Genomic DNA, 54,074 nt, shown 5'->3' with positions numbered 1-54,074 from the left:
GCCCAGAATATGGGACTTTTTCTCAAAACCTCGCTCCACAAGCTGAATATTGTTCCTTGAGCTATTTTAGGACTCTAGGCCAAATATGAGCCAAATCGGTCATCATTTACCCATTGATACTCGCAGGTGAAGTTTGTATGGAAAAAATTGAAAAAATGTAAGGAAAACCCAATTTTCTCACGGTTTGGTCTGCACGGCGGGCTACTTCTTTTCAAATATTCCCAAAAGTGAGATTCTCATTGGAAATTTAATGCTCTACAACTTTGTAGAACATACCAACGCTGTAAAACTCGATCCTGAAAAGTTATCAGCGAGTTAAAAGTCATTTTTGTATGAAAATCATTTTTTTTCTCCAACTTTAGGCTCGGGTATCAATGGGTTAATCTCAACCAATTTCGCTCAAAATTTACACAGATGCTTAAAATAACCCAAAAAACCGTTTTCATGTTTTCTTTTCACTGACATTAAACATAAATATGACTAATTTCTTTCTTTTATTATTTGAATTAAATTCTAGGTCGTCATTTTCAACCAAAATTTTAAGCAAGAACATTCTAACAAAATTCTAGCAGGATTGTAGCAGAAATTTTTGCCATTTCATTCTAGCAAGATTCTCACAGAATTCTAGCAGGATGGCCTGTCAGAATAGTTCTAGCAAATTCTAGCAAGATTCTAACAGAACTGGTTGATTTCGCCGGCTCCTGCTAGAACCGGTTATTGCATTTGAGCTAGAATTCTCAAAGAATTCTTGAGAAAATCTAGCAGGATGATGGCAGCGTTCTAGTAAGAACATTTTCGCTCTGTAAGATTTCTGTAAGAATCCTGTGAGAATGCCGTGACTGGGTTGCTATATTTTTTGGTGGCATCATTTAAAAAGGATTGTAAGAATCTGCATGTCACCAGGACCTTGGGAGATTAATTTCGGATGATTTATTATAAACCTTGTTATTGTTTTAATAACTGTTTCCAGTATTTTACTTTTATTAATTTCATTAAATACGATACTGTTTTCACTTCTTTTCCCCTCTCTTCTTCTCTACACAAAACCAGACAGAGTCTGATCGAAGCAGGCAAATTTTTCACGACTTTGACTGTATTTGTTCCGCTAATCTCGACGAACTTCTTCAACTTTTTGCTTTTAGCACTGAATGCTGAGTTTTTTTTTTCTTGTTTGTTGTGTATTTATAGTAGGAGTTGTTAGTAGGGTACTTGGACTACTTGGATTTGCCTGCTTGCTCGCTCTCGCTCGGTCGCTCTCTCTTTTTCTCACTCTCTTTCTCTCTCTTGCTAGCTTTAAATACTAAAATACGTTCGCTTTGACTCCTTGTTTGCTTGCTCGCTCGCTCCCTAAGAATATCTTCTCGCACAGCAACTGTGTAACTTTTCGATAAATACCTCTAATCCTTAAATATGTACAACAGCGTTTTTTTTGCAATATACCTTTTCTTTTTATTTTTATTTGTTTTTCTGCGTTGATTCTCTCTCTTTTCTACAGTATTTTTGTTTTGTTTTCTCTTGTTTTGTTTTTTGTGTGTTTCACTGCACTTTTAACATGGTTTACTTTCTTCTCTGAATTCTAATTGTTCGACTCGTTTTACTTGTTTTAACACTAGGATTGGTTAGTTTCCACAGAAAAAAAACTTGGGGGGCTTTAAAACACGTCGCACGTGTTCACTTTTCGAGCAAATGCGCTTTTGTTTAGAGTTTCTTGTTTTGCCTTTTTTATTGTTTTGTGTTTTGCGTTTGACCTCTTTTGTTTTTCTTTATTTTCTTGAAGCACTGGTGTGTAAGTATTGTTTGTTTTGTTTTGTTTTTCAGCCATCTTGCTTTTTTCTCCGCGCGGGCTCCTTTGTTTTCCATATTTTGAATATGGAATAATATTTTATACTTTTGTTTGTTTTGTTTTGCTATTACTTCGCTTAAATACAAATGTTTAGCGCGTTATTTGGATACAAACCGCACCTCTCTCTCGCTATCGCTCTAATCATTCTTTTTAGCGTTTTAAATATCGAATTCTTTCTCTTCTAACCGTGAATAATAATGCAATAGTATTAAAATTGTGACTTCACAAAAAGGAAACAAATAAAAACAGTACAGAAAAGCTATTTACAGTTGGAGTTTACCTTTTATACATTTTAAATTGCATTGAAAATTAATGATTTTAGTTGCTCTCTCTCTCGTTTTTTTAGTAAGTAACAGCTGTACGATTTTTCGTGTGTTTTTTGTTCTGGAAGAAGTAGGTTTGGGGTAGCCCTCGTAACATGATTCTTGTTTTTGTCTCAGTGTAGCAGCACATTCTCGCATAAAAAGTAAATAATATTAATAATTAATAATACAAGCAAGGGAACAATGATCACAGATACTGGTCGAATGCAAAAAGAGTATAGTTTTAAAACAAAAAATACTTAGGTTTTTTTCCTTCTTCTTCTCCTTCTTTTTTTCCGTGCTGCCTTGAGTGTATTTGTGTGTGAGTGAGTTTAACGCCACCTTAAATGTTAAGAGTGAGTTTTTCGCACACTGAAAAAATGCAACCGACATTGACACGAGCACACACACAAACATAAAAACAATTTAAAATTGTTAAACAACGCGTGAGGAGAGACCGGATGGGGCCATGGGGGGAGAGGAACCGTTTTTTCTGTGCTAGTGAGTGTGTGTGTGTGTGTGTGATTTTCTGTGTAACGTACACTTATCGTGAGTGTGCCTAATCTACTTTTCTGTGAAGCTCTGGTTTTTTTTTACTTTTTTTTATTTGGATTTGCGCGCGCAAGTGTTAGTGAGTAAACGTGTTTTGTTCTTCTTGTTTGTTTGTTTACATTTTGTTGGTTAGTTTTTGCCCCAATTAACCATTGAATGCACTTTTCCGTTGCTCTCTAATTTTCATCTGCGTTTGGGGACCGAGACTAAAAGTATTTTTTTATTCTTTTCATTTGGAGATCAAGTACTTTTATGTTTTTTTCCTGGATTGTGACATTTTTATTTGTGAATTTTGGCAACCAAGTTGTGTTCAAGGACGTTGTTTTTCGCTGTTTTTTTTGCATTTGAAGATACGTTGTTTTTATTGGTGGGAGTTTTGCTGAAATTGACAAATTTTAGACCTTCCCAAAAACCGTGCAAATTTTCCCTTATCCCTTTAAAAAAGTGGAGCATCAACACTCCCCGTCTTCCAAATCCCTTTTCCTGACCCTGGTGCGCTATGGAGATGGGAGCGATCGGCAGTGAATGGCTGCCATGGTTTTATTCCCAATTATCAATTCCTAGGCAACCTGTTTTGGAAAATCATCATATATACATGACGAAATTCTAAGTGTAGGTATTCGGTGCCCTCTCCCCGTGCCCATACCTTCACACTTAGGAGACCCGGGAGGCGGAGTCTTGTCGCAAAAAGAACGATACACGCCTGTGGATCCGTTGACGAAACCGCAAGGTTTAAGAGGGCAACATTATAAGGTGTTACGTCGATTCCGTTTTTTTTTTTTTTTACATGACGAAATCCATTCTGCAAACCGCTAAAATCACCGTATCTAAGCAAAGCCATTTTTAGATGAGATAAGTTAAAAAGAATCCACATTTTTATAAGATTACTCAATTACAGAGATTGAACTACTAGTGAAATTCTCCACGCTTAGTTCGAAGCTGGGACCAGATTTACTTTTAAAATCTAGAATTTGTTATTATTAGGTTCTTTAAACATATGAAACACAATATTTTTTTCCATATTTTTTTTCAAACAGACAAAATCAATACTAGCATAATCTCTTCGAAAATGACTATCGAGAAATTAAAAGTGAGAGTGTGTGCGTGCAACATGGAGTTAAACTTTTCAAAGTGCCGTGGTAATCTCCACAGCAACTTCACAGAAAGTTTAACTCCATGTTGCACACACTCTCACTTTTAATTTCTCGATAGGAATAAGGGACCATCCATAAACCACGTGGACACCACATTTTTAGACCAGCTAGCCACCACCTAGTTTTATTAAGATTTTATGGTAGCATCTTGATTGCTGAATAGTTTTATTTTGGGCATTCATTAATGTTGGTTTTGGCTGATAGGTTTTATAGCGGTTGTGACGGCTTCGATAAAGCCTAAAATTTTACTTGGGTATGACCCCAGAAGCTAGACTGAAAATGTGAGCTCATTTGATTGAGGTTCAGTTTGCTTCAGTTTTGATCTGAAGTTACCCAAGTAACCAAACAGCACTAAAACAAGTCAGTGTTCAGCACTACAAGCGCTTTACCAGCTGCGGATTATTGCTAACAAGTTTAGACATCTGCACTAAAAGCGCTTTTACAGCTGATTTGCGATCGGTTTTGGACTTTTTATTTCTGATTTCCAGCTAGCCTCTACTGTTGTTGATCCGACCCTGCACAAAACGCAAAAAAAATTGAGAGAAGCAACAATGTGGCTCTCTCGGCTCTCCCCCTCTTCTGATCTATTTTTGGTTTGTTTACTACCACGTTACCGACTCAGCCGATTTTTTTGCGTGAAAGGTAGATGTTGGAGATGTGATGCCTTGATGCTTGAGTTTGCCGCCGATGTGTTGAATTTTCTGCGCCTTTATCCATTCGCTCAATTTGGAGTTGGTTTACCGCAGCTGTTTTTAAACCTACCAATGCTTGTACTTCGCATGATACCTAAAATAACTCTGTGGTATATGCTCCATCAGACTCTGCTGGGGCAGGTTGCTCCTTTATGACCAGTACCCCAGTACCCACGGCGAATTCTGAAGATTCTTTAGGCACCGAAGAGGCCCGAAAAATGTCAACCTTTAGGCCAACCTACATTTTTCAAAAGAAGCGATTCTCTTTCATAATAATCGCAACATTAGTCCTCATTTTGTTTATTCAGCTCTTACGAAAAATTCCCTTATTCCAACTGACAGCGGAAATTTTCTCCGCAGGTTTGTGATGGTTGTTCTAGTTGAAGGGATGAGCGAGTAAGAAATGTGTTTATTTTCGTTTGCTTCATTCTCTCTCTTTCACACCTCTATTGTGTTGCCAGATAATGGGAAAAAATGCACCAGTGTTGCTAGGAGCAACATTAATTCAGCTGCATTTCAGCAAAGCCTAAAGCAATTGTTTTAGGGCTGATTTGTTCTGATCTTAGCTGTTTTATGACTAACTAGCTGGTGAATGCTGATGAACAGCTGATTTATGATTTATATTAATGCTGGATGGTTACTTGGGTAGTATGGAACTTTAATCAATTTACTATGGAGAATTGTAACTTTTTACATTTTATTATAGAAAATTTTCCATAATCCTGTAGAACTTTCTTATTTCTACGTTTCTTATAGGCTTTGATCCGGGAAACAACTTTTTACAACAAGTCGTCGCCATCGTGCTAACTTGTCGTATTTTGGGCCAAATTGAGTTAAGAACGTCATATTGTGCAGCTCACAATCCCTCACCTTTTGACCGTCACAGATCCCCAAAATTCGATATCAATCCTGAGATATTCAACAAAAACCGAAAAAACTCCGTGCATTTTTGTCACTTTATATATGAAAGTAGTTTCAATCTTGTCGTGCTGATGTAAGTGCGACAAAAGGCCAAAGGGATTTCAGGCCAGGAAAGTCAGGATGCGTTTGTCGCACGTACAAGCTAGACTACCGTAAACATTTGTAATTATAACTCGGGACTCCAGCAACCAACTTCAACCAAACTTTGGGACAATGCACAGAATGGTCAGCCAAACAAAACGTGTTTGTTATTGTTTACATTGCGTGCTCTCGTTTTTGTATATTCAAGGTCAAACATTAAAACGCGTTTTTCTCGGAACGTCGAAATGGCGGGTGCGACAAGATAGCACGACGACGTCGAAGTGCTAGGAATTGATCCCAAAAAAATAAAGGATATTTTTGAAGTTTACTTTTTTCGGCAAAGTTTTTAAACAATGTTCTGAAAACTAACCTGTATCTTATCGGGATTGAATCCTAGCACGTTGCGATGTTCTACATAATTGTTCCCCGGATTAATTCCTATAAGAAAATTTTATCGAGTTTAGGAAAACTTTGTAGAAAAGATTAAAAAAATGAAAAATAATTCAATTAAATTAATTGAAATTCCATTCTTACATCAGATCGAAACTGGAGCAACTGATCCTTAATCGAATGACCTAAAATTTTCAAGCTAACTTTAAAAATCCGGTTCATGCAAACGAAATTGAACACTTTGGTCTCTCTAAAACTTTGAAAATTGGTTAATAAGTTTCTCAGTGACAGCCTCACAAATAATTCGAGTCGATCAAAATGATTTTTTTCTAAGTGTCACCTTATTAGTCTGTAATTTTCAACAGGCGATATCTCGGAAACTATTGGTTCGATTTTAAATGATAGCAAGTTAAACTTTTGTGAAATTTTCTTATATTTTCAATAAAAATAAATTCAAAATAATAAAATCAAGCATAACATTTGAAACAGTCAAAAAATAGATAGTTTACCTGATTTCATATATAAAAAAAATATCTGAGGTTATTTTCAGAATTGTCCACGCTTCATACAAAAATATTGTATTTTTATGGACAATAATTGTCTTCGTCCATGGCGGTGTTCACGTGGTTTATGGATGGTCCTCTGTCACAATTATAAACCTTAGTTGGAAAAATCTGTAGAAGAATTTGTTGAACTAAAAATCTCAGAATCCGCCGACTTCGCCGGTTCATACCACTTATCAAGACTCGACTTGGTGTTTTAGGTCACGTAGGCCCTCGGCTGTACTTGCGCCCACCGGACTTAGTTCGTGCGTTCTACCCTAATTTAAATTATGACTAAGACTCACAGAACTGGATCCTATGGATGTTTTTTTTCGGTCGTCAGTATAGAAATTACTTTATTGTAGCTAACCTTTTCTGTTTTTATTCAAAATTTATATTTGACCATAGATAGCCGCACAGGAACTTGCCGAGGAAGTCAATAGAAGCCAAGAAAACGGCTTTGGATGCATCAAGACAAAACAAACAGAGCAAAGACTAGAAGACAGAATAAGCCAAATTAACAGTAGTCAAAGCTGATTGGCGGTTCAATTCTGAGAAATTAACTCCTCCCCAATAATGGAACTTCCATAACTTATGCCGCGGATTCTCCACCGGGAGGCAAATATCTAGGAGTAAGACAAAACTGCAAATTGAAGTGAAAAACACTGTAGCAGTTCAGGAGCATGGCACCATGCGGATTGCAACACCCGCTGACGAGGAGGAAATCGGAAAACGTAACCCGGATTTACATCAACAAGCCTTTTTTAAATGTCCACAAAAACCTATTCGAAATTATTTGGCTCAAAATGATTATTGTTTGCAAATGTAATAGCTTATTACAATTCAAATATCTGTAATTCAGAGTTACACATATGTAACATCAAATTACAATCGATGAAATAATTCAGAATTAGGTAATCCTAAATTACAATAAATTACAAATCCTTGTAATACTGAATTACAAAAGTGCACAAACTAGAATTTTAACAAAAAAAAAGCCTCAAAAAGCATTTTTTTGCAGAAGATCAAGGTGAGTCCGCTTTCTGGTACAACATAAATTGCACAGACGAGAAATAGACTGTGAAATAATTTTCAGTTATTCGAAGAAGAAAGATTAACATCAAATTTAAAATAGGAGGAAGTGAATGATAGGAGGAACTTTTTGTATGATTGAGACGAAACGACAAATTGTACAATTGTACAAATCCCACTCAACCTTTAGTCCGCCGACGTTACGCAGCTACAGAAGGCTAAGGTTATAGTATAAAGGTAAAACCAAAAACACGGGGGTTATGAGCCGTAAACCGCGTAATAAAAGTAAGACCAAGTTTGAAGTTTGCAAAATATTGTTTCAAAATTTAAATGAAGATAAAAAGGCAAATTTACGTACGATAAAACTAAGACTTCCAAAAAGTTCATCAGTCGAATATACGTACAAAGATCATTGGACATGCCAAGCGTTCAACAGTCGTGGGTGTTAGGTGGCAACCGCGAGCAGCTTGGTGGCAACCGCTAACAACTGCATGACAACGATCATAGGACTTTCATTCCGTTCTCAAACCTCTTTCAATAAAGATTGTTTTATTAAAAGCACCGCCTTTTAGGTTATGGGCCCAGTTCACGTTTTGGCCTGAAGAAGTTTTCTCAAGAAATTTGTCCGAAGATGGCTGAGGAGAAAATCTGGCTGCTGAACGGACTAAACTACGGAAATTGGAAATTCCGGATGGAGGTCCTGCTTGAGGACAAGGGCCTGCTGCACTGTGTTCAGGCGCCCTTGGACCTGGCGGGTCTGGCGGAGTTGGAATCGGACTCGGCGAATGATAAGCAGAGGAAGCGAGCGCTGCGGGCGGAACGGGTGGCCAAGGATCGAAGCTGCCGGAATCTGCTGGTCAACCGGATTGCCGAGGACCAGCTCGACCACGTGAAGGACGCGCGGTCGGCCAAGGAGACCTGGGACGCGCTGCGCGACGTGTTCGAACGCGTCGGAATCGCTGGAAAGCTCTTCTTGAAGAAGCAGTTCCAGGAGTTACGGCTGGTAGAGGGCGGCGATGTTCAAGCTTTCCTGCTCCAGTTTGAGAAGCTGCTACGCGAGTTGAAGGCGGCCGGGGTCAAGCTCGAGAAGGAGGATATCGTCTGCCAGCTGCTGTTGGCTCTGCCGAGATCGTTCGACGCGCTGATCACGGCGGTCGAGACGATCGAGCCAAAGGGCTTGACGCTCGAGTACGTCAAGAAAAGGGTTCTGGACGAGCAGGTCAAGCGGAACGCGCAAGCTGCCCCGCAGGATCCAGAAGATGGAGGATTGGGTGAGTCTGTGCTCGTGGGAAAAAGACGGGAAATCAGGTGTTTCGGCTGCGGCCGGCCCGGTCACAAGCGAGCAGACTGCCCCGATGGACGATCGGACGAAAGGGAGCCAGAATTCAAGTCCGGCAGGTTTGCGCGAAACCCGAGAAGCGGAGCCAATGTGACGGCCGAAAACGAGATCGCGTTTGGTGTTGCTACGGACAACGCTGGTGTTTTTTCGGCGTCGCCTGCTGCGATGAACGGACGAATCGAGTGGTACCTGGATTCCGGAGCAACGGCTCACATGGTGCGAGAAAAGTCGCTCTTTGCGGAGCTGCGACCATTGGATCGGAACGTGCGGATTGCTGTGGCCAAATCTGGCCAATCGCTGGTTGCAGAGTCGGCCGGTACCGTGCGGGTGAAGATACTGCGGAACGGGAAGTGGCTAAATGCAGTAGTCAACGACGTGCTGTACGTGCCGGAGTTGCAGTGCAATCTGTTCTCGGTGCGGCGGCTCGGCGACACAACATGCTGTTTTAATAATATGGTCTTTTAATGATGATGATGACGACTGGAACCCTTCGGGTTGTCCACGAATCTATGTACCGACAGATGACTTTCGGGTACTTACGATTCGGATTTGCCTTCTCCTTCAGACCCACGATGACCATTTCACACTTATGAAACCTTTTACACATTTTTAGATGAACAAAAGATTGGTTGAACAAAACCAATGGTTCCAACATTTTAGAGAAAACGAAACGAAGTTGACTTTATAGCTGTCGGCCACCATTGCTAGTACCAACCACTAGTGTCTTCCTTTTTATCTACAAGGACTTCGCCGCCCTGGGCTCCTAAGTGTATGAAAGTATGGCACGGAGCGACGGCGCCGAATACCCATATTTACACAAAGAATTTTAGAGCGCCCGCCGCGGGATTCGAACCGGCGACCTCTGAATTGTGAGTCCAGTGCGCGGTCCGATTGATCCACACGGGCGGGAGAAGAGTTGGGCATTTGAGCTGAGTTCGGTAAAGCAATTTGTGCTTTAAAGACGAGAAGAGAAATTAAGTATAAGTGTAACTCAATGTAAAATTATGTGTTAAAAACTTAGGAAAATTACGTGAATAAATGATTTAAGTCTTAGTGAAGTGTAGTGTCTTGGAGAACCGATAGAAAATATCACAATTCCCGCTCAACCTTCGTCCGCCGACGTTACGCAGCTACAATCTGGTGACAGCGGTGGGATGGAGCATCCACTTCTCAGCAACGGTCCGGAGATCGAGCGGCCCCACTGCAGCGGTACAGGAGCCGGATCGAACCTCCTACGGTTCGGCCACGATTCGGAGATCGAGCCCTTCCACTGCAGCAGCCCCGGACCCGATACTCAACGTGGACGCGGAACGGAAACCGTTTGATGACATGGACCGGCAGCCAGGTAGCAACACGCCCAAGGATCCTAGATGCCGATCAGGACCACGAGACTGCCGAACACCGCGAACGTCGGCTGCTACGCCAAGAATCTCGGCGTACACGAGAGCAGCTGATGAACCATTGGATCGATTATAATGTTCAGGTAGTACCCAAATCTAATTACATATCGGCGAATCATTTTCCGTTATCAGCGGAGGTTTTCGAATCCACCCTCACGAAGGTGCTCGAAAACCTTCGCTCTGTAAAGCATTATACCAAGAAAAATCCTCGCTGGATGGTGGTGCCAAATAATATGGCCCGCCTGCCAACTGATGGATTTTCTCATTTCGGGCGCGATCGGAAGTGGTATGTCCTAGACGTACCATATCCAACGCAGTATTGGTATGAACATGCTAGAACTTCGGATCGCTTGCGGGCGATTCAAGCTCAAGGACTTTGTCAGAGACCGGTCATATCCGGTGATGGCATACCCTTAGCTTGGACAGCCAGTTTGAAATTTTTATATTTCATTTTCTTTTCCGGATTATTCTCCATGCCTGAAGCATGGAGAGAAATCCAGCATATGTTTTATCGCCGATATTTAATGGCTACCTTACCCGGCCCAGCGACTCCTGATCTCTACGCTGAGGCTCAAGGCGTGGTGGACCTCTGGTGCCCCACGTATCTTGATTGGGAGCTCAAAATTTCTTTTTGGGCCAAATTAAAAAGATTTATCCATAGAGGTACGTCGTGGATCTATGATCTGCACAGCGTCTCGACAGGAACACTTGAGTCGACTCGTGAAGCCTTATTAGCCCATTTCCGCGAGTAACTGAACAATGAAAAATCATTCATATATTTTTTTTTTCATATATTGTATCAAAAGAAACAGGGTAAATAAAAATTTATATAAAAATAAAATAAAACAAAATTGTGTTGAATTTTAATTAAAAGCAATATCACAACTTTGTCTTCATTCTACTCCTCCGCTTGGTCTTCATATTTCCACCTTGTATTGTCGTTAATCAAAGAAGTGTTCCAGCAAAACAAAAATTCTTGCAGTGTCGGCTATAGAAATTTGGTTCATTCACCAAAATGCTAGGTAAGATGTCTTCGCTTTGCCTTAGTTTTTTTTTTAATTGTCAGCAACCAATACACGGGCCACTCCACCATGAAATAAATTGTTGTTGACCAGAAAAAGTTTAGGAAACTGAAGGGATATGAAAGAACATGTAGGTTATTTGAATTGGTAAAAATAAACCATTTAAATGACATTTTACATAATGAAGTGGAGGATATCATTGAGCAGTATAAAGACATATTTTACTTGGAAGGCGATGATTTGACGTGTACAAAAATGGCCATTCATGACATTGAAACTACGACGAATATTCCAATAAATAAGCGGCAGTATCGATTTCCGGAAGCGACGAAAGTTCATATTGATGAACAAATTGATGAGATGTTAGATTTGGGGATTATCAAACCTAGTAAAAGTCCTTGGAATGCACCAGTTTTGTGTGTACCTAAAAAAACTGATGCTGAGGGTAACAAACGTTACAGAATTGTGGTCGATTTTCGATCATTGAACCTGATTACGAAACCATTTGTTTACCCAATTCCATTAATCAATGAAATTCTTGATAATATTGGAGATAGTCGATATTTTTCATCTATTGACTTAAAGTCTGGATTTTATCAAATTCCAATAAACCCAGCGGACGCTGCTAAGACAGCATTTTCAACATCCAAAGGGCACTTCGAATTTACTAGAATGCCGATGGGGTTAAAAAACAGCCCCTCGACGTTCCAAAAGTTGATGACTACCATAATTTATGGCATACAACCTGTTAAAGCATTTGTTTATTTAGATGACATTGTAGTTTTTGGAAAAACTGTCGAAGAACATAATTTCAATTTGCGGAAAGTGTTGAAAGCTTTGAGGCAAAATAATTTGAAAATTGAACCGTCGAAATGTAATATTTTACACACGGAAATCAAATATTTGGGACATATTATCTGTCAGGATGGAATCAAACCAACAGGAGATAATATAAAAGCAATTAAAGACATGAAAACTCCGAAGACTATTCGTGATGTTCGATCATTTTTGGGAACAGTGAACTTTTATGGCAAATTTATACCAAATATTGCTGAAAAGCGAAAACCCTTAAATGAGTTGTTAAAAAAGAATGTTAAATTTATTTGGTCAGCGGAATGCGAAAAAGCTTTTGAAGAATTAAAAAAAAAATGATTTCAGAACCATTATTAGTTCGTCCGAACTATAATGATACTTTCGTGTTAACCACTGACGCTAGCGATTATGCTATTGGGGCAGTGTTAACGAACGAAAAAACTAATGATCACCCAATTGCTTATGCAAGTCGAGCACTTATTGGGGCTGAACGTAAATACTTCACAATTGAAAAGGAACTATTAGCTATTGTTTGGGCTGTAGATCACTTTAAACATTATATATTTAATCAAAATTTTATTGTTTATACTGACCATAGACCATTAGTTGCTTTATGGCACTTAAAAGAAACTTCACCAACCTTAACGAAGCTTCGTTTAAAAATTCAAGGTATCGGTTGTGACATACGATACAAACAAGGCAAGGAAAATGTTGTAGCAGATTTTCTTTCGCGTTTGAAAAATGAAGAGGAAAAACCAATTCATGATTTGGTTGCAATTACCACACGAAATCAAGCAAAGAAAATAGCTCATAACGATTCACCGAAAATTGTATCTAAAAATTCAACATGGGATCCAAAAATGGATGATTTGCAGAATTTAGATGTTATTACAGATAATGGAAACAATAATCAAATACTGTCTTTTAAGGATTTTGAAGAAGCAGAAATTGATTTCAACACGTTGAAAATTTCAAAAAAATTATTTCCTCTTGAAAAAGCTCAAGCAACGTTTATGATTATAAACAGCGTGACAGCACATAAAGAACTCAGCAAATATGTTGATCTTCCGCATGGGCTGAAAGATCATACGAATGGGAAAATATTTGTCATCCCTGAACAGAATTTATGGGGTTGCATTTTGAATGGAACATATCGATCCATCATTAAAGCTGAAGAATTATTTGATTGTTTGTCTGAGGGGTTTCATAATTGCCCTAATTTTGCGAAAGATGTTTCAGAAATTCAAATTATTTCCCACAGAATAATAAAACTCAATTTAGAGTTGAATATTTTACGATATTTTGCGAAAACCTTTTCAAAAACGTTTTCATTATATCTTACAGAGAGTGAACGGGTTTTTGTTCAGCCGGAGGATAGAGACAGGGTGTTGAAAGATTTTCATGACGCACCACTAGGTGGTCATGTTGGAGGAAAACGAATGTTGAAACGAATGAGTCCTCTTTTTACATGGGACAATATGAAAAGAGATGTGTTGAACTACGTCAAACAATGTGATGCTTGTCAGAAAAATAAAATTTGGCCAACAAATAAGATGCCAATGAAGATTACTTCAACATCATATGAACCTTTCGATAAAATTTACATGGATGTAGTAATGCTGCCAGTCTCGACCAACGGATTTAATTGTGGTCTAGTAATTCAGGACGATTTGTCAAGATTTTTGACCGTTGCTCCCATGGTTAATCAAGAAAGCAGTACGGTCGCAAAAACTTTTGTCGAACATTTTATTTGTAAATTTGGCGCTCCGAAAGAAGTCGTTTCGGATCGTGGTACGAATTTTGTGAGTAAATTGATGCAGCATGTGTGCAAAATTTTACACATTAAAAAGATTGTTACGAGTGCATATCACCCGCAAGCAAATCTTGTAGAAAGGTCTAATAGAGAGTTTAAAATTTATTTAAGAAATTTTATCGGCGGAAATCCCGAAAGTTGGGATGAATTGATCCCATATTTTATGTTTGAATATAATACTACCATTAATTCATCGACCGGTTATTCGCCGTTCGAATTATTGTTTGGTAGGAAAGCTTTAATTCCTAGTACGATCTACAAAATCAGCGATAGTGATCTAAACTATAATGATTATGTTGTGGCAATGAAAACAATGTTTAAAGATGCGCATGATAATGCGAGACAAAATCTCAACGAAGAAGATAAAGATAACGATAACCGAAGTGATTGATCAAATGATGGGTTCGGAAATGAGGTATTGTTTGGACAACACGGAGACTTATGGAATTCGAAACGAGATTGTGTCTTTCGTCGACATTATTAAATTTAATATTTTCTTTAAAAAAAATTAAGAATTGATTAATTTCAAATCGTTAACATGGCTTTGGCCCAAGATACCATGAAGTCAATAAGTCGTAGAAAGTGCCATAAAAATTTCTCCATTTGAAATAATTCATTAGGGTTTCCAAAGCTTTGAGCAAAGCTTTTTGGAAATGGATTAATTAAAGTCCGGATAAAGCTCATCGGTCTTAATCGAGCTTAAGTCTAAATGTATTGGTGAGTTTGATTCCAATACGCAGAAGCTACCTTTGGAGTGTCGAAAACTGCTTGTAAACAAAATCGAGGAAAAAGTGTGTAAGTGTGTCAACATTTCCTGATGACGCCTTGATACTGGACACTTTAAGGTCGGCAAAAATTAAACCAAATAAGTAGCGGGCGATGGCCATAAACTGAGGTCCGTTACATCGGTATGGAAGTGAAGATCGCCGGAGGCGTCGTTTCCATCGAAAAAGGCGGACGCGTGGTGTGCCGCGGTCGGCGATCTGGCCATTTGTACGCGCTGGATGTTTATCGGAACGACGGACCTGGTGGCACACGTGCTACTGCGATGGCATCCAAAAACGACGATTACGAGTTGTGGCATCGTCGGTTTGGCCACCTTGAGGAGGCGAACATGAGAAACCTCTGGAGGGACGAGATGGTGGAGAGCTTTCCCAAGATCAAGAACTGGCCAAAGCGATGCGCGTGCGGGGTGAGTCTGGCAGCGAAGCAGACGAGAACCGCGTTTAGGAAGTCGTACGGGAAACGCGACATGGTGTTTGACGAGCGCCGACAAGATCAACCGAAAACAGCGGGGGCACCTAACCGGCCTGTGGTGCGGATGATCCGAGACGAGAAACCTGCTGTGGTTGAACTGGTAGAGGAGGAGCCTGTTGCTGCTGTTCCAGATGGCGAGAGTGTCATGGAGCTCATCGCTGGTCCATCAGAGCCACAACACGTCGTTGCAGAGCTGACGGAAGACCAGGACGAGGCCGTGGAGGATTCGTCTGGACGACAGCCGGTCGTTGCTGAGCTGACGGATGACGAGGGCGAGGAGGAACATTCCGGCGCGCTCCCTTCGCAACCAGAACGTGACCACTGCCCAGCAGAAGGGTTCACGAGGCGCAGCGAACGGGAGCGCAGAACCCCGGATTCCAACGAGGACGTCTTGATTGTCTACGCACGGAACACTGAGGCAGTCGTGAAGAACCTGGCGTCGACGATTGAAGTTTTGAAGCGAAGAACGGCATCAACAGTGAGTTGGAGTCGAGCGGGGCGAGGTCTACAACGTGGACCGGTAGCCAATCAAGAAGGCGATCCATGTGCCGACGAGCACGCGGACAGTTCGAAGCACTCTGGACCAAGCTCGGACTCCGCGATTGAGCGGGGGTGTTATGTGGCAACCGCGAGCAGCTTGGTGGCAACCGCTAACAACTGCATGACAACGATCATAGGACACCGGCAAGGTGTCACCTGAAATAATTTTCATTCCGTTCTCAAACCTCTTTCAATAAAGATTGTTTTATTAAAAGCACCGCCTTTTAGTGGGAACGTTTGAAATAATACTGAACATGCCGAACCAACAGTATTCAAATTCCCAAAGTCATGGTCCAATCGATGTGACCGTGGAAAAACAATAATGGAAATTTTCACTAGCTTGATCGTGAGAAAAGACAGGAGTTCACTTCGCAGTGGAAATTTCCGATACCTTTGGAATGTCCACGCGCTCGCGGTTTTTGACCGGAACCAAGGTCACTTCCCCTCCCATAATTGAGAGAACCGATATTTTAGTACAAAGGAGTGGGATGGAGTCCTAATCTCGACACTTAGTATAAATAGTGATCAAAAGGACTCCATCATTAGTTATTCAGTGAGCGGGTAAATCAAGTAGGCTAGTTCTGATCGTTGAATTGTAAAACAAAAGTTTTGCATCAAGAAAGTATAAAAAAAGTAAAGTGTGTAAAGTGAAGTATGCTAAATCACCGAAAGTATAATCTCACACCCAAGCAACCCCTCGAGACGAAGGTCCTGGCCGGTGCCAGTATCTACACTCTGGAGAAGCCCCAGCCCAGCCAAATTTAGCAAAATTAGCACCGATGGACGTTAGTTTAAGTTGGACAGTTCCAGTGTCCCATAAACTAATGATTAACATTCAGCCACTTTTTTCCCAAAAGACCCAGAGCTTGAGATACTATCAATAATTAAATCATCAATTTAGTAATAATTATTACCAAAACCAAAACTCATTCTTCCAAGAAAAAAAAAACCGTTAATGTTAAGAGTATGTCACGTAACATGTTTGAACAGACGAAGATTTTGTTTTGTTTTTATTTTTCAGCCAGATGTACGCAAATCATATACATTTAAACAACAGTACCTCAAAAATAAACGTACCAAAGCTTAACAATGTAGTTTGTCTTTTTTCTCCTTTCAATCAACCCGACAATCCCGAGCAAACCCCCACACAACAACAACAACAACGTTTCTTCCGAATCTTCAACGTCTCCATTACTACATTTCTCTCCCGCTCTTTAACACGCAATCTCCCGCGACAAATAAAACGCCCTGGTGATAACCAAAGAGACAACAACGATGATGACAATTCGATACCTGACCACGCGACGACTAGCGACCTCAACCAGCTGCTGCTGGTCTTGCCTCAACCCTGCTCCCGCTGCCAGTCGGAACAAAACAAGCGGCCACCTACCGTACCATTAGTCTGCGGCGGCCATATCCACGTCCGCGGCCGTTGCAGCCGCCACCGTCGTCCCTTTCGTCGCCGACGACGGCTCGTCCTTCTTGCCTGCCGCGGCGGCACTCGGCACCAGGTCGTACCGCGCGTAGAACAACAAGTACGGCGTAATGACGTGCCGCCGGTTCGGCGACAGCAGCTCCTCAAACTCCTGCTGCGACATGATCTTGATCTTGTCGTCGTCGCACATGTGCCACAGCTGCTGGGACAAGCTCTGCTCGAAGGCGGCCGGCGTCGCCGCAGCACTTCCGTTGCGTTCCGCGTAGTCGGCGATCCCGTTGCTGTCCGGACTGTCCGTACTGTGGTGGTGGTGGTGATGGTGATGATTGTGGTGGTGGTGGGGACCACCGGGGCCGTACAAACTAAGGTGACTATTTTTCAGATGAATGCCGCAGCAGTTTAGGCCGGCGCACGGAATTGCGCGGCTGGCCAGCAGGGACGCGGCGTTGCCACCGCTGGTTGGCGTTCCGTTGCTGCTCGGGCTGTTGCCGCCCGACTGCGAACCGAACGAGGCCTGAGAGAAGAAATAAATTTTGAATATTGCCATCGCAGCTCGCCTGACAAGGCAACTCACCGTATTGCTATTGCCCAGGGCGCTACCCGCGCCATTGATCAGATTCAAGCCCTCCATCCCGTTGATCAGGTTCAGCTTGTTGTTGTTCTTGATCTTCTTGCTCATGTCGCCCGCGCTGGACGCCTTCTTGCCGCCAAACAGCTTCTTCAGCTGGCCGGAGGTGCTCTTCTCGCTGCTCTTTCCACTCTGACTACCCGTACTTCCGGTACCACCCGCACCCGCACCCGCCCCGAAGCTTCCCCCGTCGATCGAACCCCCCGCCAGCAGTGCCTGCTTCCGGCGGTCCTTCCCACAGCCAAAGTACTCGCCGTGCACGTCCAGCGAGCTCGTGTACGCGATGTAATGACCGACCGACATCCGGGCGCCCACGTGCGTTATCACACTGTACAGCCGGTAGATGTGCGGCTTATCACAGTCCGGCTTTAGCAGGCACGTGTTGCAGAAGCACCGCAGCACGAACGGCGTCGGAATGTAGCTGTTGATCTTCTCCATGTCGCCGTTGAAGCGCTTCAGCTGCAGGATCAGCTGCCGCGGGAGCACCTCGAACGAGATCGACCGCATCGCTTCCCTGTAGCCGCAGCACACCTCGCACCGGTACTTGTTGTCGCCGCGGAAGTACTCCCGGGTGATGCACGAATTCTGCGGATGAGGAGGGCAAGAAATGGTTCAGCAAAAAAAGTATAGACTTGTGTCACAATTGATAACAGTTGTCAACCGTTTTTTGACATTTTTTTAGAAATTAATTCTAACGATTAGTATAAAAGTCAGTACGCCGCCAACAGTCGTCCGTCCTACACGAACCTTGAGGGTTCGATGCCTTATATCGGCAGATACTTAGCACGGGATTGAAACTCGTCTGAAAAATCTGTATCATTTTCTCATTCGGAACAGTGGCGCCGCGTGGTGTTAGCTGCCCTGTTTATTACACTGTAAAATTATCCATGCCCAATCCAAGGAACCAGAAGGTGACAACAGAAATGTCCGTCCAAAATGGGTGCTGCATAAAAATTATTTTTTTTAGCAAATTTTCGAACAAATCAGCAACGAATTACAAGTTTGACAGCCGAACTACACTTTAAAGTTTGTTTTGTTATTTGTTTTTGCAAAACCGCATATTTTTAACGAAAGTGTCAAAAATATTCGTAATCACCTTTTGTCTCTTGGTGGCGCTTTGTGTTAGTATGTGTGTGGTCGATGTTTGCGGACGTGCACGCAGAACACAGAACAGTGAGAACTAGCGAAAATGCTTCGCTTTCTTCTGATACAAGTCGCCATATTGAAATTGCTTGAAGATTCATACCCGTGTACTTAGTCTTCACCACTTATTTTACTTGTATTGCTCAACAACCCTCAGGTCATGAGCTGTTTCCATTTGCGCTGTCACTGCACTCGGTCCTGGACTCGGCTACTCTCCAATTCTGCTGAGGCACACCCATCTTCCTCCTTCCTGGGCTGCCGTTCTACGCATAATTGTCCCATGTTCAAAAAAGTGCAACTGAGCAAAACGCGATTGAAATTTTTCGACCGATTTCTGTGTTTCTACGCATAATTGTCCCGTGGGTTCCTATTCGCCCTATGTGCCCCTAATCGCCCCAGTTAGCAGTTTATCACCCTTATTTGTGATCCTCTTGCTATACAACAGGTAAACAAGGCATAATGCTTAGTCAAACTAATGATTCCGTGTAAGAAAATACTTGGTGGGACAATTATGCGTAGAAGTTCAACGATGGGACAAACAGACTTGGTGTTGTTTTTGATGAGTTTCCGAACAAAGTACCAGATTTTATTTGTTTTTCTTAAAGTACACATCAGATTAAACTTAAAAATGGCATAAAGTCAAAATCGTCAAAAACTGACATGGGACAATTATGCGTAGAACGGCAGGGGTGTTAAGAAAAACTTACGTTAAAGGTGTTAAGGGGTCTATATGACCCCGGAATTGAAAACGCTGGCAAAAATCCATTTTTGCAACCGATTTTCGTTCTTTTGGACGCAAATGAAAGGTATGGATGTCTAGAAAGGCACCTGTGCTATGCGGACCCGATTTGGCAACTTTGGTTCCTGGGAATCGATTCCAAAGGAACAAATTTTCCAGCAAACCGGCTCTCCGGAGTTTTATCATATTTAGCTATGGATTAATGCATAATAAACTATATATAACATCTGAAAATACGAGTCATACGTCCCGGAACAGGTTGCATGCCATTTGGATCATATCTGGCCACTCCGGAACTGGTTCCGGATACCCTGGAAGTGGCCAAATGGCTATTTTGGTAAAAGCTTATAGTGCGACATATCAAACTTCATGGAATTACAAGCCATCCACACTAGAACCAGCAAAAAGCTAATTGGAGCATATCTGGCCACTCCGAAACCGGTTCCGGATGTCCTGGAAGTGGCCAAATGGATAATTTGGTAAAAGCCTATCGTGCGACATATCAAACTTCATGGAATTACAAGCCATGCACACTGGAACCAGCAAAAAGCCAAATGGACCATATTTGGCCTCTCTGGAACCGGTTCCAGATATCCTGAAAGTATCCAGATTGCTATTTTGATAAAAGTCCAACGTGCGAAATATCAAACTTCATGGAATTACATGCCATGCACACTGGAACAAGTAAAAAGCCAACTGGACCATATCTGGCCACTCCGGAACCGGTTCCGGATACCCTGAAAGTGACCAGATTGCTATTTTGGTAAAAGCCCAACGTGCGGAATATCAAACTTCATGGAATTACATGCCATGCACACTGGAACAAGAAAAAAGCCAACTGGACCATATCTGGCCACTCCGGAACCGGTTCCAGATACCCTGAAAGTATCCAGATTGCTATTTTGATAAAAGTCCAACGTGCGAAATATCAAACTTCATGGAATTACAAGCCATGCACACTGGAACAAGTAAAAAGCCAACTGGACCATATCTGGCCACTCCGGAACCGGTTCCGGATACCCTGGAAGTGGCAAGATTGCTATTTTGGTAAAAACCTATCGTGCGACATATCAAACTTCATGGAATTACAAGCCATGTACACTGAAACCAACAAAAAGCCAACTGGATCATATCTGGCCACTCCGGAACCGGTTCCAGATACCCTGAAAGTATCCAGATTGCTATTTTGATAAAAGTCCAACGTGCGAAATATCAAACTTCATGGAATTACATGCCATGCACACTGGAACAAGTAAAAAGCCAACTGGACCATATCTGGCCACTCCGGAACCGGTTCCGGATACCCTGGAAGTGGCAAGATTGCTATTTTGGTAAAAACCTATCGTGCGACATATCAAACTTCATGGAATTACAAGCCATGTACACTGAAACCAACAAAAAGCCAACTGGATTGCAGATTGTGTCGCACGATAGGCTTTTACAAACATATCAATCTCTCCACTTCCAGGGTATCCGAAACTGGTTTTGGAGTGGCCAGATATGGTCTAGTTGGCTTTTTGCTGGTTGCAGTGTGCATGGCATGTAATTTCATGAAGTTTGATATGTCGCACGATAGGTTTTTACCAAAATAGCAATCTGGCCTCTTCCAGGGTATCCGGAACCGGTTCCGGAGTGGCCAGATATGGTCCAGTTGGCTTTTTGCTGGTTCCAGTGTGCATGGCTTGTAATTCCATGAAGTTTGATATGACACACGATAGGCTTTTACCAAAATAGCCATTTGACCACTTCCAGGGTATCCGGAACCGGTTCCGGAGTGGCCAGATATGATCCAAATGGCATGCAACCTGTTCCAAGACGTATGACTCGTATTTTTAGATGTTATATATAGTTTATTATGCATTAATCCATAGCTAAATATAATAAAACTCCGGAGAGCCGGTTTGCTGGAAAATTTGTTCCTTTGGAATCGATTCCCAGGAACCAAAGTGGCCAAATCAAATTCGCATAGCACAGGTGCCTTTCTAGACATCCATACCTTTCATTTGCGTCCAAAAGAACGAAAATCGGTTGCAAAATGGATTTTTGCCAGCATTTTCAATTCCGGGGTCATATAGACCCCTTAACACCTTTAACGTAAGTTTTTTTGTAGCGACCTTTCTAGGTGGCGCTGGAGGTTGCTTCCGGTTGCAAAATGTTTGGTTTACAAAGTTAGGAAAAGTCAGAAAGTTTCAATTCTGTAAGTTATAATGAATAAAAGTTACAGCACATTTTCTAAGCCGTCTAGGACATATAGACCCTAACACCTTAGGAAGGTTAAGGTCCTGTGGAGTCTGTAGTAGACACGATTACCAATGATTATGCGCCTCTGAATTTTTCTCTGCTGCAGTTATTGTCCGACATCACCAACGATACGATGTACACAAATTCCTCCACGACCTCGAACTCGTCTCCGTCAATCATCGCGTCGGTCCTATGCGAGTCCTAAAGGACTCGGTTCCTACTGCCAACAGATAATTTGCCTTCGTCACATTCATTTTCAATCCAACTTTCTCTGTTTCCCGCTTCAAATCAGTGTACCTTTTAGTCACCTCCTCGAACGTTCTGCCAACTATGTTCGTACCGTCAGCGAAGCACTGGCTGGATTGGTTGATAATCGTGCCCCTCATGTTCAAGCCCACCTGTCCCAAAACACATTCCAGCCCAATGTTAGAGACCAGAGATACCATCGCCTTGCCGCAGTCCCTTGCGTGTTTCTTCACGCTGCATCCATCAAAATCCATTGCTCGCTCCGACAGACGAGGGAAGCTGATCTGAGACAGCACTTTGTAAGCCGCGTTGAGAAAAGTGACCTTTACTATCAGCCGGTGTAGACAGGCCGCCAGCTTGTGCGGGCCCATCTTGATGAGTTCAGCACCGATACCATCCTTACCAGCTGCTTTGTTGTTCTTCAGCTTCTTGATGGCATCCTTAACTTCCCTTACCATGAGTACTGGCTCGTCCCCGTTGTCCACCATACCGCTGATGTCGTTTCTTCCGTCACCCTGGTACTCCGCTTCTAGGCTGAAAATGCTTCCACCTTTCGTTCACCTCGCGCTCGTCCGTCAAGATTCCCCCGTCTTTATCCCGGCAAATTTCGATTCGCGACATGATGTCGTTTCGGGATTTGCAGATCTTCTTGAGAACTTGCGCGTTCCATTGCTAGCGATACAGCTGTTCCATGGCACTTGGTGACGCTTCTCATCCCGGAAGAGATTGGTTTGCTGTCTTCGCAACTGTTTGTACGACTCTTTGTTCACACGGGTGTTACGCAGCAGCCACTGAAACCTAAATCACCTGACATTCCTCGTCAAAACAACCGTTCTGTCGGACTCTATTTACTTAACTAATGGCGCTCTATGCCGACTCTATGCAGGCCTCCAGAGGGGCTTCAGCGAGCTCATTATCTTCTGACAACGCAGCGGCGAATTCGCGCTCGTACTGGGTAGCGACCTCGTGGTTCTCGAGTCGCTTCAGATTATACCGTTGCGGTTGACGGTACCGAATCTTGTTCACCTCGGACAAACGTTGGCGTAGCGCTGCCATCGCCAGATACTGGTGACGAAATCGATGAGTCGTAGAGCGTTTTCGTTCGATCGCTGGTGAGCGCTGAACCTCCCAATAACCGGTATGAACTCTTCTTCTGACCAACTTGAACGTTCAGTCGCCGTTGACGATCTTGACGTTGTGTTTTGGACACTTCTTGTACTCGCGGTCAAGAAGCTCGAAAAATGCGTCCGAGTTATCGGCGTCACTTCTAATGTGCGGACTGTGCACGTTGAAGATGCTCAAGTTGAAGAATGGGTCCTTGATTCTCAACCAACACATTCTGTTGTTGACTGACCGTCACCCAATCACGCGCCACCGTACTGTCGGTAATCCTTCCCCTTCCAGCAAACTTCCTGCAGCGCCACGAGACTGCGGACCCGCAATTCGTCGGAAAGATGAGAAACTTGCAGTTCCAAGTCCCGAATTTCCAATCCCTGGATCCCCGAAAATCGGGTGTTCACCACCTTAATTCAACTTCTCCCGACCACACTGAATCCGGCTCCGGCTCCGACTCAACAGCCCTGGCACTTGGTCAGATGTCCGTATTCCGAAGTAGGCGTGTTTTGCAGCATGGATACGAGTCTGTATCTCAACACTGGTGTCGTTGTCGGCGTACACGAACTCGTTCACCTTGTCTAGCACCGTCTCTAGGTCTCTCACAATTATGTCAATGTCGTCGCCATAAGCAAGTAGTTGAACTGATCTGTTGCAAATCGTCCTTGTTTGTTCTTGATTGTTCGTAACTCCTGTGTCGGCAAACAACCCCCTCAATTCTTACCTGATAAAACAGCTGCGGATTCTTGGCCGCGTCGCTCACTTCGCTCGCCGTAATCGGAATCGCAATGTCGATCATGGTTTCCTTCTGCTCGGTGCACGTCTCGCACTCCAAGCACTTGGTCTTCGCCACCGTCACGCCCTCAAAGTCGTCCCGGAAAAAGTCCAACCCGAGCGCCTGCACCCGGTCCCGAACGATCGCATCGTCGACGGCGGAGGCCGCTTTGGTGCCGCCGCCTGCCAGCAGGGCACTCTTGAGCGAGGCCAACTGGTCTGCGGCATCCCCGCCACCGCCACCGCCGGAGCCTGCCTTTGGAAGCGTGGTCGCGCCACCGTTCACGGGCGATTGCTGCTTGGAGGCCGCCGTCTTGGCGGGGTCCTTCCGCCGCCGGAAGAAGACACGCGCGCCGCTGCTTTTCGCCTCCGGCACGAACGTTTCGATGCACTCCGGCACGGGCGGGCAGCTGCAGGAGGAGATTGTAGGATTATTTGGAAAAAAAGAATAAGTGACATTAGAGACTTACGTATTGATCAGCACGTCCGGATGGTCGGTGATGGTCTTGATCAGCGACTGGCACGACTCCCGTATGCTGTCCAGCACGCACATCAGGAACTCGTGCGCGTCCTGCTGCTGGTTGCCCTCGAACGTCGCGCTCACGTCCTGCACCGCCCGCAGGATGTTCCCCGCGTGGTACGGCTCGGCCGTATCGATCGCCTCGTTCCGGTGCAGGTTCTGGAACAGTTCGTGCAGCTGTTCGGTCACGACCTGGCGGTTGGTTTTGGGCGGCAGGTTCTCCTCCCGAATGTGATGCGTCGAAGGGGGCAGGTTTGAAGTTCCGTTCGAGGTTGCAGCGCCGAGCGTGGAAGATGAGGAGTTGTTGCTGGAGCCTCCGAGTGAGGCTAGGTCTTTGCTGCTCCAACTGCGTCCGCTTGCGCCGTGCAGACCGGGGATGTTCCGGCCGAGCGAGGACGATTTCAGCTTGTTTTGGCTGAGCCGCTGGTAGACGCTGTCCGTGTCCTCGATCAGGTGGTGCAGATTGTGGATGAAGTTGGGCGCGAATCGGAGCGTGTACAGGACCGAGTTTAGGTAGCACGAGTTGCCGATATTGCACAGCGTGGCCAGGGCGTTGTTGGCGTTGGCGGCCGCTGCAATACTGGCAGGCGTTTCCGGCAAGCTTTGTTGGGTTATTATGACGGAGGAGCCGGTAGCGGCACTAGCCGCCGAGTTCAGCGCGTTCTGCTGGTTTTCGTTGAGGGATTGGGCGATCGCGAGCTCGGTTGCCGTCCCGGTGTCCAGGCGGCCCTGCAGACTAGCCACCTTGCTGCGCGGTAGATCATTGAGGGACGCGGCAATGGCCATATCGGTAGCCGATTCCAGCGACATCTGGCCCTGAATGCGGCTCGCTTTGCTACGGGTGTAGTGCGAATGGCCTGCCATGCCGCCGTCGGCAAGGCCACCGTCCGAATCGGAATCTCCTCCTCCGGTAACTGCTGCCGAGGTCAGCAGTAGAAGGGAGGACGTGGACGACGCCGGAAAGTTGCTGCTGCTGGTGGTTGTGCTTGGCAGATGGTAGTGGTGGTGGTGCTGCTGTTGCTGTTGATGGTGAATGGACATTTGATCAACGCCGGGACCGTCGCCGAGCCTGGCACCCGGTTGCTCTTTCTCTGGCTGCTGCTCCTCCTCCTTCGCCTCCTCTTGAAAACTGTCCGACGAGCTCGATCCGTCTAGCTGGCACTTGCGTCGCTTCCGTTTCTCCTCGTCCTTCGTCCAGAGATACTGCTGCTCCTCGATCAACCGCCTCCGGTGAAACTCCTTCGACAGCGAAAGTCTCGAACTCGACACGGCCGGCCTCTTGCGCTTGATAATAACCTTCTTGTGAACACACCTGCGGTGCAACGACTTCTCCTCAACTTCCGGTTCCGGCTCCTTCCGCTTTTCCTCAACTTCCTCAGGCTTTTCAACTACCGGTTCCGGTTGCTGCGGTTGCTCCTCCTCCTCCTCTCGAAAAACCTCAACCCGATCCCAGTCGCGGATCCGGTTCTGCTCGACCCGTCTCCGCTGCCGATCAACCAGCAGCTCCGACGGACTCTTCTCGAATGCTTTCGCCGCTAAACTCAGCCGGTGTCGGCGGCGTCTCGTTTGCTTCGTAAATTCGACCTGCCGGACGGTATCCTGCAGAATCAACCGGATGTCCTCGTCGAGTTTCCGCTGCAGCGGCGTCCGCGCAAATCGCCTAACCGGTTCCGGCGATTTCTCTTCTTGACGTGGCCGCTCCTCCTCACTGTTTTCCTTCTCCCTGTAACGTCGCTTAAGCTTTATTAGTGGATACTGTTCCGACGGTTCGACCGCCGACTGTCGTTTGCACCCTAGTTTTTGCTGCTGCTGCTGCTGTTGGTTATTCCTCAACGGAGCCAACGGCGACTTCCGGAACGGTACGCGGCCCGATTCGGTCGCGTGTTGTGGCGGCTGCTGCTTTAGCTCCAAATAATCATCTGGATTTACATCCTCCTGGCCGTGCTCGAGTGTGGCTGTTAGCATTTTCGGGGAACCTGCAAGAAAAAAAAGTCACATTAGTATGGATTTTTTAAGGAGTGCAAGCGGCACACTAGTTGAGGTGGGAGGCGAAGCGAAGGAGAGAGTTAATTAGGACTCGCTAATTTGCAATTAGTTATTGCATCCGGTTTCGGGAAGGACACACACGCTTGCGAGCCGCAGCAACACGTATCGCGGTAAAGAGCGATGCTTGTTGCACTGGGGCTAGTGGGAACCAGCTGGAAGATAGCTTTTAACATGAATTGTTGATTTAGATTTAGTGAAAAAGAAAGATTACTGTAAAATATTAGTGGGTTAAAACTTACTGTATTTCATAATTACTTTTATTTATAATATATAAGATTTCCAGCAGTGAAAAAAATTTCATAAGCTTTTTGTATGCTCGTGTAACGTTGAAATACAATGATCGTTTTAGTTCTTTTAAATTTCCTATTCAATAGTTCAACATGTTATCAAACAATACACAACGGTATGGGCACAGACAAACAGACGGGACACTCGAGTGCCGAACCATCGTCCTTCAAAAACGGCTATTTCAAATGCAATTTTGTTTCGGCATCCACTCACCCGGCACTGATGGCGCTGCTGTCGTGACAGCTCGCCCGTCTTCTCTCAGTGTGTGTTTTTTTTTTAGGTTGAGCGTGAGCACGTGTGAGGCAGCAAATGAAAACAAAAAAATATAATGAAATTCAGAAAATCCAACGGTAATCCACTATCCAGACTTTGCGGGTCAAATTTGGGGAAGTTTCGGCCAGAGTCAGATGAGCGTCTGACTAGCGAGGGCATACCCTTTACCCCACTATTAACCAGATAGGCCTGCTCCACTGCGGAGAAAGCCGGATCCTGTGGTGGAGTCATCTCCTTCGGAGCAACCTGCTTATCCTTCGCGGACTGCTGCTCAGATTGCTGCTGCTGGTCGTCCTTTTGGCATTTTGACGATGTTGCGTCGATCGTGAGCGCCACTCTTCGCGATTTTTTTCGTCTCATTCGGCCCATTTGGTTTTGTTGGCTGGCAACATAATTGCGCCGTGGACACGCTCCCTGCAAATGTTTCCAAACGCCCATCGTGGAGATCAATTCCGTTAGTTTTGAATTGGATTTTCCTATTCCGGCAGCCACTACTGGTGTTTTCGTGACCGGGATATCTTGTTGATGATGGTATCAGGTGTAATGGTTCATGTTTTCGGTGGAGGAGGAATCTTAGACGGAACATGCAAGCAACGGGGAGGACCAGTGGTGTGGTTTCTGTCATTGTGTTTGTCTTGCATCGCTGCAGGTGCTGCCACATGATTTGCCTCATGAGGTTCTGCCATTGGAAACGGAACCGACCCACCGTCATTTTCGGCCGTCGGTCTTGATTTATTTATTTTGATTTTGTTACTGATGATCAGCAACAACAAAATTATTTCGAAACAGCTGTTAATGTTTACAATCGTTAAGGCTTGATTGTCTCACGCATACACTGACATGACACATGACAGTAATGGGTTTGTATTGGTGTGTTTGGGCTGCGCTTCGGCATAAGCTCACCAGGCAGCGCTGACGTCGCCGTGATTTGGAGATTTGATGAAGGACGATGGATTTCAAAAATAATTTGTATGGAGAGTCACGTCTGTTTGTCTGTGGTATGGGTATGATTTCAGTACAACCCTTGCTTACCACCATAACGCGTCGACTAGCTCAAAATTAAAACTCGGAAGAGCAAAAATCCTTTACATAACCTGAAACGAAACCAAAAAAATAAAGAATATTAAAAGTGTGATATGATCACAATCGGCTATCGTCCTTTAAGCACATACTAAGGGAACAGCATTTAACTCCATCGTGCCTCTATTGTTGCCATATCAGATCTTTGACGTTAGAACAAGAATTTACCCAATATGCATCCTAACTAAAAACTAAAATAAAAATTCTTTGAATTATGCAACATAATTAGAACGAGTAAACTATACGAACTGTATTTTAAAATGAATGCTCCAAGCGTTCTTACTTGTTCCTGGCGAGTTTTGCAACTACGCAGTGTTGTTGTCATCTCGATGAAAATGTTCAGAAGTTCTTGTGAAAACAGGTCACTACTGCCTTCATCCGTGATGCTGGTTGGTTTTGCTTCGGTTACTGACTGAAGCCTAGACAGTGTGGCCACTCAAGTCGGGAAATCGGGAAAGTCGGGAAAAAGTCGAGAATTCGCCAAAATCCGCCAAAAGTCGGGAAAAAGTCGGGAATTTATGATTTTTTGTCAAAAAGTCGGGAATTATAAGCATGCTTGATTGAAAATTAATTTTTTAACTCTTGAATAATTTTGTAATATTTTGTAAAATTTTCAAATTGAATTCACTCATTTCTGCTTTAGTAACTTACTTTAAATTTAAGGTTCTTTTCACTATTTCAATATATTTGAGTACACTCAAACCCCGGTGGTTTGACACCAACTGTTGTCAAACGAACGGGGTCACTTTTTAGTTTGACATCCCTTTTACACGGAGTTCACACACACTACCAAACGTTTGTTTTGATAGTGTGCGTGAGCGCCGTGTAAAAAGTGACAGTTCGTCACTTTTTAGTTTGACTTTGACTAACCAACGGGGTACAAACTAAAAAAGTGTCAAACGAAAAAATGACCAACCACCGGGGGTTGAGTGTATAGAAAAGCTGTTAAAGGCATTCAAAATCTTAATGAATATTGGAGTCTTTGACACAGATTTTCATAATATTTTTTATGAATCAAATGATCGCTTTAATTTTTGTTCATCCAACAAGAGGTAAAGTTAATGAAAAACAAATATAAAAATAGAGCATAATGGCCAGCTTAGAATTATGATTCTATTTCATTTTGTCACATAATTCGATATTTGGTAACAGATTCCAACTTGAGTTTGGCAATGATTTTTTTTTTGGTGAATATTTTTAATTGTTTAACTAAATTCATTTAGTAATTTAGAATATTTTTTTTTCCAAATGTTGCTGTTGAACTTTTTTTTGTGAGTATGGCTAAATTAGGGGAACAGCATCTAATTCCAGCGTGCCTCTAATGTTGGCAGGTCAGAACTTTGACATTCAATTAAAGCTAATTAAAAGCGTTTTCAACTGAACTCGAGTGATGAATAGCTCAATAAGAAGTGAGCAAGCAAGTTTCTATTGAAAGTTTTGCAAAATTAGTTGATTAAATTGTGAAAATCAGCAAATTGGATGGAGTTACGAGCGAGTGATTAACCTGCCAAACATACGAGAATTTCCCCTACCTACCATATATAAAGCTTGATTTTCAGTTTTCGGAAAACCTAAATATCGAATAAAATCCAAAATTGAAAAACTTTTTTACGTTTTGAAAACATAAAGAAAATATTGAAATTGCAAAAAAAATAATCCAAGGAATTTTTAGTTATTGCAATATTGTTTAAAAAAAATGTTTCTTCAATTATTTTGCTTAAAATAAGTGGGAAACCATAAAATCATATCAAACTTAATTTTCATTGAAAAAAATAACAGTTAAATACTGACCACTATCAAAAATTACAAAATTAAAATTAAATTTTATGAATTCCTTGACATTTTTCTAAATCCTTTGAATCAATAATAACAGCAATTATGTTTCAATCAATCTTTGATTTAAAATGATGCTGAAGTTTTGAAAAAATAGGAACGCTATTTTAAGCTCAGTTATCTTTAACTTTTTGACATTTTCAGTTGAAACGAAGTATCAAAAACTATTCGTTTGCCAATTTAAAAAATAACATGGAAGTTTAAGTATTGTTGAACTTTCGATTATTTTTTAAAGACTTATTGTTTGTGTTTCTACTCTGAATCATAATAATGCAATTCCATTTTTGAAGTGTTTTTTTTTATTTATTGTTAAGTTTTTGTATTTACAAAAAACGCCTATATTTGGATTTAAAAAAAAATCATTGTTTTTTTTTTCGCTGGTTAATATTGACTGTTCTTATAGAAAGTTTTTTGTTTAAAATCATTCTTTAGATAAGAAATGCCTATTATTTGAGCGTTCTGGAAAAGTCTGAAAAAAAGTCGGGAAAAAGTCGGGAATTTGAAAATGGAATTTGAGTGGTCAACCTGTCTAGAGTTAATGTATTCTGCAACTTTTTGCCGCTGATGGCAATGAATTTGGAACCACTCGAGCAGATCCCGCTTCTGGTGACGCCAAAGCAGGAAAATCCACGTCAGTGAATGCTGGTGGTGTTTTGCGGCGATTTGGTTGGTGCTTCGTCGTCGCTTGATGCCGAATTTTTACAAACTCACCACGTTTTGGGCAGCTCCGATTCTTGGTCGAATGGTCGCCACCGCAATTGAAGCATTTGGCTTCGATGTTCTCGTTGATTGTGTTGCAAGCTTGAGTTTTGTGCTTACCTCCGCAGGTTACACAGCGACTCTTGAAGAAACAGTTCCTTCCACCATGTCCAATCTGCAAGCAGTTCGAACACTGTGTCACGTCACGGTGCACTGGACGATAACGTTCCCAAGTCACGATGATGTTAAAAATTGCCCGAACTGCCTTCAGCTCAGACGGCGTTGTCGATCCTTTCTCGAGATGAACCAGGTACAGTTGAGCACGATACTTGATGTCCTTGTTGTGTGTCTCGTCATCTTGAAGACTTCGATCACGTTTAACTTAAGAGTTTTGAGCTCTTCTTTCAGCACACTCACATCCATGTCGTACAGGCCTCGGAGGACCTGTTTCATGGGGCGTTTACCTGGATCGTCATGGCTGTAGTATTCGATCTTTGTGTTGTTCAGGAAATCCCGAACGTAGTTGTAATCCTTTCTGCTAGGCAGCAGAATTTTGAGTCCATCAGCACACAAGCGAATGGAAGTTCGTAAAGCACCAGATTTGATAAACCCGGTCAACCACTTTCGCACCGAATCCGATGACGATGTTTTCACAAAAATGGGTGGCAACTTTTCCCGTCGTTCAAATCCTTCCTTCTCGCTCACGTCCACAGGGAGGGTAGCAAACTGGTTTCCAGACGAATTTTGAGCGTCCTTGCTCAAACTGCCTGGCTTTGCAGGTAGCGCTTCGGCATTCTTTAGCTTCTTCAAATCTGCCGATCCTGCTGGTGAGGACCACCTTTTTTTTCTTGCCGTGAGGCATTTTTTACACTTTTTAACACTTTTCAGAAGGTTATTGAAGAATTCGACGACGTTTTTTTCCGCTAGGTTCGCTGTTGTTCCAGCGGTGTTCGGAATGACAGCCCCCATACAGTTTGAGCAGTTTCTAGGGAAAAATAGCGTTTATGATTAAAAATCAAGCATTTTCAGAAAAGTGGGGTATTGCAAAGTGTGGCAATTTCGCTAACGATCATAATGCGTGGTGATTTGTAGTGATTAATTGTGACTGGAATTTTATAAAAACGATTTTTCTAAAAAGATGATCGATATTTTGGATAACTTGAGTTAAATGTTGCAAAAGTTAAAAGTAATGATGAAATGTTATGTAAAAGTGTTTAAACTTTACTTCTCTTCCCTTTTGACCAAAACATTGACCTTAAAAATGCATTTTGGTGATTTTTTGGAATTTTTTGGAAAAAATCGAATAACTGGCAATTTTTTGAGAAAACTGTTGTTATTATGCTGTAATATGACTCTAATAGTTTGTTCTATCAATAATATACACATAAGGAGCATAATCAATCAAATACATCATATTTAAATCAATTTTTCAAAAGATCTTTTTGGTAAATTTGAGGAAAAAACACGAAAAATTAACTCAGCCCCTATGATTTATACATCATTCGATTCGTTTATGCGATTGCCACACTTTACAATGACTTTCATGGACGTTAAATAATATTTGAAGGAAATAAAAATCAAAAACTGAAAAAATAATAATATTTCCAAGCACGCTGTCATTCCGAACATCGTTGCGTAGTGCTTCTACTCGCCACCAGGATGCGTGCACGTTTCTGTCGAATCTCTCAATATCGAGGAGTACCTCTCTCGTTGTTGGTTCCCAAAAGAATGAAACTCAGGACTAAATTATAACCTTTCCTTCTAAATGGTCACTATGATTGTTTGGCAAGTGATGGACTAGTTTTTCAAATAGTTTCAATCAGCTGCAAAGTAACCGCCGACCTTACAAGTCGCATTATCAACGCCAGTCCGCAGTTTGTGTGCGCGTCGCCGCTTTTTTTAAAATGTGCACCGTAGACAAAAACAGTGTGGTTCTGGATTTTTGTCAACTCCAAACCCAACCAGCCCGAAGCTTGTAAAAAAATTCCTCGCAGACCTTCAAGTAAACCAAGAAAACTTGCGAGCATTGCAATTATGCAATAGAAGAAGAATAGCCGTGTTGCAGTTCGCCGACTCAGCAGTGGCCTCGTCCATCATCGACAAACCTCTTGTATATCAGGGTTGCAAAATCCCGATTTACCTGGACAACAACGCTACGGAAGTTCGTGTGCTTGACCTACCTCTAGGCATAAGCAATGACGAAGTAGTAAAAGTGATGAGTAAATACGGCGAAATTTTGACCATCACCAACGACCGCTGGATTAACTTCTTCCCAGGAATCCCAAATGGAGTTCGGATGTTGCTGAAACAGCCAACTCCGAAAAAAATCACTGTAAACAATGCTGCTGCAACAGTGACGATTATAGGCAAAAAATCGCTTTGCAAACTCAAAGCAAAGAACAAAAAATGTGCGGATTCAACTAAAAAGGTGAACCAAAAAAGCAGTACACCACCGATTGAACCTGAGCCAAGTAGCAGCAGCAGCAGTAAAAGCAACAACAGTAAACCAGAACAAAATGCAATGGAAACAAGTGAAATTGACGAAGAAGACAAAGATGGATTCGAGACCGTGCTTTCTAAGCACACTCGCAAAACCCGGAAGCGCTTACAAGCATATTTGGACGCGGATGACGAATTGACAACAAAACGAAGAGAGATGGCTGAAGAAGAAACAACAGATGAAGAAGACGAAGATGTCATAAAAGCAAAATATTATAAGAATAAGTGTTATGAGATAACTGTTAAATCCCTGGAGGAAGGGGACGAAGATAAAATTGAAGAACTTGATAATTTAAGATCAAAATTTTCCGCTAAATATTTGAAACATAGACAGAAATATTTACAAAAAAGGCATGGTAACAATTATTGAAATATAGCCAGACAAGTGATTTCAAACTCTGTAACCTTTCCTCTTCCACTATCCACCTTGAAGAGATGAATGCACAATGGTGTAAAGTCTCTATAATAAAACAAAAAAAAAAATAGTTTCAATGTCCCTACTCGTGACGACCACTGAGCTTTTGGAGATCAATGCTTGAAAAGGGATCTGTTACTGAATGGGACTGCTCGATATTTGAAAGAGCTGTCATGATCGTCATTGCTTGGCGACGGTCGATGGACGTATTCACAAATACGAAACGAACGAAAAACGAGCCCGAACGAGACAACGTGCTCCTACTCTTTCTCTCGTTTTTCGACTCTCTCTCTCTCTTCCTTGTGTTTGCTGCGTGGTGACAAAAGTCATTTGAATGCAATCATGGGAGAGATGATCGGAATGTATTTCTAGAGGGAGGTCAATGGCTGTCAATGACAATGAGTTTCTTTGCGTAGCATTCATTCGGTTGTGTGTGAAACGAACGAAAGCATAATGTCAAAATCTGGAGTATTTTTGTAAAGGTCCAATATACCAAATTTTCAGTTTTTGCTTTTGGGTGTTTTTTCATACCCCTGACTCAAGGCGGTTTCAAAAACACCCAAAAGGCAAAAACTGGAAATTTGGTCTATTGGACCTTTTAAAAATAAACTCTAGAAATCAGGTTGTTGTGGTGAAGACGATTGGAGTGTTCTGTCACCTTTCACAAAGTCGAAATATCGTAAGCACTGTTGGAGATATTGCGAAAAACGTTTGAGACATTTTTTTTTTGCATGACCAGAGGAATGAGGGCAGATTCAACCAGACATCGTAAAACGCCCCAGTTTTGAAGAGGAAGTTTGTAAAAAGTTTTGAAATAGATAAGGTTGTTGGAGATGATTCGGAGACAAAAACCAAACAGTTTACGCAGCAGAAGGAATCTGTGGTCGGGTTTCGCAAAACTACAACGGAGTGGTCTTTTTTTAATACTTAAAATTCCTTTTACGCAGTTCAGAAAGGTAGATTGAAAACAGGTGCTGGTGGTTATGTTATGGACATAACCAAAAATACTAAGCTATAAAGTAGTAGAGAGGGCCACTAAAAGATTGGAAGAAATAAGAAGCTTTTCAGAATAAAGTTTGTAACAGAAGGAAGTTCTTTCAAGGTTAAATTTGCCCAAATACGACGAAATTAGTTTGAAACACGCTACAAGTTGCAACTTATACGCAACAGCGACACGTAATGGCCTATCTACAATCACTTAGCTTAGAATAGTTAAGTAAAGTAAAACTTAGAAAATGTACACAACTTACGGCCGTCATCCACAATCAACTTAGAAAATGTGCTGGGCTGATATACGTTGCTATGCAGTTGTTTGTTTACCTTTGATATGGAAACGTCAATTTACCGTAGATTTTGAAATTTTCCAAACCATACGTCAAGTTTCTAATTTTATTCCTTTTCATTGTAGAAGATCAGATTCATTTCCATTGATTCAAACTCCTAAGCTAAGTGAAATTTTCTAAGTTAAGTGATTGTAGATAGGCCATAACGCAGCACCCGGCACAGATTACTATTAAAGAGCACAGATTAGATTACAGATTACAATACTGCCCAGACGGATTATCCAAAGTCCTCGGAAAAATTTCACTTAAGATATTCAAGCCAAGATTTTTTTTTGTTATCGTTGAGCGCAGTTAACTTTCGACAACCACCCAAACAACAAAACAATCTGAGGGCCGCTCTGGAGATGATTGCTGCGCTAGCGGCTAAAAATAATACCACGTGGAGAGCACCGAGATAGAGAGAAAGGGGAGAGTGTTTTTGCCCAAAACGGGAAATTTAAAATTGCATTCATGTGTGTCTCGTTTTGCAAAAACGCTAAAAAGCACAGTAACATGCAAATCTGGAATGCCGTTACGAAAATGACTCTTGACTTGACTAATCTTTCAAGGACGTAGTCTTGACGCCACAAACATCCCCCATTTCCGTTCTTTTCCCACAGCGCATTCCATCAGTTGAGGTTTAATTTACAATGAAAAGAACGAACTAAAAACAAAAAGAAAAGCACAATCACACAAGTGTGGTGGGTTCAATCATCCACGGGATTTATCTCGTTCATTTTTCATCGCCTCTAAATTTTTTCGTTCGATTGTTTTTTTTCCTCCTTCCCCATCGTCAGCTGCTGATTGCTGCTCTCTTGCAGCTTCCAGACTTTTTCTATGTTTTTTTCTTTTTAATTTTTTGCCTTCATTTGTTCATCGAACGAGGTCGAGAGTGAGAGAGGACAAGAGGCTATCGATTTTCCTGCGGCGCGCAACCGTCATCATAATACTTGCAGCAGCAGCAGCAGCATCCAGAAGCTCCTCTCATATCAAGCAGCCAAAAAGAGTCAATAACCGGTTCACACAGCACGGGTTTCGTGTGATGCGTTGTTGTTTTTGTTTGCCGTCGTTGACGGTGGTGATTATGGTGGCTCAACCACGTGTCGTGTCTTGATCAAGTTAATCCGAATGCTGAAGGATCTTCTATCCACGCCAAGACAAATGTGTATCTCATCAAACGATAGTCTGCATGATAGATCCGGACATGATTTGAATTAAAAATCTTACATTTGGCATAAAACAAGAGTTTAAATAAAATTTAAGTACTTTTTTTTTTTTAATTACTTGTAACTTTTGCTAGGGTTGTCAGATCTCATTTTTTTTTGGACTCGTTGGAAAGGTTTCTGATAACTCATCCAACATCATCCACATTCACATCATTTTCATCAAAATATTAGAGCTTTATAATTAACACTTCAGTGCTCATTAGGGTGACAATAAAAAAAAATCGACATCAGAGATACCCTCTGACTCGATTCCTAATGCAAAAATAAGTATCTGTGCCAATTTTGAGCCAAATCGGTTAAGGCTAAGGGGTCGCTTTTCATCGTTGAAGTTTATATGGGGAAAATCACGAAAATGTATGGGGAAAAACACCGTTTGAGTAATTTTCTGCTAGGTGGCGCTGGTCTCGCCCAAAATTGTCCAAGTGTGGGATTCTTCTAAACGATCCGAGTTGATCCTGATTTTTGGTGATTTTTCTAGAAAAAACTCGGATCGTCTTGCACCCTTCTACAAAGTTGTAGGGAATTAAATTTCCTACAAGAATCTCACTCTTGGACAATTTTGGGCGAGACCTGCGCCACCTGCTGCAAAAATCCTGAAGCGATGTTTTTCCCCATACATTTTTGCGATTTTCCCCATATAAACTTCAACGATGAAAAGCGACCCCTTAGCCTTAACCGATTTGGCTCAAAATTGGCACAGTTACTTGTTTTTAACTAAAAAATCGATCCAGGGGGTATCTCTTGCGATTTTCCGAAATTTTCAATTTTTCTTGTCACCCTAGTGCTCATACATTCTTATAGGGTTCTGATTCTCAAATAATTGGTCCCTTCGGAAAGGAGCAATTGTCCACCAAACCCCGAAATGGATTTTATTTATATTTTTTTAATGGGGCACTTCCATTCGAGCAGTTTTTGCTTTTTTCTGCAATGTATTTCTTATGGAGAAAGTAATTGATTTAAAAAACACGCTTTTTGTTTAAAGGCTCCAAAAGAATGAAAGCAATAAATCCATTTAAAAAAATCCTCAAGAGACGGTCAAGGCAAGGGTCATGAAAAAAAAATCTTCAAAATAAAAAATACAATATTTAAAAACCTAAAAAATTAACTTCTAAAATATATTCGCAATTCGCAATTTTCAGTGTAAGAACGGGCCTTGACCGATCTTATGCACCAGGTTCCCGACGAACACGCACTGCCCTTACACCTACATCTCACCCTTGCTCTGAGTCAGTACGAGCAGCACGCTAGAACACGCTTTGAGTGTTCGTGCCAGGCATGCACACCTTCTTTTCCGGTTACGCATTTTAACTCGGCCGGGGGTGGTACATTACGTAGGGTTTGATGTAAGTATAAGCGCCTAACCATTTGTAGTGTGCCTATCCATTTTCATTAAAGCAAAAACTGTTTTATTTTTAGTTTGAATTCAAAAACTAGTTGTTTTTTTACTGTGTATTGTTTTCTTCTGAAACCTTTCCTAGTGTTGAGTCGCGTTTATATGTTGCTATTTCTTCTGTCGCGGTGTTTTGTTACAATTTTTGGTCCTAAGCATGTTATAAAAGTTTACCAAAAATACAATATTAATATTTGTGTTAATCCTTTAACCATTCCATAAATTGAGTAAGGGCTCAAACCTCACTTGTTTGAAAAAATAAAAGGGTGAAGATTGAAAACAATAGACAGTAAAAGAGAATTTATTTTATAAAAATCAAGTATCAATAGTAATAGAATGATGAGCGTGTTTTGAAGAATAAAAATGAGAAGCTAGATGCATTAGATGTAAAATTAGACAATAGTTAATAAATAGAGATACAAAACAAGCTTAGACTATAGTAATGATAATTTATAGGACAGATAAAGTATTATTCAAATAAATAAATTCGCAATAAAATCAAAAAAGATTAGGCGAATGATAAATAGACTTGATATTACTAGTACATTAAGGAAAAGTATATTTTTAAGAAAAAAAAACAAAACAAAGTTTTTTACAGCAGTATCAATTGATAGAAAAGAGTGGAAAAGCTTTGAGAGATAAGAGAATCAAAGGTTAGTAAAATTAAAATCAAATGTTGGATATTAAATAGAAGAATCAATGAAGAATTGGGAATCAGAAGAGCAAAATAAAAATAGGAGATAGGTGGTAGCTGAGAATGAAGAGAAGAGAAACCCCGTTGTGCGATGTTTCAGGTAAATCCACAGCAGTTGACTCAACATACTGCGAATCAAAACAATACCGTCTACAATCACAAATTACTTCCCTTTCCCACATTGTCGCGCCCCTTTCTTTTAGCCGTCTCGACTCTGACCCGCGGTGGTCAAAGGTTTACGATCCGTTTCCACAGGCCACCAGCTAGGTCATCATGAAAACCAAGCCAACGTGGAGGTAAGAAATAGGACACTCGCAAGGAACCAGAGCTATACTGTTCTGATCAAGATAATTCGGATGATCTAACAGAACTACGGATGTAGTTAGTTACGCTCCTTCCAGGATGTTCCTTACGTGGACGTCAACCGAAGAGCACGCAACAAGGTCAGTGCCATTGCATGCTCTTAGGTATCAATCCTTGGCCTGCTACACATTCACATCATTTTCATCAAAATATTAGAGCTTTATAATTAACACTTCAGTGCTCATTAGGGTGACAATAAAAAAAAATCGACATCAGAGATACCCTCTGACTCGATTCCTAATGCAAAAATAAGTATCTGTGCCAATTTTGAGCCAAATCGGTTAAGGCTAAGGGGTCGCTTTTCATCGTTGAAGTTTAAATGGGGAAAATCACGAAAATGTATGGGAAAAAACATCGTTTCAGTAATTTTCTGCTAGGTGGCGCTGGTCTCGCCCAAAATTGTCCAAGTGTGAGATTCTTGTAGGAAATTTAATTCCCTACAACCAACGATGCCAGATTTTTTTTTGAAAATCTGTACTTTCTTAAAAATAAATCTGTATTTTATCTGTATCATGTCAAATTCGAAGCCATAGAAGACATTTTTAAATTTTTGATAGCAGATTTAAGCTTTTTGATCATATTGAAGCATAATTCAGTAACTAAATTGTTAACATTTTTAAAAATAAGCAATTTAAAAAAATCTGTATATACAGATTTTTGTGATTTTTGAGATCGAAAAATCTGTCAAATACAGATTTATCTGTATATCTGGCATGGCTGCCTACAACTTTGTCGAAGGGTGCAAAACGATCCGAGTTGATCCTGATTTTTGGTGATTTTTCTAGAAAAAACTCGGATCGTCTTGCACCCTTCTACAAAGTTGTAGGTAATTAAATTTCCTAAAGAATCTCACTCTTGGACAATTTTGGGCGAGACCTGCGCCACCTGCTGCAAAAATCCTAAAGCGATGTTTTTCCCCATACATTTTTGCGATTTTCCCCATATAAACTTCAACGATGAAAAGCGACCCCTTAGCCTTAACCGATTTGGCTCAAAATTGGCACAGTTACTTGTTTTTACCTAAAGAATCGATCCAGGGGGTATCTCTTGCGATTTTCCGAAATTTTCAATTTTTCTTGTCACTCTAGTGCTCATACATTCTTATAGGGTTCTGATTCTCAAATACTTGGCCCCTTCGGAAAGGAGCAATTGTCCACCAAACCCCGAATGGATTTTATTTATATTTTTTTAATGGAGCACTTCCATTCGAGCAGTTTTTGCTTTTTTCTACAATGTATTTCTTATGGAGCGAAATGTCAAAAACTGCTCGACTGCGGGTGCTCCATTCAGAAAGTATTTGATTAAAAAAACTCGCTTTTTGTTTGAAGGCTCCAAAAGAATGAAAGCAATAAATCCATTTAAAAAAAATTCTTCAAGAGACGGTCAAGGCAAGGGTCATGAAAAAAAAATCTTCAAAATAGAAAATACAATATTTAAAAACCTAAAAAATTAACTTCAAAAATATAACCTCAAAAATAAATCAAAATCTAAAATTATAATGTGATAGAATTTTCAATTTCGAAAAGTCTGAATATTCAATATCTAAGAATATTTATACAGTTTGTAATCCAAAATCCTCGCTAAAATTTCACTCCGAAAGAATTGAATTTCCGATATTTAAAATTATGTCTTCTCATAATTTCAAAATCTCTTACATAAAATAGGATTTCAAAAATTGTGGAATTCAAGAATTTAAGAACTAAGAATTAAAAAATAAAACCATTTAAGAATTTACGAATTTAAAAATTTATGAATTTAAGAATTTATGAATTAAGAATTTATGAATTTAAGAATTTAAGAATTTAAGAATTCAAGAATTTAAGAATTTAAGAATTCAAGAATTTAAGAATTCAAGAATTCAAGAATTCAAGAATTTAAGAATTTAAGAATTTAAGAATTCAAGAATTCAAGAATTTATGAATTTATGAATTTAAGAATTTAAGAAATTAAGAAATTAAGAAATTAAGAATTTAAGAATTTAAGAATTTAAGAATTTAAGAATTTAAGAATTTAAGAATTTAAGAATTTAAGAATTTAAGAATTTAAGAATTTAAGAATTTAAGAATTTAAGAATTTAAGAATTTAATAATTTAAGAATTTAAGAATTTAAGAATTTAAGAATTTAAGAATTTATGAATTTAAGAATTTAAGAATTTAAGAATTTAAGAATTTAAGAATTTAAGAATTTAAGAATTTAAGAATTTAAGAATTTAAGAATTTAAGAATTTAAGAATTTAAGAATTTAAGAATTTAAGAATTTAAGAATTTAAGAATTTAAGAATTTAAGAATTTAAGAATTTAAGAATTTAAGAATTTAAGAATTTAAGAATTTAAGAATTTAAGAATTTAAGAATTTAAGAATTTAAGAATTTAAGAATTTAAGAATTTAAGAATTTAAGAATTTAAGAATTTAAGAATTTAAGAATTTAAGAATTTAAGAATTTAAGAATTTAAGAATTTAAGAATTTAAGAATTTAAGAATTTAAGAATTTAAGAATTTAAGAATTTAAGAATTTAAGAATTTAAGAATTTAAGAATTTAAGAATTTAAGAATTTAAGAATTTAAGAATTTAAGAATTTAAGAATTTAATAATTTAAGAATTTAAGAATTTAAGAATTTAAGAAATTAAGAATTTAAGAATTTAAGAATTTAAGAATTTAAGAATTTAAGAATTTAAGAATTTAAGAATTTAAGAATTTAAGAATTTAAGAATTTAAGAATTTAAGAATTTAAGAATTTAAGAATTTAAGAATTTAAGAATTTAAGAATTTAAGAATTTAAGAATTTAAGAATTTAAGAATTTAAGAATTTAAGAATTTAAGAATTTAAGAATTTAAGAATTTAAGAATTTAAGAATTTAAGAATTTAAGAATTTAAGAATTTAAGAATTTAAGAATTTAAGAATTTAAGAATTTAAGAATTTAAGAATTTAGGAATTTAAGAATTTAAGAATTTAAGAATTTAAGAATTTAAGAATTTAAGAATTTAAGAATTTAAGAATTTAAGAATTTAAGAATTTAAGAATTTAAGAATTTAAGAATTTAAGAATTTAAGAATTTAAGAATTTAAGAATTTAAGAATTTAAGAATTTAAGAATTTAAGAATGTAAGAATTTAAGAATTTAAGAATTTAAGAATTTAAGAATTTAAGAATTTAAGAATTTAAGAATTTAAGAATTTAAGAATTTAAGAATTTAAGAATTTAAGAATTTAAGAATTTAAGAATTTAAGAATTTAAGAATTTAAGAATTTAAGAATTTAAGAATTTAAGAATTTAAGAATTTAAGAATTTAAGAATTTAAGAATTTAAGAATTTAAGAATTGAGGAATTTAAGAATTTAAGAATTCAGGAATTTAAAAATTTAGGAATTTAAGAATTTAAGAATTTAAGAATTTAAGAATTTAAGAATTTAAGAATTTAAGAATTTAAGAATTTAAGAATTTAAGAATTTAAGAATTTATGAATTTAGGAATTTAAGAATTTAAGAATTTAAGAATTTAAGAATTTAAGAATTTAAGAATTTAAGAATTTAAGAATTTAAGAATTTAAGAATTTAAGAATTTAAGAATTTAAGAATTTAAGAATTTAAGAATTTAAGAATTTAAGAATGTAAGAATTTAAGAATTTAAGAATTTAAGAATTTAAGAATTTAAGAATTTAAGAATTTAAGAATTTAAGAATTTAAGAATTTAAGAATTTAAGAATTTAAGAATTTAAGAATTTAAGAATTTAAGAATTTAAGAATTTAAGAATTTAAGAATTTAAGAATTTAAGAATTTAAGAATTTAAGAATTTAAGAATTTAAGAATTTAAGAATTTAAGAATTTAAGAATTTAAGAATTGAGGAATTTAAGAATTTAAGAATTCAGGAATTTAAAAATTTAGGAATTTAAGAATTTAAGAATTTAAGAATTTAAGAATTTAAGAATTTAAGAATTTAAGAATTTAAGAATTTATGAATTTAGGAATTTAAGAATTTAAAAATTAAAAAAATTAAAAATTTAAAAAATTAAAAAATTAAAAAATTAAAAAATTAAAAAATTAAAAAATTAAAAAATTAAAAAATTTAAGGATTTAAGAATTTAAGAATTTAAGAATTTAAGAATTTAAGAATTTAAGAATTTAAGAATTTAAGAATTTAAGAATTTAAGAATTTAAGAAATTAAGAATTTAAAAATTTTAAGAATTTAAGAATTTAAGAATGTAAGAATTTAAGAATTTAAGAATTTAAGAATTTAAGAATTTAAGAATTTAAGAATTTAAGAATTTAAGAATTTAAGAATTTAAGAATTTAAGAATTCGATGCCAACATTTCAAAAAGCATCATGTACAAACCATGCGTTTTGAGAAAAATGCAATTGAATGTTGAGCATCCATTTTCAATTACCATTTTTATATAAAAGCAAAATAAGATGTTCTAATGATAACGAACGATGAAAAACGTTGCTTTTGTTGATACTTGATCATCCATATTCAATAAAACATTATTTCCGTAATTTTATTTGAGAAAAACAAACATAACTTCTTTTGAAATCACCAACGTCTATATCACCCTGCTGTCACTGAGGGGGGCGCTTTGTTATGATTCGTTTTTCTTCGCCGAATGTACATGGCGCTTTTTTCATGTTGCTTTTTTTTCGTCACGAGGTCTATGTAGCCTTTTGTTTGACAGGTTGACAGGGCTATATAAACAGGGACTGCTGATGGCAGAGATTTTGTTTATGTTACTTTATTTAAAATCATGATTAAACAGACTTTACTGAAGTAACTTTTGCTCATTTTTGGTGGAGAGGTAGCTTATTAGAAGTACTTTCAGAATATACAATAACCCAGAAAGTGTCAAAATGTACATGATGCCTTTTGAAATGTTACCGTCGAATTGAGGAATTTAAGAATTTAAGAATTTAAGAATTTTTTTTTTTTTTTTTTTTTTTTTTTTTTTTTTTTTTTTTTTTTTTTTTTTTTTTTTTTTTTTTTTTGGGAGGGTGATCCAGCCGCACATCGTTGATGTCGAAACCTCTAAACTGGGCCCTCGTCCTGTCACGTCCGTCAGTAGTCTTGTCGTACATTACAACTAGAACCAGATCTGCCAATGAATTAGTACACTTCGACCAAATAAACACTGACGCTGTATGGATCTGACTCTAGAATAAATGCACAGTTGTGTGTTATTCATAAGTCCAAAATGTTCAATTATTCATATAAGTCCAAATATTCATTTGCGGATAACTACCTAACTTGAATTGAATACAAGATTTAAAGCAACCTATCCGAAAGCTACTCTTATCTCAAATCCCCGACGACCAAAAAAAAACGTTTCTTTTAAAACCTGTCTGGCTTCTTTTAAAAAACAAAAAAAAATAACAGTTGATATTTTACAAGTCGTGAATTGAAAAAGAGACGACCATTTGTTCGTCAGAATTCCAGTAGATCCTCGATTCGCAACAATGGTCGATACAATCATAATCCGACAACCGTTAGTTCAACAGATCAACGAATTTAGTCCGATATCATTTCACTATTGATTGATCGAGACTCTATGGAAATTTTGACAAATCAGAATGGTTTTTATGCTACTTGAATGAAAATCACCGATTCTGATAGAATTACTAAATTCACTGTTACTAATTTTGTCCCTAAATAACTAAAGGCAAAGTATAAAAAGTTGATATTTATAGTTAAAATCCTAAATTCTACAATCACTATTTTTTAAACCCGCATCCTAACCTGACACCCACATTAAGATAGGGAAAAATCACATATGTAGCGGTTCATTGTACAAATGTGATATTTCCACTATCAGAGAACCTCCTTGTCTCGATGACAGCTTACCGGCCATCGATTAAGCCCTGAGACTACGCCAAAGTGGGTTCTCGCAGCATGAAGTGGTGTCCATGTGTAAAAATGGAAGCTTCAGCAATATACTGAACACTTCGATTTTAATTCCACATCGAATCAAATCATACTCTTTGCCAAACAAGCATCAAACCTATGACACTCATTATGACAAAGCCCAGGGAAGAATTTAAGAATTTAAGAATTTAAGAATTTAAGAATTTAAGAATTTAAGAATTTTAGAATTTATAAGCTTAAGAATACTAAAATTATTTTAGATTTGAGATTTTTTTTCTATATTGTTTTGAATTTGATATTTTTTAGTTTTTAATTTTTGACTTTTTAATTTTGATTTTTTTTAAATCTTCAAAATTTCGATTATCCAAATTTTTGGCATTTTGAATTTCAGATTGCTAAAATTTTTAATTTCGAAATTTCGGATTTTTTAAATTACGATTTTAGAAATTAAAAAAAAAATAATATGTATTTAGATTTTTTTTGTTATAATAAAAACTATTAAAACAAAGTTTTTTTTTTCGAATTTCTGAATTTCTGAAGCTTTGAATTTGGACTGTTATGATCTTTTTATTTTCGCCAAGAATGTTTAAATTTAGAAAAAAATATTTCTACCGATTAAATTCCAAAATTCGAAAGTGGAGGCCAGCTTCTGTTACGTCCAATCGAGCTCATATTTGGCGCCCACCAGAACAAGCCCCAATAATAGTTTTTGTTACACATTCTAATGTCTATATCTTCGGGAAAAGTTTGTAATATTTGAGATACAAAATTAAAAATTGAATAAATCCGGTATAAAATTAAAAATAAATAAGGTTAAAAATCATTGCTCAAAACTCAAAACAAACAAACATTTTCAAAAGAAAATTCAATCATTAAAAATTATAAAATTCTTGCACTCAAAGGAAAAAACAAATTATCGTAATTCCTGATAATATTTTTCTTAATAACTTGAAAGTAATTCTATCTCTCTCAATTAATTTATTTATCAAAATTGCCATCCGCGCGAAATCCGCGCCTGAGCAAAATTAGCCAGTAAATCTGCGCCAGATCCGCGCGAAACGCGCCTTCTGTAACAATCCTGCATTTTGTGTGATTGGTTCACCCAACAGGCTTCATACAATTTTGGCAGCTATCCATTCAAAAATTGAACTTAACAATTCGAAAATCTGTATCTTTTAAAGACATTTTCTTATCGAATTGGTATCTTTGCCAGAATTATAGGATGAGCACAATTCAGAAAAAGATGGCGCGGAGTTATTTTTGTCGATTTTTAATTAACTTTTTGTCACAAAAATTAAACTTCACCAAATAAGTATTTTTTTAATTTTATATTTTTATGTTTTAAGTGGCAAAAAAACGCAACATTTAAGCCTTAGAAAATATGGGCAAACATTTTGCGCCGAGTTTTGTTTTTTGCCGGGACCCGTGGTGAAGGGATAAGCGTGGCCTGGGTTCGATCCTAGAAGGTCCCGGTGGCATTTTTCGATACGAGATTTGCCTGATCACGCCTTTCGTCGGACGGGGAAGTAAATGTTGGCCCCGGTCTAACCTAGAGGTTAGGTCGTTAGCTCAGTCCTGGTGTAGGAGTCGTCTCCCTGAGTCCTGCCTCGGTAGAGTCGCTGGTAGGCAGTTGGACTCACAATCCAAAAGTCGTCAGTTCGAATCCCGTGGATTGAATCTTAGGGACGTGGCATTACGTCGTGCTGCCATCTGGTTTTTTTTAATGTGCAAAAGTGGAAAAGTGCAGAGTCATCGTCTAAAAATAGACGGCGTCCTCCCAGTCAAATCAATCCCAATTCTGAAACGGAATCTAATTAGAATCGTATACAAATTCCGTTTCAAACGCAACAACCGGTTCGAACATGGAACCGGTTGTTGCGTTTCAAACGGAATTTGTATACGATTCTAATTAGATTCCGTTTCAGAATTCGGATTCTCGCCCATTCTGGCAGAACATTTAAACGGCCGAAAAGGATACACGGCAGAAATACTCAATTGGCCCAACATAATAATAGAAGTGTTCTAGCTGATGGTACAAACCATCGATGATTTTCCAATATCAATACACTCAACTCCCGGTGGTTGGTCAGTATTTCGTTTGACACTTTTTTAGTTTGTACCTCGTTGGTTGGTCAAAGTCAAACTAAAAAGTGACGAACTGTCACTTTTACACGGCATTCACGCACACTATCAAAACAAACAATAGATAGTGTGTGTGAACTCCGGGTAAAAGGGGTGTCAAACTTAAAAGTGACCCCGTTCGTTGGGCAACAGTTGGTGACAAAATTTTCATCAAAGTACCTGAGATTTAGCTCTGGTAAGTTTTAAAATTAACATCTAATTGTTTATATTTTTTGATAGGGTTGTCAGATCATCAGTCTTTTGTACTCGTTAGTAAGGTATTTCAAATACCAGGCTTAAAATGTTTTTATACAAAAACACAATTTTTACAATCTTCCAAACTTTTGTTCAAGTCATATTTTTAGCATAACTTTTGAAGTACTTTACAAAACTTCATAATATTAACTAGGGTCTTGTGGGACCCCAAGATGGATGTATAATAATTTAATTTGGGCTCTTAGCTCAAAATATTGTTCCCTACAACAAAAGTCGCTCAAAAATGGTGTTTCTTGAGCGAAAAAAAACTGCTGATCATAGCTGAAGTTCCCGGCCAACATTCCATTGAAACGTTTGGAACTGGAGAAGAGTCCCATTACGCCACCACATCACAAAACACAAACGCGCAGTGGTGTCTTCTTGCTGTTATTGTTCACAGTCGTCACTCTTTTATGCTGCACACACAGAACAGAGCTCAAATTGAATATGTTGAAGAAACGAAAAACGTTCAATTTTAATCTTTCTTCTTGAACTTGATATTTTGGTAGCACTTAACAAGCAACATGATTTTTATGGTTCACCTTTTCTATTGCTTTGATATTTGCTTAACTTTAATTTCAAATTTTTAAACCTTTAAAACTCACAATGTCACATAATTGTTCAATCCAGTTTCATGGCCATTTCCGACACAAACGCGAGCCCCTGTTGCATTCCAGCTTCGTTGGAGCCAACAACCTGGGGTGGACACCCCCAAAACTTTAAGAGTTGCAGCCAACCAGTCAGCGCTGGCAACAATCGATAATTACCCCCTCCGCCAGGCTGCCATGCACCGGAACACGGTCCCTCACCCTCCCCCTCCGGAAAGAGGCGAAAGTTTCCCCAAACGATTCCACAGGGCACTTACGTTTCACCGGTGGCCACCATCGGAACCCGAGTGTGGAGCTGCTGTCCAGCGGCAGCTAATTCCAACCTGGGAAATGGGGGGAGAGGACACCTCCCGGAACCGGTTCCACGGACCGCCGGAAGCGCCCCTGGGGCCACGCACGGTAAAGGAAGAGGACCCGACGACGAGGTGCACCGGTTCACTGGTTCGTACGGACTGAGACTCCGTCGTGCAGGCGATCGTTGAAGGTGGAAATTTGATTCGCGACTTCTGGGAATGGGCTCCAGGTTTTTCGAACGAGAAATTTTTACACACGTCTGCTAAAAAAGTTGCCTTCTTGCCTTCTGGATTGAACAGTTTTTGACGTTTGTACGATTGTGTGTGCGTGTGTCGGAGTGGTAGTTCGAGCAGTAGAGCGAATGTAAACACTTCAAATACACACACGCAACGCAAAAGAGGAGGAAGATGTGAGAGAGAGTAGGTACGTGACAAGTGTGCAAGAGAAAAGAACTTGACCGTCGTGGTCGTCGTGGCTTTCGTTGGAGAGAGGAAGAGAATGTGAAAAGAACATCCAGCAACACGACGGTGAAAGCAGTTTTTCGAGCAGATTTTGAGCAGGAGAGAGAAACATACAGGCACAAGTGTGTGTGTGTGCGAAGGAAAAGAGAAATGTTTGCCAGGGTGGCCAGATTTAGGTTTTGTAGTTTTCACTCTCTCAGCAGAAAAAAACACTGGCAAAGTTAGGGAAAATAATTATTAATTGAAACCGGCTTGAGATAAAAACAATACTAACTGGATATCAATGTTGGTGGGATAAGTTAACAGATCGAAAAAAAACACTCAAACCCCGATGGTTTGACACCAACTGTTGTCAAACGAACGGGGTCACTTTTTAGTTTGACACCCCTTTTACACGGAGTTCACACACACTACCAAACGTTTGTTTGTGCGTAAGCGTCGTATAAAAAGTGACAGTTCGTCACTTTTATGTTTGACTTTGAACAACCAACGGGGTGAAAACTAAAAAAGTGTCAAACAAAAAAATGACCAACCCCCGGGGGTTGAGTGTAGACTGCAAAAGTATGTCGGAAGGCGACACTCTCATACAGACCAATCAGCTTAGAACGCCATAGACGGTGCCCGTGCTGTATCAAGAAGATTGTTCCATGTTGATCGGTTTTGGGCGGCAGCTCGCCAGTCTCCTAGGTTGCACATCTTTCTTATTCGTGACCAACGGAGCCCGCCGGTCCTTGCCTAAGTGGCGTTCTGAGCTGTACGTACTCCATCGTAGATCGTTCGTAGCACCTTCCGTTCTAACACTCCAAGGGCTCGTTCGTCCAGGTCTCGCGGCCATAGAGGACAACCGGTCTTATCAGTGTCTTGTACAAAGCCAGCTTCGTGACGCGTTGCATTCGGTCAGATGTCAAGGTTTTCCATAATCCAAACGTGACTGGGTCTCAATCTCAATGCCGGTGCCGTTGTCGGCAGTTACCAGCGATCACAAGTACACGCACTCACTCATCTCCTTCAGCATATCTCCATCCACAGCTTCATGGCACGTGTTACATGATCATAGGAAGCCTTGATCAGCCGAGTCAGTTTGTCCGGGAAACAGTTCTCTTGCAAAATCTGGAATAGCTGTTTGCGGTCGACTGTATCGTAAGCTGCCTTGAAATCGATGAAGATGTGATGTGCGGGTACATTGTACTCACGACATTTCTTGACGATCTTTCGGAGCGAGAAAATCCAGCTTATCGCCCATTTTTGTAGATGGGACAAACAACACCATGCAACCACTCCACCCACATCTTCGAAATCATCAATTGGATCGCCCTAACCAACTGCTCGCCTCCGTATTGGAAGAACTCAGTAACAACATTTCAAAAGGGCGAAACCTACGATCCTGCCGTTTCGGGAAAATCAACATACATAATTTTGCAATTCCGATCAATTCCTATTTCCACAAAAAAGCATGAAAACCATCATTTTTTTCAAAACGTAATAGAAAATAGCAATAATTTCATCATAGAGAGCAATTTTAAATTCATTAAGGTGTTTTTGCTTTTAAAAATTGAGAAAAACAAATTACGCCTTTTTGAAGAGCGTGCCTCCATTTTCGCCCCACCGTATTCGCCACCCACTCAACCAAAACAACGGTTTAGCCCGTCAGGTTACGCCACAAAGCAAAAGTAAACAACAGATTCGCCCTTTTGGTTTTTGTTCACTTTTCGGGGTTTTAAAGAAAAAAGTGGTGAAACAACTATTTTATCATTGTGAAACGTTACAGTCAGTGATAATACAGTGATATTTGCAACCTCAGTGATAAAAAATTGGTCTAGAAAGCCTTCATAAGGAGTCCGGTTCAGGCCAAGACTCGTTTTATTTATTTATTTATTCGTCAAACATACGTAGACTACATGATCGTTGCTTAGTTTCTAATTACAAGGGGGGAGCATCTATCTTTGATTGTAAAACTGTTTTTTCATGGTGGATTTTGTCATTGTGAAATCGATTATGTTATTATATTTGTTATAAGTTTCCATCATTCTATTCATGGGCCCGTGTTTAGCGTAATCAGTTCTGTGAAAATGCAATGCGAATGGCTCACGTGCTCGCAATACGCGTGTGGGTTCATAGAAATTTAATGTTTGTAACAACTCTGGAGAATTAATTCGGTTTGCAATAAGATCATTTACGAACGAGAGAGAAGCGAATTCACGACGCTTTACAAGTGTTTCTAAGCTTATTAACATACAGCGTGCAATATACGAAGGAAGGGGAAACACTGTCCACCCTAGTTTACGAAGAGCAAATAGTAAAAATTGTTTTTGCACTGATTCAATACGGGTTTCGTGTGTTTTGATGTGTGGACTCCACACGACGCTACAATATTCAAGAATAGAGCGAACATAAGCTATGAACAATGTTTTCAATGTATAGGGGTCCTTAAAGTTATAACTGAATCGTTTTATGAAGTTGAGCATATTAGTTGCTTTGAATACCATCGTGTTGTAATGTTCGATGAAAGTCATTTTAGAATCAAGTATGACTCCTAAATCTCTAACATTTGAACAGGTTTCAACTATCTGGTTGTCTAGTTTTACGTTTATATTTGGCTTATTTATTTTTCTGCTGAACAAGATCGATGTACACTTTTTAATGTTAAGTTGTAAAAGGCTACGACAGCACCATTCAAAAAATATGTTGATTTCGTTCTGGAATCTTGAAGCGTCAGTTTCGTCTTTAATTATCATAAACAATTTCATGTCATCTGCGTAAATCGAAACGTTGATATGCTTAAATATAAAGGATACATCATTTACGTAAAGAATAAAAAGTAATGGGCCTAAATGAGAGCCTTGAGGTACCCCGGAAGTTACATTGATGAGCCTAGATATGAGGCCATTAAATTTGACACATTGCGTGCGTTTTGTTAAGTAAGATTTAAGCCATGAAAGTAGATTAGAATCAATTCCGATTTTATCTAATTTGAAAAGAAGCATAGGAATGTCCACTCTGTCGAAGGCTTTGCTAAAGTCAGTATAGAGTGTCTGTACAGAGTTTTTGTTATCCATTTCATTCAATGTGTAGTTTACGAACGAGAGAAGATTAGTTGCTGTTGAGCGCCCTTTGAAAAATCCATGCTGTTTTTGTGTTATGTAGTCTTTTAATTGAGCAAACATTTTGTTGTTTACTATTGCCTCAAAGAGCTTGGGAATACATGAAATAAGAGCAATTCCACGGTAGTTTTTCACGTCAGATTTTTTACCGGATTTGAAAATTGGAACTAAATATGATTTCTTCCAAGCACTTGGGAATATTCCTGATTTTAATGATAGATTAAATAGCCAATAAAGCGGAGAAGCCAGTTCAGAGGCTACATGAGCTAGGATACACCGTAAGTAGCAAGTTGGTTTGATGATGTGGTCTATATTGAAGTGACGTTCCTTGGGGTGTCCCCACCGGAAGTGGGAGACATGGCACCTGACGACTAGGCAATCCCGCGACACCATCCTGCCTTCTCAATCTTTGCTTAGCTTCAATGGTTACAGAGGCGATGATTTTGTACGGCATTCCTCCTAAACCTCCCTACACTAACTTTTTGTCCTGCAACTATTCGACCCAGAATCCCCGGATGTCCCAAGAACCGGTAAACTATGGACCTTCATATCTAGATTGTGAATCCAGACCAGATCCGATACTACAATAATTGAAATTAAAAAGTTATGTATTTTGGATCATACAAATCTGTGTTTGTTGTGGAATTGTGGTCAGAAACATCAAAAACATACATTTTGATCCATTTTGAGGATTGTCAGGTTAAAATTCACTAAATTATAACGAAAATTTGGTGTTTCTAAATATACGTCGGAACTTGCAGAAAACACTACATTCGCCCCTCGTGATTGGATGAAAACACAAGGGCGGAAACTCAAATTGGTTTGTTTTGATTGATGTTGTTGATTAGCCCTTTTGTTTTTTGCTTGTAAAACTACGTATTTTCGGATTTTTGTGATGATGGAGGGTGTTTTAGAATCAGTTTTGTTCGCTTTATATGATTCTGACAAAAACTCAGTTTGTTTACATCTGAGGGTTTCGCCCTATTGAAAAGTTGTTACAGAACTTGTCGGGTAATCTCTTCCGCCGGTCTTGTTGATCTTCAGCTGCCTGATCTCTCTCTTCACCTTCTCCAGCTGGCGCTTTTTAAGCTCGAAGGCCGTTATCTGCCGTTACAAAGTCGACAGTTTTAGTGCATGCTTGCGCCAACTAGGTAATGGTCCGAGTGGATGTCCGCACCGCGATACGTGTCCGAGAAGAATCGGCCGTCGATGAGGACGTGGTCGGTTTGTGTTTTCGTTTGATAATTAGTTGTTAGATGTCCAGGTCACTTTGAGGATGTCTTTTCGAGGAAAGAACGTGCTCCGTACCACCATAACGCTGGAGACTGCAAAGTTGGCCGTTGTCGTTTGTGACGGTGTGTAGACTATTAAGCCACATCACCTGCTTGTACATCTCATCTATTTCTATGCGTGCGATAATATCTTCGATGGCGATCTTAACGGGCAGCTGTCGAACTCCTACACAAACTTCACGTATACAACACTTTTTTCTCGGCATCGGATGATTCATCGAGTGGGCAATGTACGTTGAAGGTGTGCTAATTGAAAAACGACCTTTAATCCTCAATCCGATTTTGACAACATGATTGGGACATGTTTTTCGGACCGAACCACGTAGACCAGTGGTAGCGCTTCCGCCTCGGAAGCGGTTTAAATCCCGGCTCGGACCAACACAACATAAAAATTGAGTGTATTCCGCTTACTCTGATGGACCTTGACATAAGGTGTGAAAAGAAAGTTTACATTTGTTTATAGGACCTAATAAAAAAGACGATAAATCATCTTTGCGGTTAACTGCACACAGTAGGCCTGGCGGGCCTGGCTGCTTTAATATGTGTAATGTTGCAATGTATTTTAAAGTGTACCTATTAATCGCTCGTTAAATAAAAATTCACTGATATTCATCCAACACAACATTCATTGGTGTGAGCAGGATGAACTGTTTGTTTAAAAAAAATTGCTTCATTCACATTACAGTTTGTTTACACTAATTTAATTTTTACCAACACATCTTTTCAGAAAAGCCTCAACAGAAAGTTTGTCCGCTGTCCTGGCAACCCTGCCCGTTTTCAGGGTTGCGCAAGCTTGACGGTGGTCAGGGAAGATGGGTTGGTTGGTGTGTGGGAGGGGAAAGGGAACGAGGGTAGTCCAGCAGCCAAAAGGAGAAAAAAAAGAGCAAAAAAAAAGGCTGGAAGAGGAGAAAAAAAAGGTTTTCGCCACTTACATTTACTTCGTGGGCAATTTTCTTCGATTTGCACATCTTTGGGCAGGTTCCCACACGGTGGACACGAACGAGCACGGTTCCGGGCGCGGAATAACGCTAGATTCACCTACGGACACGAAAATTTCCCGTTCGAAATGTAAAAGAAAAAACGCAGCGCTCGCGGACTGGAAAAAGTGCACCGGCGGGTGTTCGGTTCGTACGTCGCGCAAGCAAAAGTCGTCACTTGTCTACTCTGTTTCTTCTTCTTCTTCTGCTCAACTCTTTTACACCTTGCAGCAAATCCAAAATTTCGCGTTCTGTCTCGCTTGCGCAAACGGGAGAGCAACGGGTTGGAACGAGAGAAAAGCACGCACGTCAAAGTACAGTAAAGGCTGCCGAAGGTGGGTGTCCTGGGAAAGTGTGCTCGAGTCTGCCAGGGGTGGACTTTGAAGTGAGAAATGTCGAGCAGTTTTAAGACAAAGTCCGGAAGATTGTAAAAACGGGTTTTTTGCCTTCC

At 39.9% G+C, this 54,074-nt stretch overlaps 2 protein-coding genes across 5 annotated transcripts; one reads left to right on the top strand and one right to left on the bottom strand.

Annotated features, from left to right (window-relative positions):
* The first annotated feature begins 14,025 nt into the window (after positions 1-14,025).
* LOC120413282 (uncharacterized) lies at positions 14,026-15,977 on the top strand. The gene has a single exon (XM_039574019.2). The coding sequence runs from the start codon at positions 14,807-14,809 to the stop codon at positions 15,851-15,853; it is 1,047 nt and encodes a 348-aa protein (XP_039429953.1). The 5' UTR covers positions 14,026-14,806; the 3' UTR covers positions 15,854-15,977.
* A 683-nt stretch (positions 15,978-16,660) lies between these two features.
* LOC120431490 (uncharacterized) lies at positions 16,661-53,786 on the bottom strand. 4 transcript variants are annotated; one of them, XM_039596687.2, is made up of 6 exons: positions 53,579-53,786; positions 28,172-28,233; positions 24,483-26,508; positions 23,963-24,422; positions 17,703-18,341; positions 16,661-17,642 (listed from the first exon to the last, which is right to left on the bottom strand). In XM_039596687.2, the coding sequence occupies exons 3-6, from the start codon at positions 26,495-26,497 to the stop codon at positions 17,091-17,093; spliced, it is 3,666 nt and encodes a 1,221-aa protein (XP_039452621.1). In that variant the 5' UTR covers positions 26,498-26,508; positions 28,172-28,233; positions 53,579-53,786; the 3' UTR covers positions 16,661-17,090. The 4 variants fall into 4 exon arrangements, with proteins under 4 accessions (XP_039452621.1, XP_052562404.1, XP_039452556.1 ...); XM_052706444.1 differs by lacking the exon at positions 28,172-28,233 and having other exon boundaries at positions 24,483-26,255; positions 26,325-26,508; XM_039596622.2 differs by lacking the exon at positions 28,172-28,233.
* Positions 53,787-54,074: the final 288 nt, after the last annotated feature.

This window comes from Culex pipiens, chromosome 1 (genome assembly GCF_016801865.2).
Source record: "Culex pipiens pallens isolate TS chromosome 1, TS_CPP_V2, whole genome shotgun sequence".
Lineage (NCBI taxonomy): Eukaryota > Metazoa > Arthropoda > Insecta > Diptera > Culicidae > Culex > Culex pipiens.
The sequence above is the reverse complement of the archived record's forward strand: the minus strand, read 5'-3'. Positions and strand labels throughout refer to the sequence as shown.

Excerpts from the sequence above, each read along its gene's own strand:
- LOC120413282 (XM_039574019.2), top strand. The coding sequence starts at position 14,807 with ATGGAAGTGAAGATCGCCGGAGGCGTCGTTTCCATCGAAAAAGGCGGA.
- LOC120431490 (XM_039596687.2), bottom strand. The coding sequence starts at position 26,497 with ATGCTAACAGCCACACTCGAGCACGGCCAGGAGGATGTAAATCCAGAT. Across the intron at positions 24,423-24,482 it reads CCGGACGTGCTGATCAATAC|CTGCCCGCCCGTGCCGGAGT; the intron begins GTAAGTCTCTAA and ends CTCCTCCTGCAG. Across the intron at positions 17,643-17,702 it reads CCCTGGGCAATAGCAATACG|GCCTCGTTCGGTTCGCAGTC; the intron begins GTGAGTTGCCTT and ends TTCTTCTCTCAG.